Source organism: Amaranthus tricolor, chromosome 13 (assembly GCF_026212465.1).
Source record: "Amaranthus tricolor cultivar Red isolate AtriRed21 chromosome 13, ASM2621246v1, whole genome shotgun sequence".
NCBI classification, from domain to species: domain Eukaryota; kingdom Viridiplantae; phylum Streptophyta; class Magnoliopsida; order Caryophyllales; family Amaranthaceae; genus Amaranthus; species Amaranthus tricolor.
The window spans coordinates 3,799,633-3,851,333 of record NC_080059.1 but is presented as its reverse complement, the minus strand read 5'-3'; the positions used below and the strand labels follow the sequence as shown (position 1 = coordinate 3,851,333).

The 51,701-nt window shown below is 31.8% G+C and overlaps 6 protein-coding genes and 2 pseudogenes across 7 annotated transcripts; 6 read left to right on the top strand and 2 right to left on the bottom strand.

The window, feature by feature from the left end:
- Positions 1-385: 385 nt before the first annotated feature.
- On the top strand, positions 386-3,111 carry LOC130797889 (protein NUCLEAR FUSION DEFECTIVE 4-like). The gene is made up of 2 exons (XM_057660674.1): positions 386-1,002; positions 1,888-3,111. The coding sequence occupies exons 1-2, from the start codon at positions 532-534 to the stop codon at positions 3,019-3,021; spliced, it is 1,605 nt and encodes a 534-aa protein (XP_057516657.1). The 5' UTR covers positions 386-531; the 3' UTR covers positions 3,022-3,111.
- A 2,604-nt stretch (positions 3,112-5,715) lies between these two features.
- LOC130797887 (protein NUCLEAR FUSION DEFECTIVE 4-like) lies at positions 5,716-9,313 on the top strand (annotated as a pseudogene).
- A 1,033-nt stretch (positions 9,314-10,346) lies between these two features.
- On the top strand, positions 10,347-12,732 carry LOC130798733 (uncharacterized; annotated as a pseudogene).
- A 6,041-nt stretch (positions 12,733-18,773) lies between these two features.
- Positions 18,774-26,693, top strand: LOC130797885 (DDT domain-containing protein DDR4-like). 2 transcript variants are annotated; one of them, XM_057660670.1, is made up of 12 exons: positions 18,774-19,864; positions 19,955-20,065; positions 22,337-22,423; positions 22,505-22,542; positions 22,618-22,699; positions 23,585-23,691; positions 23,811-23,976; positions 24,099-24,191; positions 24,350-24,473; positions 25,044-25,086; positions 25,179-25,346; positions 25,434-26,693. In XM_057660670.1, exons 1-12 carry the CDS (start codon positions 19,265-19,267, stop codon positions 26,179-26,181), a joined length of 2,367 nt encoding a protein of 788 aa, XP_057516653.1. In that variant the 5' UTR covers positions 18,774-19,264; the 3' UTR covers positions 26,182-26,693. The 2 variants fall into 2 exon arrangements, with proteins under 2 accessions (XP_057516653.1, XP_057516654.1); XM_057660671.1 differs by having other exon boundaries at positions 18,775-19,864; positions 25,446-26,693.
- A 3,274-nt stretch (positions 26,694-29,967) lies between these two features.
- LOC130797886 (AAA-ATPase At3g28540-like) lies at positions 29,968-31,506 on the top strand. The gene has a single exon (XM_057660672.1). The coding sequence runs from the start codon at positions 30,924-30,926 to the stop codon at positions 31,245-31,247; it is 324 nt and encodes a 107-aa protein (XP_057516655.1). The 5' UTR covers positions 29,968-30,923; the 3' UTR covers positions 31,248-31,506.
- A 765-nt stretch (positions 31,507-32,271) lies between these two features.
- Positions 32,272-33,263, top strand: LOC130797904 (histone H1-like). Its single transcript, XM_057660693.1, has 2 exons — positions 32,272-32,477; positions 32,573-33,263. The coding sequence occupies exons 1-2, from the start codon at positions 32,382-32,384 to the stop codon at positions 33,044-33,046; spliced, it is 570 nt and encodes a 189-aa protein (XP_057516676.1). The 5' UTR covers positions 32,272-32,381; the 3' UTR covers positions 33,047-33,263.
- A 990-nt stretch (positions 33,264-34,253) lies between these two features.
- LOC130798278 (calmodulin calcium-dependent NAD kinase-like) lies at positions 34,254-42,282 on the bottom strand. The gene is made up of 7 exons (XM_057661200.1): positions 41,838-42,282; positions 38,560-38,783; positions 37,794-37,858; positions 36,998-37,228; positions 36,756-36,885; positions 35,794-36,261; positions 34,254-34,697 (listed from the first exon to the last, which is right to left on the bottom strand). Exons 1-7 carry the CDS (start codon positions 41,926-41,928, stop codon positions 34,455-34,457), a joined length of 1,452 nt encoding a protein of 483 aa, XP_057517183.1. The 5' UTR covers positions 41,929-42,282; the 3' UTR covers positions 34,254-34,454.
- A 3,664-nt stretch (positions 42,283-45,946) lies between these two features.
- LOC130797982 (hydroxyproline O-galactosyltransferase GALT6-like) lies at positions 45,947-50,931 on the bottom strand. Its single transcript, XM_057660798.1, has 7 exons — positions 49,577-50,931; positions 48,778-49,010; positions 48,410-48,700; positions 48,192-48,320; positions 47,929-48,102; positions 46,858-46,965; positions 45,947-46,769 (listed from the first exon to the last, which is right to left on the bottom strand). The coding sequence occupies exons 1-7, from the start codon at positions 50,439-50,441 to the stop codon at positions 46,560-46,562; spliced, it is 2,010 nt and encodes a 669-aa protein (XP_057516781.1). The 5' UTR covers positions 50,442-50,931; the 3' UTR covers positions 45,947-46,559.
- Between the last annotated feature and the right edge of the window lie 770 nt (positions 50,932-51,701).

Below are 51,701 nucleotides of genomic sequence, written 5' to 3'. Positions count from 1 at the left end.
CAACCAACTCAACAAAATCCAGTGAATTCTCATGTACGATCGTACACAATAAATGAATTCTCGTAGGGATTAGTCACGTGCTCCATATATAAAACTAGTTGAACAACTTGGAAACATGCTAAAATAAGGAATGATCGAGCTTGTCCATAAAGGAGCAAGATGAACAATACATTTGTGACAACCAACTCAGTGAAATCCAGTGAAATCTCATGTACGATCATTACCAATAAATCAATTCTTATGCGGATCATCCACACCCTCTATATATAATATAAACTAGCTGAACAACTTGGAAACACGCTAATCTGACTCATAATATGAGTATTATTTGAACAGTCATAAAAACAGATATATTTCCTGATTTTTCATATCTTGATATGATCAAATCACACTAATTTATCAATATAATTCTCCACAACGTGGGAACAACAACCAATCAAACTAACACAATCAAGAATTCTTCCACCAACCAAGAAAAAACTAAATGCCCAAATTCACAAACCATTTTAATGTCACACAAACCAAAACCCAATGGAAAACATGTTTAGCAACAGATGGATAGCAACAGTAGCAAGCATATGGATTCAAGCAACAATGGGCGGGTCTTACGCCTTTGGGGTATATTCCCCTGTGTTAAAATCATCCCAATCTTATGATCAATCTACACTTGATACTGTTTCTGTTTTCAAAGATATTGGTGCAAATGCAGGTGTTCTTTCTGGTCTTCTTTATGCTGCTAGAGCTACCTCATCTGGGTCTTGGAGATGGAGGTGTTTTAATGGACCTTGGGTTGTACTTGCTACTGGGGCTATCCAATGCTTTTTGGGTTACTTCTTTATGTGGCTTGCTGTTGTTGGTGTTATTCCTAGACCACCTGTGGGTATTATGTGTTTGTTTATGTTCTTAGCTGCTCATGCTCAGACTTTTTTTAGTACTGCTAATGTTGTTACTGGTGTGCTCAATTTTCCTGATTATAATGGCACTATTGTGGGGATTCTCAAGGTAAGTAAGATCTTTGATTCAAGGAGTATTATTATCAAGAAATCAACTCCACTAAAAGCTTAAGTTGATAGTTGAGGCTCCATGATGTGTTATATACTCTAACACGCCCCTCACACGAGAGTCCTTTGGGCTAAAAGTGTGGACGCAACACAGGCCTTCCTTATATGCGTTATTGAATCTTCCACTTTTAAAATGAGGGGTGATTGAGATTCATTCTCGTGACCTCTCGTCATGTTGGCTCTAATACCATATCAAGAAACCAATTCAATCAAAAGCTTAAACTGATGGTTGAGGCTCCATTATATGTTATATACTCTAACACGTCCCTCACACGAGAGCCCTTTGGGCTAGAAGTGTGGATGTAACACAGGCCTTCCTTATACCCGTTGTTGAATCTTCCACTTTAAAAGAGGGGTGATTGAAATTCAAACCCGTTACCTCTCATCATGTTGGCTTTGATACCATATCAAGGAAACCACTTCAACCAAAAGCTTAAGCTGGTGTTGAGGCCCCATGATATGTTATATACTCTAACAATTATAATATTTCCACTCCTTTCTCTTGTAATAGGGTTGAGTCATGCAGTTGTCGTAAAAATGATTATTCACATTTTTAGCTTAAAGGGAATTTGTATGAGAGGGCCTGATAAAGTATATAATATATATTGGGGTATCAACCATTAAGTTAAGGTTTTGGTTGACCATATAGAATAGATCAAGGGAGACCTAGGCCTACCTAGACTATGACTCGCAGGCCCTGTTCATTAGATTATTAAATTGTGTAACATGTAACAAAAAAAACTGGCACATGAGTTGGGTCAGTACACATACAATCTTCTAATACTAAACGACATTAATGACATTAATCTATATATAACATTTGCAGGGCTTTCTGGGACTTACAGGAGCAATCACAATCCAAATTTACCAAGCATTTTTCAAGGGAAACCAGAGCACATTCATCCTAATCCTAGCCTTATTACCAAGCACAGTAACTTTCTCAGTCATGTGTCTAGTAAAAATATGCCCAGATAGCAAATCCCATGACAAAATGTTCCTCAATCGATTCTCCATGGTCGCCCTTACTCTAGCCGCGTTTCTCATGATCGTAATCATATCTGAAAACCTCGTCGAATTCCCACAATATGCACACTACATCACAGTTGCAATTCTTCTATTCCTGCTCTCTTTACCTCTTCTAATCGCTCTACAAGTCACAACCAAAGAAAATTCCAACCAAATTTGTGTCGAAAAAGACTCATCACCTCAAAATCTTTATGCCGAGGCAGAAAAAATCGGGTACAAAAAACTCCCTAGTACATCAGATGACAATGATCCAGACGAACAAAGCATGGATATTGTAGACGCGACAAAAAGCCTAAACTTTTGGTTGTTGTTCATCTCAATGTCATGTGGGATGGGGTCAGGACTCGCAACCATCAACAACATGAGCCAAATAGGGCAATCTCTAGGCTACGATATAGTGAAGACTAATACATTGGTTTCCCTTTGGTCGATATGGAATTTCTTAGGCCGGTTTGGAGCTGGTTATTTGTCGGATATATTGTTACGCCAATATTGTTATGCGAGGCCAATTATGATTGCTATTACGCTAGCAACGATGACTGCAGGACATTTGATTATTTGTTTGGGCTTCGCGGGGAATTTGTACATAGGAACTATCTTGGTAGGAATCTGTTATGGTGCTCAATGGAGTCTTATGCCTACTATTACTGCTGAGATTTTTGGTGTTAAACATATGGGTACAATTTTTAACACTATTGGTATAGCTAGTCCTATTGGGACTTATATACTATCAGTTTGGGTAATTGGGTATGTTTATGATAAGGAAGCAAGGGGAAGTGATGATAATACTTGTTATGGTGTTCATTGTTTTATGTCATCTTTCTTGATTTTGGCTTGTGTTAGCTTTTTAGGGTTTCTTGTTGCTCTGACATTGTTTTTTAGAACAAGGGTGTTTTATAACTCTGTTGTTTTAAGAAGATTGCATATTCTTTGAGATTGTAAAGGTTAATTGGATGTATCAGTCTTTTAACTTATGAGCGGAATACACTGAGTATGGTGTAAGAAGATTATATATTCTTTGAAATTTACAGGTTAATTGGACGTATCAGTCTTGTTTCTTATTAATGGCAAGCATTGAGTGTGATGATGAGTCTTATATCATTTCTCTGATCAACAAACATAAATGGGGTTTCAATTGAAGTCTTTTCATTATGCATAATAACAATATTTTATTACCTCCATGCTATTGAGAGGTCGAATGTACGTAATCTTTATAAAATGGTTATTTTCATTGATCCTTGGAACTATTTGAATTATTCCTTTGACTAAATAGTTCATTATTTATCATTTCTATCATAAACAAAGGTTAATTATTCATGTGACTAAATAGTTTTAGAGAAAAAGGAGATTTTCTTAGCCACAAATTTGAATTGGACAAAACTTAATATAGCTATTTTTAATAGTAAATTTTTTAATTTAAGAGACTATCGATGAATAAATGACATTATTATTATGTTGTGTTAGAAAAAAAAACAAAAATTTTAGATGGTACCAATGATATAGAAATATAAAGATTTATATTTTTTTTAGAGAGTTTTTTTACCCTTATATTATCATCAACGACAAATAATACAACGCTTCAATTGAGAATTTTCAAACAATTCCTCACAATTAATGAGAACTCTCACTAATCTCACAAGATTAAAATAATTTTATTATTAGAAATGTGGAAGAATTACTTAGAAATAGGGGTAGGTCAAAAATTAGAAAATTCTTTAAAGACCTTGTGCAATTTGAAAAATTATATTTTTCTAATAATTTTGTATCTTTAAACACTTAACATATACTATATAATATAATTTGAGACTTTCAATTTTTCGAGGCCCTATGCGGTCGAACATATTGAACATACTCAGAACCTCCCCTGGTTAGAAATTAATAAAAAATAAATAAAATAGCAATTAATTCCATTATTTTAAATTTACTCCAATGGAGGATGGAAAAATATTTTCCTCCAAATGAAGGAAACTATCCTCCTTTCTCATTTAGGAGTATATTTTGTATCCATTTTTATTCTACTTCTTTTATAATTATTTTAATTATTTTATTTGCACCTTTACTTAATTTTATTCTGTTAGTTTGACTTTTTTAGTTCTTAAACATTATTTATATTCAATTTAAGTGAGTTTCAAATATTAATTATGTCATTTCCAGGAGTTAAAAAAAATTCCCACTTGATCCCTTTTGTCGTGTATAAACATGCCTCAAGAGATTTCAAATTGTTCAAATTTGTTACTTGTGAGTGATTTGAAAATCATTAGTTAATTAATAAAAAAATTTCTATCGTTGTTGTGATAAGAGCACTAAAATAAAATAATCAATCTATCGTATAGGAATTCTCTTTGGATAGTGACTGGTAGTGTGCTTGGTAGGGTAATTTAGAAACTGTCAACAGTCATTCACGTGGGAAACCATTGGTTTTGCATGAAGAACCTGGTGTGTTATGGTTCATACATAACAGTAACATAGAACAGGTTGAGATTGAGATTTGTGAGCAACTCTTCAAGAGAGCAATTAAACTATAAACACAAATTCTTATGGGAGATGGTCTTTTTAAAAAATAATTTTTAATTGGGTCAATTTATTATATATTTTTTAAAATATTATACATAGACATTAAAAATAATGTAAGTAGGCATTTAAAATATTGTGAGTAGGCATTAAGAATGCAATAAGTAAGCATTAAGAATAATATAAGTAGACATTTAGTTTTAATGGGTGGTTTGAGAGTTGTTTTTCAAAAAAAACGATCTCTCAAGAGACTAGCTGAACTATATAAATGAATTAATTGAATAGGTAAACATATCAAATTGATTAGCAATTTGCTCAATTTTAAGTTTTGGAGTTAGCTTTTGACTTATTGATATTGTTGAATTTCATCACTTAAAATGTGAATGCTAAAACTTAAAATTGGTTTTTCGGTCTTAGAATTGATTTTTGAGTCTTAAAATGGATAAAAATAAATAAATAAATAAACGGATCTCACCTAAAATTTTGTGTATTTTCATTAGTAAAATGTTTCGAGTAATAATTAAATTATTACGATTAAGATTTAGAAAATTAGGTGGGTGACCGTGATATAATAGTATGAGAGAAAATGTTATGAAAACTTTTGGAAGATTTATAAAGGTTACTAAAATTTGAATATGTAAATGAAAAAAAAATGTCTATGAAAATTAAGAGTTTTACAAAATGTTCAGAGTTGGTTTTTTTTTTCAAAAATTGTTTGCAAGTCTAGAGTTGCAAGAATTATTCATTTTGATAGATTTGAATTATTTATTGTTATCCACTTATTTTTATTGCACAAATTTTTGTATGAGACGGTCTTATTTACGAATTTCTGGGTTAAATAGTCCAATAATAAAAATTTTTAGCTTATGAACTTCTTGTTTTGAGATCGTCTCATCGTGAGACAGTCTCATACAAAACAGGTTGTTTTTATTGAGCATATAAATAAATCGATTTCAAAAGATATTAATAAATAAAAGAAAATCAAGGTTGAGAAATACTTCATGTATATCCTATCTAAATGCAATGTTAGGTTTTTTAAGCAATTTTAAATAATATTTAAATCTTATTACTTATATGTAAATATCATATATAAAAAAGTTGGTATTTGAAAGTTTCATTTTAAATAAATTTAATAAGATTTCACTTGACTATTTTTTAGATGAGATTCAGATTTCATGTGACTATACATTATCTTAAAAATTGATAGAAAACTTAAGACAATGTAAAAATATAAATAGAGATGACAAAATGAGCGAATAAATGCGTTATGCTCTATTTTTTATTCATATCCACCTAAAATTTTTCATACCCACCACCTATGACGGTTAAATTTTTATATCCACGTATGTCCACCTAGGTATGCATTCAAACTCATTATTACCCACTATGTCCAACTGAATATACCCATCATGGGCATATCCACTTTATTCCCACCTCACATCACTCTAAGTCCGCGTTATATTCTTCATAAATCCTTAAAAATTTAATTGTACATCTAATTTGTTTAAACCATAAAATGTAATAAAATAAAATTAATATCCTTAATTTTATGTCAATAGTTTTTATAAAAATAAAATTGATATATATTAGTAAATTATAGATATAGGGTGTATTGGGTGGGGTTGGGTGGGGTAGGGTGGGGTATGGGGCAGGTACGACTTCATACCCACCACCTACATACAATATGGTATTGACAGAATGACAAGTACCTGCCTTTTCCTTTACACCAATCACACTAATGAATACAACCAGTCTAGTCACCTTCAATCCTCACCCTCACCACAATAATGTCATCTCTTCACATTCATCTCTATCCTTTCTCAGTAAACTTCCACCGTTTCATAAAACTGCAACCGATGATGACAATTTCTCACGTAACATGTTAAAACTAGTTGTAAGCATTTGAAAACGGAAATGTAATATAAAACAACCATTTTTAAAGTCTACTTACATGTTTGAAATTCAACCAATTTTTGGTATTTTCCGCTTCAACCAAATCAAACCAAACAAAAATAACACTACAGAAACTAACTACCTTTAAATATGTATATGACGAACACAGGAAACAGATGGATAGCAACGGTAGCAAGTATATGGATACAGTCAATCGCAGGCGGAACCTACACATTTGGTGTATATTCACCCATCATCAAATCTTCACAATCCTACGATCAATCCACACGACTTAATTTCTGTGTTCAAAGACATTGGTGCTAATGTTGGTGTACTCTCAGGACTTCTATACCCGCTCGTCGTGTCCTCACCGACTGCACCAGCGACAGCACGGCGCTGGTGCAGCTTTCGTGGGCCTTGGGTAGTCCTGGCCGCCGGAGCTGTGCAATGCTTATTGGGTTATTTCTTAATGTGGATGTCAGTTGTTGGGTGGATTCCTCGGCCTCCTGTTTATCTGATGTGCTTGTTCATGTTTTTAGCTGCTCATGGTCCGACGTTTTTTAGTACTTCTACTGTTGTCACTGGTGTGATGAATTTTCCTCATTATAGCGGTACAATTGTGGGGATCATGAAGGTAATTTGTGTATTATTTTTGTCATTGTAATTGTTTAAGGCTAAAATACAAATTTAAATTTAGGATTTAATTTTCTGGTATTTTTTGAAACGCATAATTTGGAGACAAATAGTAATTAGTATTCCTTCTTTAGACATTATAATTATTCATTGAACGCATAATTTGGAGACAAAATAGTAATTAGTATTCCTTCTTTAGACATTATAATTATTCATTGGGTAAATTAGTAATCCTGAGTCTTTGGCCGCGCTCTTCTTTATTGGGTATGAGTTGCAGCCGTCCTTTTTTCTTAGATTCTGCTCATAGTTTTTCTATAGGCGGGTTACATATTTGGGTATCATGATGAAGTATTCCGGATTCCGTGTTACGACTAAAAAGACTTTAAAAGAGAAAGTATACTAGTCATGGTCCATCCATATCCACTATTATAATTAGATATATTTATCACGATTCTGTTTCTAACCTTATACTCCTCGCCTCATATTCGCTTCATACCCAGGCATATTCACCTCATCCTTTTGTCTTTACTTTAATCATGACATGCATAATATTAAAATAAGATATTATTTTCACAATAAACTAAAATAAGTGCAATTTCTTAAAATGACACGATCTCGATCATGGTGCGACTATCTTTATTAGGCTGATTTATGTACAGTCCATTTGTTAATCAGTACTGAATGTTAAAAATTGTTATGGAAAGTTAGTGTAATTTTTTGAAACGAATAGCTCTTGATAAATTTAATGGTCATGTTTCTACTTCTTCAACAATCTTATTTTCTTCACAAAATTCATTCCAATGTATTACCATTTGAACATGTGGTATTAAGCGGTAATGAAAATTTGTAACGAAAAATTTTTTTAATGACCAAACTTTCATTACCATAGGAATAACATAATACTTATCGTGAAAATTTACACTATAAATCATTTCTATTCCCAGTTTCCCGCCATTAAATACCAATTACCAAAAGGGCCGCTAGTGTGTTAACATGATCACTTATAATTTTAAAGTGGTCAATTAGAGAAATGGGCTAATAATATAACGAGCTGATAATACAATGGGTTTTTCATTGCAAATGGACAGGGATATGTAGGACTTACAGGTGCAATTTTAATCCAAGTTTATCAAGCATTTTTCAAGGGAAACCAGAGCGCATTCATCCTATTGTTAGCTTTCCTGCCAAATACACTCACATTCTTACTCATGTTTCTGGTAAAAATCTGCCCAAAAAGCAAATCAGATGACAAAAAACAACTTGATCAATTCTCCTTAATTTCCTTCCTTCTAGCTGTCTTTCTCATCATCATCATCATATCACAACATGTAATTGATTTCCCTCAATGGGCACGCCTTCTTGTACTCCTCGCTCTTGTCATCTTGATTTGTTCACCTCTTAAAATTGCTCTAGAATCTACCCACAATGAAAAAACTCAACCGCTACTCACAGAAACCGAACCATTACCCGACACTGATTCCTTAAATGATCCTACAAATTTTGGGGCTGAAAAAGATGAAGAAAACATGGGTATTATACAAGCATTACAGAGCTTAAATTTCTGGCTACTTTTCATATCTATGTCATGTGGAATGGGTTCAGGGCTTGCTACTATTAACAATATGAGCCAAATTGGACAATCATTGGGTTATGATATGGTGAACATAAATACATTGGTTTCACTTTGGTCAATATGGAACTTTCTAGGCCGCTTTGGATCAGGGTATTTGTCTGACATACTGCTAAGGCGAAAGAGATGGACGCGACCATTTATGGTTGCGGCCACCTTAGTAGTCATGACTGTCGGGCATTTGATTATTTCTTCGGGTTTTTCTGGGAATTTGTACATAGGAACTATACTGGTTGGGGTATGTTATGGTGCTCAATGGGGACTGATGCCTACAATTAGTGCAGAGGTATTTGGGGTTAAGCATATGGGTACTATCTTTAATACGATTGGTACAGCGAGCCCATTGGGTACTTATTTTCTCTCGGTTAGGGTGATCGGACATTTGTATGACAAACAAGCTGGTGAAGATAAGAGTTGCTATGGAGTTCATTGTTTCATGGCATCCTTCTTGATCATGGGTTTTGCTAGTTTCTTGGGATTTCTTGTTGCTTTGATACTGTTTTTCAGAACAAGGACATTTTATACTTCTGTTGTGTTAAAAAGATTGCGTATTCTTTAATGTTGGATTTGTAATGCTTCCATTTATAAGGGGCATACATTAAGAATCTTATGCATTATATTTATAATGTCATTATGTTTCTTTGTTTTTTTAACAGTTGTTGAAAATTAAAAATAGATCGATAAAATAAGTACATAGATGAATCAAAAGAGTATGATCTTTGTTATCAACAACAAAAATCATGGTTGAGTGAGTGTCATTTTTTGACCAAATAATTAAAAAGGCTCCACTTGATGGGTAGCGCCTAATTATGCCTAAATGACAAAACTTCACCTATGATCTTTTAAACACCAAGTTTTTTCATTTTCATTTAGTTTCTTATGAAGAGATAAATTTGTGCTGTTAATTTTTTCATTTAAGTAGTTTCTTATAAAGAGATAAAAGTGTGCTCTTAATTTTCTTGACATGTTAGTGTAAATATATCTTGACAAATTTAATGGCAATGCTTGTTCTTCCTTAATAACATTTTTCACAATATTCATTCAAATACATTACCATTTAAAAAGGTGTTATTACATGTTATTGAAATTGTAAATAATTTTTTTATGGTCAAAATTTTATTATCATGAAAATAACAATATATATATATATATATATATATATATATATATATATATATATATATCATAAAAACTTAAACTACAAATCATTCTAATTACCAACAATAAAATTTCTAATTACCAACAATAAAATGAGCAGTAAATTCTCAACATTATTCTCAAACGTTTTACGTTTGTTATTTGTTCCCGTGTGAAAAAAGTCAACAAGCTCCTAAAATCCTTGCACTTTTAAGAGAATTTCAATATACAGTAATTAAATGTTAGTAAATGCTTCACGTTGGTCCTGTAATTGCTAATATATAATATAATATTACAATCATGGAATGCAGAAGGCATTTGTTTGGTTCAATGATGTGAAAAGAGAGATTTTCTCCACATCTCCTTCGATTACACAGCTAAGTGAAGTTTTATTTAAGTATATAACGAGAATTGAACAAACCCAAGTATGTGTATTATACTTGTTTGAGAAACCCAAGTATAAAATAGAGAGGAAGCAAAGACAAAACCACAAAACACTCTGAAAAACAGTAAAACATCCCAGGAATCTAAAAGAAAGAAATCATGAACAATAAGAATGTGTATAAGCAATAACAATAGATGGGTAGCAACAGTCGCAAGCATATGGATACAAGCCACCGTGGGGGAAATATATGTCTTTGGTGTTTATTCACCTATTATCAGATCCTCCCAATCCTACGACCAGTCCACACTAGATACTCTTTCAGTTGTCAAAGATATCGGTGGTAATGTTGGCGTCTTTGCTGGCCACCTGTATAGTGCTACTGCTGCCTCTTATGGAACTCATCGCTGTAACTGCATCCACGGGCCCTGGGTGGTACTCTTCACAGGGGCCATCCAATGCTTCCTGGGTTACTTCTTTATATGGCTTGCAGTTGTTGGACTCATCCCTCAGCCTCCTTTACCCCTTATGTGCCTTTTCATGTTCCTAGCTTCCCAAGGTCCAACTTTTCTCAGTACTGCCAATGTTGTCACCAGTATGCTAAATTTTGCTGGTTCTAGTGGGACTATTGTGGGCATCATGAAGGTAACTTGGTATTTATATTGTTGTTTTCAAATTTTTTGATTGCTGTCAGGTTTGCTAGGCTCTTCATATAATTCATATGCATCAAAAATTTTAATAAATTGACCTGTAGGCATCTGCATATATGTTGCATATCTCACTGACAGGGGCCAGTAAAAAACTCACCGGGGTATAGGAGAAGAATGACCTTAGTTCATCACCATACTAATGTATTTTAAACAACTAGACTCCCTTCAGAGACCTACCCTTTTGGCCTTCACGGACCGTTTTTAATGTTTTAGCTCGTGAAGAGACAAAATCAAAGGGTCAAAGGGAAAGAAAAGAAAAAAAAGGGAAATGGAAGTAATTATATACTCCTATAATTTTTCAAATTTTTCTGAGGGATCACGGAAGGCAATTAGTGACATCAAAGCAATGTAAGGTTATTGATTTGATGGAAAAAGTTGAAAAGAATCATGTATTTGGTAAATTATTAGTCCAGAAAAGGAGCTACAAGGATAATTAGCAAAAGCCAAAAGACACTTATACTAAGATGAAAGGAGTCTAACTTTTTCCTAAAAGCATTTATTTGTCATCAATTATGCGTACTTGAGTTATGACTACTCTTTTCTTCCACTTTCAAGAATTGCAGTTATTTTTCCTTTATATATAAGCAGGGTATTCTTGGACTCACAGGAGCAATCTTTATCCAAGTTTATCAAGCATTTTTCAGTGATAACCAGAGCAACTTCATCCTAATGCTTGCTTTGTTGCCCACTATAGTAGCTCTTGCTCTGATGTGTTTGTAAAAATCTACCCAGCAAGTAAATCATCTGTTGACAACCGGTACCTGACTCGTTTCTCCTTAGTTGGTTTGGTATTAGCTATATTTCTTATTATAATCATCATATTGGAGAATGTCGTTGAGTTCCCACAATTAGCCCACCGTGTTACAGTACAGATAGTGCTTTTGATACTGCTTTCACCTCCAAAAATTGCGCTAGAAGCTGTCAGTGAGGAAGATTCTAAATCACTGCCAGTCGAAAGAGAATCACCAACCAATAATATTTACTTAAAAGATTGTGAGAAGTTTGTGGATGAAAAGAATGAGGAGTATGAAGAATTACCTAGTTTTCACACCGACATTGAACCAGCTGAGGAAAGCATGGATATTTTACAGGCCATGCGGAGCTTGAACTTTCGGTTGTTGTTTGTTTCCATGTCATGCGGAATGGATTCAGGGCTTGCTAGAATAAACAATATCAGCCAGCTTGGGCAATCACTGGGTTATGAAATGGTGAATATCAACACCTTGATTTCTCTATGGTCAATATGGAATTTCTTAGGTCGCTTTAGAGCAGGATACGTATCGGATATATTATTGCAACATAAAGGTTTGGCAAGACCGCTAATGATTGCAATCTTTCTAGCAACCACGATGGCGGGGCATGTGATTATTTCTTTGGGTTTCTCAAGGAATTTGTATACAGGAACAATCCTAATTGGGATATGTTTTGGTGCTCAGTGGAGTCTCATGCCTACTATTACTGCAGAGATATTTGGTGTCCAGCATATGGGTACTATCTTTAATACCATTGGTATAGCAACCCCTATGGGAGCTTACTTTCTCTCAGTTTGGGTGATTGGTTATCTGTATGATAAAGAAGCAGGAGAAGATAAATCCTGCTACTCACTGTTTCATGTTATCCTTCTTGATATTAGCATCTGTCTGCCTGTTGGGTTTTTTCGTTGCTCTTACATTGTTGTTTAGAACAAGGGCATTTTATAAGAATGTTGTATTAAGAAGATTGTGTATTCTTAAAGATAGTTTGTCTTAGATGAATCATGTTTACTATATTTGTTACTTTACTGAAGTGATTTATCATTTCAGTTAAAATTCTTTCTTGAGAAGATCAAGGATATTGACATACTTCAGGTGAAGCTTGTCGTTGGTTTTGATTAAGCCACCCTTCACCTCGTGTATACAAAGTTTACAACCTTCCATTGGTGGTTCAATCTATCTAAAACTAGGATATTTTTCCCGGGGGGAAGAAAAATTTTCGAGACCTTGTTTGCTTTGTGTACAATGATATTTTAAATTAATAACTTCAGTACTAGAGTATACAACTTCAGTACTAGAGTATATGATTCAGAAAAAGTACAATCCAATTTGAACATGAAGTACAAGATAAAAGTAGAGCAGTGGCCTTAAGTATGTTTTGCTTATGCCTACAAGATAAAAACAGCATTTTTGATTGAACATTTGAGATTCTCAGTGAAGACATTTGCTCAAACAAAACCGGATAACATAAAACATCTCCTCGAGTAATACACAGACAAAACATAAACATTTCTGACAAGTCAAGCTCTTCCTATATACTTTTGTCCCGTGAGTTCCAAGGATGCAGGGTTTTGTAAACTTATCTAAAATCTCAGCACTCTTTCCGAATGATAAAATGCTTTTTGTGCTCAAGAAATAGAATGTTCTCAACATCTATCAGGTTTTGCTGCATTGCTAAATTAATTTTGTCGAATGATCACTTGTGACGCATAGATTCAAGACAAGATTATATTTTCACTACAATGTTGAGATGCAAATTACAAACTCATAAGCTTAATCACAATGAATACCAAGAATTGAGTCTTGTATCAATTGAAATGAGTATGACTTTCCCTGTTAAAGGTATTGGTTTGATTCTCACCTAATCCTCCCTTCCCTCAGCCAACCCTGTGATTAAAAAAATTGAATAATAAACCTCCCAAGTGAAAAGCTCAATCTAAATTTGTACTTTTAAAGCTAAAGGCAATGGCTAGCCCACGATTAAAAACGAATCTTAGGCCACTTAGGGTTAACTCCGGTTCATACACCGAACTATTGCACTAATTCTATCTCTTACAGCATTAACCAAGATGTATGCGCTGTTTATAAAGTAGCAAAAGCTCAAATGAAAGTAATTAGATAAAATACCCAGAGTTTAACCTAATTTGCAATCGTGACCTAATTTCATTAATAAATCAACACCTAAAACTACATTAATCATATCACATGATGAAATCTCTATCTAGATCACTAAAAAATATTAGTTCATCAAATACATGACGCATTTCACACAAATAAAAACCCTAAAAAGTTGACAAATTCTACAAAAATAAATCAAAAAGAAATGATAAAAAGTGCATAATTCCCCGAGAAATAAGCGAAATAGAACAAATGGAAGAGATTCAAACTTGAATAGAGATAAGATAAGTTGAGAATCCAGATTAAGCAACACTTACTTCAAATTACTCTATTTGATTGATAATTTGGAATCAGCGGCAGAGAAGGTGACGAATTGCCTTGTTGATTTTCTTCATTTATTCAATTTGGAACACAAAATTTAAAAATGATGGAAATTTGGAACAAATTAACTTTCCATAAAGATCAAGAAATATTGAACCATTGGATTAAATTAAGTGGTAAGGACATTTCCTAGCAAAATAAAATGAATGAAAACATCATTAAAGGCTACTGTGGTGTTTAAAAATTTTTGATTCTAATTATCCGATACTAAAATATATATATTTTTTATTAAAATTTTTTTTATATTGTTAATGTACTAATATTCAGGATTCTTAACTACAACTAAATTGAATAACTAATTCATTGTTAATTAAATTAGACTTTTATACGTCCACCATATTCCCAAAATAATTTATTTTTCAAACTATAAAAAATAAGTTTGATTAAAGAAAGAAACAGTAATGAGCTTAAATTTTTTATTGTAAAATAGCAAAAATACTTTTTAAAAAGCCAAAAAATAAAATTAGATATCCGAAATCTTATCCGAAAAAAAGGATATTCATTTTAATTTGGATTGTGATTTTCACTATTTGAAAAACTGAATTTTCGGATCTAGATCGATCCAATATCCGATTTTAAACACCCCTAAGGGTTAGAATCATGTCTTGCATGAAATCGTCTCATATAAAATTTGATGACAATAGATTATGTACTTGGTATGAATTTGTTTGGTGAATTTAGATTTTTTTTATTTGTCAGATTATATATATATATATATATAGAAGTTCAAATGAAAACCATCCTTATATGAGAACTGTAAGAACCATAAAATGGTGTTACTTTTTATATAAAAAGGTGTTAGTTTTTCAGAAAAACGTGTTACTTTGGATTTGTATTTTTTTTCTGACAGTTACTGTTATTTGGTAAAAAGTACCAGATTTTTTTAAAAACAAAAGTAACACAGTTTTTATGCAAAAGTAGCACGTTTTCTGTAAAAAGGTAACATATTTTTTGGTTCTCACGGTTCGCATAGAACCATAGTTTGCACCTGAACGCGACCCTATACATATATATATATATATATATATATATATATATATATATATGAGTCTATTCCCACAATATTGCAAAATAAAAAAATAATTCCCTCTTTCCTTAAAATGGGAAAGTAATTCCCACTTTACTGTCCACGTAGGATTATTTTGAAAATTTTTTTTTATTTTTTATTTTTAATATAACCGCTACTTGAGGTAGCGGTTTTGTTTAAGGAATTGAAGAAAATCGCCAGATGAAATGGCGATTTGGTAATTTTTTTATTTTAAAAAAAAAAAAAAAAATTGGGTAAACCGCCACTTGAAGTGGCGGTTTTATACCTGTACAAAATTTGCTTCCTTCCCTTCGCTGCTGCCGGTTATCTAAAAAAAAAAAAAGTCTTCAATTCTCATTTACTTCATATTCACAATTCCTCTCATTTAACTAAATTAATCAACTACATTCTCATCTTCTCCTTCTTTACTTGTTCATATTCATCATCATTTAAGGTAATAACATAACCCTAATTTATTTCAATTTGCAAATTGAATATTTTGTTCATTATTGTTTTCAATTGAAGTTATAAATACATTGATTGTTTAATAAATTCTCTTGTTTTCATGATATAAGCTTACATTTTACACATTTGTAGTTGAATTTTAGGATTTGGTTTGTATGCATATAAAATGTTTGATGATATGCTTCAATGAAAGTTTATTACTTTGTATTTGCAGAATATGGATCATTATCCCGTTATAGTGTATTGGGGTGGGGAAGTAAGTTATACTGGATCCGATGTTGGGTATAATGGAGGAATAAATACAGTGATGTTTATCCATCGTCAAAATACGACTTTTGAGGTGTTTGTTAGCAAAGTCTATGATGTAATTGGTTGTGATCGCAACTCTTTTATGTTAAAATTGGAGATGAAATATCCGGTGACTGGGAAAAATGTGTTAGTCCCGATTAAGAATGATGAAAGCATAAGTGCAAGAGTTTAGGATAGGGCAAGAGTTTAGCTCCTTAGACCACCTTAAGAAGAATGTTAAAGCATGGGCGATTTCTAATAATAGAAACTTCCGTGTAATTGAGTCGGTGCCTTCAAAGTACGTTATCCAATGCACTAATGCGGAGGATATAGGTTGTGAATGGAGGATGCGAGCTGTTATGACCGCAACGGGATCATTTAAGATTGTGCGATATAAGGGTCATAATCAAGATTGCTCAGTACATTACAGCGACGACCATCCCCTTCTTACTTCTGAATTTGTTGCTGATCTTATCGTGGATATAATTGTAATATATCTTTGCATTAGTTTCATAATTATTTTTTTCAAAACAATCTGGTTCGTAATTGATTATTATGGAATAGATGGTATTGAACTAGTTTAATGCATGTTGCGTTCACTATTTTAAAATGAAAGAAAAAAAAAAAAAAAAGTCACAAGCAAACCGCCACATGAAGTGGCGGTTTACCTGGACCAAACCGCCACTTCAGATGGCGTTTTTGTGGTTAAGGCAAACCGCCACTTGAGATGGCGGTTTTATCTGGAAAAAAATAAAAAAAATTTAATTTTCCACGTGGACGGTATTGTGGGAAATACTTTCCCAAATAATGTAAAGTGGGAATTATTTTTTTATTTTGCAATATTTTGGGAATAGACTCTATATATATATATATATATATATATATATATATATATATATATATATATATATATATATATATATATATACATACATACATACATACATACATACATACATACATACATACATACATACATATATATATATATATATAGGGAAGGATCTATTGAGAAAGGGTTGAAAATAAAAAGGGTAAAAAGGACTCTACACCCTTGATTTCACTAAAATAAAAAAACATCAATGGTCATGATTGAGCCAAAAACACATACTTGTAAAAGTAAGTATGTTACACGGAAAAGTAACTATGAAATAATTTTTAAAATGTTCATAATTTGCAAAGAAACACCTTATAAAACCAGTTTTTTTTGTAAAAAAAACACCTTAAATTTTTTTATTTTTTTTTTGTAAAAAACAACTTTTAAGAGACTTTTTATTAAAAAAAACACCTTAAATCAGTTTCCGGTGACTTTTGTCAACTTTCAGGCGTTGACTATGCCATTTGTCAACTTTCAAACGTTGACTTTTGAACTCAAATGGCATAGTCAACGCCTGAAAGTTGACAAAAGTCACCGGATGCTGATTTAAGGTGTTTTTTTTAATAAAAAGTCTCTTAAAAGATGTTTTTTTACAAAAAAAAATTTTAAAAGGTGTTTTTTTTTACAAAAAACTGGTTTTATAAGGTGTTTATTTGCAAATTTTCCTAATTTATAACATAGTATCTTTTTTGTATATATAGTAACCAAACAAAATCAAAAAAAATTCTTTTACCCTTCTCATTTTAAAATCTTTCTTATTTGATCCTATATATATAAAATATATATATTATAAGTTTTAAAAAATTATTAATGATTTACTAATCAAATTGTTAATTAAGTTGCAATATTTTGAATGTTAAATTATGCAATAAAAAAACTATTATTTATACAAGAAACTTTTGAAAAAAGGTTGATTTAAATTGAAGGGGCGTAATCTACACAGACAAATAGACAATCCTCCAAAAAAGTTCTATTCTGTTTTAAAGTTGAACTTTCATTGAAAAAATTAACATTTGATTTCTTTTTAGTGTACTCTATGCTGGTAATTTGTGCCCACTTTTATCTCTAAGATTTTGATATAAATGATTATTTTTGATCATTTCTTATTTGTCCTCATATTTTTTGTCATCATCTTTTTTTAATAAATTTATAATTTTTTTCCTTCCTCTAAATAAGTTTTGATTTTTCTCAATTCATCAAACTAAACGCTTTTTCAACAATTTTTGTGCAACCTACATGAATTTTCGTAAATATTCTAGATACATTTTGTGCCACTTGGCCTAGGAACAATCACATATTTTGTGCAACTGCACCTAGGTACAGTCGCACGTTTTATGCGACTTGGCCTTTATTCAAAAAAATAATTTTCAATTTTTTTATTTAAAATTCGACTAATTTTAAATACTAATATTAATTAGAAATTCTATAAATTATTTTCTATAATTAATTATGAATTAGATATGTACTTAAAGCTATAACCTATTTTTAAAAAATCATAATATATAAATTTTTTTTTAAATTTGCATAAAATTAGTTAAGTCGATATTTTTAATGCTAAATTCACCTTTTATATTTTTTCAATGTTGAAATTGAGTTGATGGAGTTTATTTCAGAAAGATATAAAAAAAAAGGTAAAAAGAAATAAGTTAATAGCGATTTGAAATTTCAATAGAAATGACGAATAGTAAAAAAGCCGACCATAAATATCAATCCCTATTTAGAAGAGTAAACTTATTTTGTTATTATGCCCTTTAATTTTTTTTTTGAGGTATATTATGCCCTTTATTTAGGACTTTAGTAGTACTAAAAAATAAAGAAAAAGACTCTTTTTTTTTTTTTCAAGAATTGAATTATAACCCAATTCGATTTTCACGTATCCCTCCCTCTCCAAACCATTCTAAGTTTTCCCTTTCCTATTTCTCCTTTATCGTCTTTGAAGGCAAATAGGCAATTAATTTCACTTTCGCCACGGTTGCCCTAGTATCCAAAACCAAACCCTTCTTCCTAAACAAAAACCACCAAAATTCAGTCAAGATAACAACAATTAAACTCAGCTAACCTACAAAATCCCAAAAATTTTTACTACCCAAAACCAGCCTAGAAAGGAGTGGGGTTAATTTGAGCTAAATCATTAAAATTCCAATTAATTATCCAAAAAAAAAAAAAAAAATTAAACTCTTCTGCGCCCCCCTCCCCCCCCCAAAAAATTTGGGTTTCTAAATTCCTGTTTTTTCTCCTCCTTTTGGGTTTCTTGTAACCCAAAAAGAGGCAGAAAAATAGAAGATTTTTAGTATGTGAATTTGATGAATGCTTATCAAAGTTTTCTGGGATTTTTTCACTTTCACTTGGGCTTAATTTCATTACTTTTTGTCAATGCAAAGCTATGATCTTTTGCCTAATCCCACCTTGATTAGCCCAAATCCTCACCTTTTTCATTATCCTGCAATGGACGATGCCATTTCCGTCCCGATCCATCGATCCTCTGGTAAACCTGAGAGCAATGGGGATACTTCAAAACCAGAAACCAACAATAACCCAGAAACTGAAATGGCAACTGAAGCTAAAGAGAGTAATCTCATAGAGGAGGAAAGCAATAAAGAGTTGGGCAGTGATCAATTTGTGGGTAGTAAGAGCAATAACAAAAATGGCAAGAAGGAGAGTAACACTACCACTAAAAATAAGGATGTTGTAGTCCGGAGAGAGAGGCCCACCAGGGCTTGCACTATCCGGCCCGCTAAATATGTGGACCCACCAATTATTGAGCGGAGGCCGAGACTGCCCAAGAAGGAGAAAGTTGTGAAAATGGTGGTGGCGGACGAGGCGGTCGAAGATGAGGTGGAGGAGGAGGAAGAGTCTAATGTGAAATTTAGCAAGGTTGTCACACCATTGGTTAATACACCTACCTTAGACCAAATACCCCGGAGGAACTTGAGGTCAATGTGGGAATTGGCTTCAATATTAAATTTCTTCCATGTAAATTTTTTTTTTTATCTTGTTTGATTTGGTTCTTGTTGATTGTTGAGCTTTAAGATTAATTTAAGTGTTTTTGTTTGTGGGTTTTAGGTTTTTAGAGAAGTTTTGAATATTACAGCTGAGTTCAGTGCTGAGGAATTTGAGTCTGCATTACTCACTCCCAATAGTACATTGAATGATGTACATATACCTTTATTAAAGGTTGGTGTTTTAATTTTAGTCCTGTTTTTTCAGTTTTCTCTTTAGATTACTAGTTTTGTCATTTCTGATTGGAACAGTGCATGTGTACGTTTTGTGCATTGAGTATGGTCATTGATACATTGATAGGGAATTTAGTGTCTTTCCGGAAGAGAATTGGGTTAAGGCAAATGTGTAAATTATAGTAACAGAAGGCTGATTCTTGGCCTTTCCTATCTGTCTTAGTGAATTATTGGTGTTTTCAACAAGTCATGAGACCGTCTCACCATAAGATGCTTCTATATAATTAGCCCAGTTCTCTAATTGATCACAAACAGTAAGTGTCTATTCGGTCAGCTCAATAGAGATAGTCTCACCGTGAGACCGTCTCATTTGAGAATTTGTGTTTTGTTTTTTATTGTTGTAGTAACTGTTAGGCCCTATTGAATTATTAAATTAGGTAGCTAGTATCATCTTCCCTGTGAAAACATTTGGTTACCCTTATCTGGAGGTTGTTACAGTCTTGCTCAGATCATGCTTATGTGTCTGGTAAACTTTGTGGAAGATATTGATGTTTTATCAGACTATTAAGCCTGCTTTGAGGTCTCAGTTATACTCGCAGTAGGCAATTGTAGTCTGGACTCCTTTTTTGCCAGTTTATTTTCGTCAGGATAATATTTTAGAGCGTCCGAAGTTTGTTTGCGTAAAAATCTTCTTTTGCAGAGACAAGGAGATGAATTTTAAGCTACATGATTGGGTGACCTAGTATTTGTGTTTCTGAATTTTCCAATAATGTGGAGGATAAGATCATGAATTCAATCTTAATTTCTTTGCTCAGAATTTGTGCTTTTTTGTGGATAATTGTGGTTCCATCACTGATATTTACTACACATTTATTCATTTAAGTTCTAATGACTTGGACATGCTGGTGAATAGTATCGTTTGTGAGTTGTGAGGTTTCTTTTACCAGCAAGATATCTTTGTAAATTTAGGCATTTGGCGATTAGATGGATCATTAAACTGCCTATTCTTTGTATTCGTTGTGGTGTAGCTGACAGCCATTTTGTATCTAAAACGGTGAGCTGAAAATCATCTCTATAGCTTTGTTGGGGGGAGGCTGCATATATCCTTTCCTCCCATACTTTGCTCAGAAGGAACTTCACGAGAAACATGGGATTGATGGTTTTATTCAAGCTATCATGCCACCATATTTATTGTGCTAACTTTTATCAATTACGAGCCTAGCATAGAGTTTGCCAGTGTGAGTGGGGTTTTCATCAGGCTCATAACTTGTAAAAATTTGTAAGGTATAACAACACTGATCTACCATCTCCAGGACTGTTGGAAGATGATAAAGAAAGGTGATTTCGGGATGTCAAGTGGGGGAAGCTTGGATTGGCAATATCAAATTTACATGATGGGATGAAAAATAAAATTTATATTTTATGCTTAAGGGTTGTTGTAAATGGACTTACTATAAATGGGTTTATTGTCGGTGCTTTGCTGAAACATGCAATTGTAAATGCTATATTTTAAATTAAGGATAGGATCTGGATAGTTTTGTTTACATGAAATATTCTTATTGTGCAAGAGCAAGACGGCTGGAGTAGGCACTATGATTCATTTTATTGTAACTTTCACGTGTAACTTCCAATAAATAAGAAGTGCACATGATTTGGTCATGTGCAAAGACGACATAAACGGAATCGGTTAGGAGAGTAGAAGACTGAAATTTTGAGGAGCTTATTAGAGGGAAAAGTAATGCTCACATAACCCAAATAATAGATATTGAAGTATGATGCGAAGAATTCAGATTTGCAAATTATATGACAATATATAGGAATGAATGGATGAGTATTATGCATATAGAGGATTATTGAGATTGTTTTATTAGTTTCAGATTAATAGATATTATATTATTAGTAGTATTCGATAGGGTCAAATAATCTTTCTAACTGACGATCTGCCAACTGATTTTTTTTGGTTTCATGAAGCCAACCATGCCTTTATTGGAATTAAAGCTTTGACATTGTTATTGTGATGTTTATTATAGTTTGTTATAATTTAAAACCAAAACATTAGGAATCTTTCACTCTATTAGGTCGTTAGGTTCTATTTCTAGTCGTTGCCTGAAGTCCACGGATAATTATTCTGTGAATTAAAGAGAAAAATTTTAAATAATGCAAAAAGAAAAGATAAAGGCTTCAATCCATTATCTAAACTGCTCTCTAGTACTTAGTTCTACTTGCTCTCTTCAGTGCATTAACTCGTTAAATGATTTTTTGATGTTGCTAGGCGATTCCCCCAGTTATTCGAATGGCTTGTGGACCTGACACTTGGGTGACTGTGCTTTGTAGAAAGTTGCGAGACTGGTGGCATTGGGTAATTGTGATTCTTACTTTTTGGCATTTAGTGACATCACATTGCCTTAAGCTTGATATGAATTTTTGGCTTCTTTCGCAGGTTGCAGAAGGAGAGTTGCCTATAGTTGCTGATCATGGGTGAGTAAGTGATTATTTGATTGCTTTTAAAGTTTGGTAGTTTGTTTGAGATTGCTTAGCTGTGCTGAATTGTAGGGCTGAGGTTGAAACATACAAGAAACTTGATCCAGGGATACGTGTGGTGATCCTGAAGGCCCTTTGTGACATTCGTGTTGAGGTATTACCATCTTCTAAGGGCATGCCTTATCATGTGTCTAGTTAGAAGTGACTTACACGGTATTTTGTTTTGGGGAACTGCATTCATGCTCATCAACTTGAAGGTTGTGTCCTGAACTAATTTAAAGTATACCGACAACAACATTCTATTACACCAATGCCATTAAGTGGCTCCCACCCAATGTTACCCGAAACGAAATTTGATCTACTACGAGACACGAAAATGAAAGGAAAAAGAAAAATGTTAATTTTAGAGTTTCGGAAACGTATGAAACGTAGGTGCAATTTTTATTTTACAACAAAAATTAAAAAGAGTAATAAAGGTAAGAAAAGAAAATGACTATAATGTTAAGATAAGGAAAAAAGGAAAAGAAAAAGAAGGGCTTTAGTATTAATAATTATTTTATGTTTTTGGACTTGAAAAAAATCATTTGAAGTATGTACGTTTGGAAATGTTAAAGTTTCTGATTTTTGGTAACTATGCTCCCACCTAGAGGCTAGTAATTAAGAAGTGCACATGATCTAATGAACCACTTTACTTTAATTTATTATTATCCGATACCAAATGACTAACACCCCCCGCCCCCCTCGCAGGAAGCATATGATAATGCTGAATTAAGTTCTACTATCAAAATTCTGTTTATTACAATTAAGTAATTGTTAGTCTTGATACAATAGTCTTGAATAGTTTGTCAGAGTCCTTGGTGTGACTCTTGTGATCTATTATCAGTATTCTACTTTTCCAGAGCGCTATGTCTGTTAAATTCATTGAAACATGTGATTAATTTTCAATTTGTCTTCAGATGCCTTCTGCTTTTTAGTACAAAGTCCACTCCCATGATACTTTTAGTTTGTGGTTTTTGTTTTTTTATGCTGTTATTTGCAGCAAGACGATATCAGGAGTTATATTGAGAATTCGCTCAAACACGGTGCTCACCGTTTTGCATTTCGAAAAGAAAGGATTGGGGGTGATTCACATGGAGTTTCTTATTGGTATTACAATTGCTTTTTTTTTTCCTAGTTTTTAGCTGTTTCTGATGCTGTAAACTGGAGATTTTCGAAGTCAATTTTGTGCCAAGTTTAGAGAAGGTAATGTTGGTTTCCCTCTGTAGGTACGAAGATGACGAATCAGTGGGCCATAGGCTATATCGAGAGACCAGGAAAGTTGAGAAGGTTGAGGGGAAGAAGGGAAAGACCAAAGGTTCTCATGTACTTCCTAGCACAACTTATGAGTGGGAAACGGTGGCAACTAATCTGGATGAATTCTTGGAGGTTTCTGTAAGTCTTTGAAGTAACCTTTTTTCCCGTCATTGCTGTATTTGTTTCTCAAAAATATTTTATATCAAGCTAAAATCTCACATCTGGTTACTTTTGGCATAAATCCATGTTTCTGCTTGCAGGAGAAGCTTTTCTCTAGCAAGAACAGAACTGAAGTTTCCCTTGCCAAGAAGCTTAAAAATGATGTGCTCCCGGAGATTGAGAAAATTCAGAAGGTAAAAAAAAACGCTTCTTCCTTGCCGATGCTTGGCTTTACAGTTGCCCTTAACACGGGATCCTGGTATCCACTTTCATGATTGGGAAATTTGACTTCAGATTAGCATGTTATACTTATGCTATGTTGCTTGGTTTGATGTTCTTTCTATCTCAATAGAGGAAGGAAAAAATGCTGAGGAAGCAGCAAAGGCAAGCTCTTCTTCTGGATAATTTTTTCACCTTGAATGGACTTGCTGGTGGCCGCTCCCTTCGTGAAAGGAAATCTGTTACGTACACATTTGGTAAGAATGTGCAAACACACTTCTATATGCTTTTGCATCTACCTTGTGTCCTGGACATCTTTTTACCATATAAAATTTTGTTAATCTACTTGTTTATCAGTTCATTAGGTAAAGTGTTAAAAGACCTAGTCGATTCATCTAGAAGATAGTCATGCAGGATGGATTTTGCGTCACTGTTGTCTTCTTTAGGCTCTAGCATAAACCTTGTAGATTCTCTCTTTTTAGATTCTACCTATGCATTTATACAATTATAATGGGGTGTTTGGCAAAATAGCTTAATGGACAATTTTTAGCTTATTTTGATACAAATAGAGGGTTGGATGGTCAAACCAGCTAATGCTAATGTTTGGTAATCTAGCTAATTGAAACAGCCTGTTATGAATAAGCACTTTTTGAACAAGCTGCTCATAGCAGCGGGTTCAAAATCAGCTAGTCAAACTAAGTTAGTCAAATCAACCATTGTAATCAGCTATTAGCTACCAGCTGTCAACCGCCTGCTAAACACCCCCAATGTAATTAGTTGTTGAGTCATGCTTAATGACTCGTGATTTTATGGCACTTGTTATGCAGATGATTTCGATCGTTCGATCAATGAGGCTATCACGATTACCAAGTACGAAAATTTCTTGATTTAGAGTTGTCAAATTGCTTGCTGAATACATGCTGATTTGATTTTTTGATTACCTTTTGCATCTCTGAAATCAGGTGCAAACAGCCATCACCAGAGCCTGGAACTAAAAGAGAAGTCGACAAATCTGAGCCGTCTTCCAATGGTAGATGGAATGGCCCTTCACACACCTCTCTCCATGCCCCATCTCTAGTTGATTATGATAAAATGGATGTAGATGACAGCCGTGAACCATTGGATCGTAGGTTAGATTCTTCAGAGTTGAGCTTTTTTTTTTTTTTGTTCGCTTCGATTAGTGGCTATCTCACAACTTCATTACTATTAATATTTAGTAACCGGCGCAGGCAACGATCTCAGAGATATTCTGCCGAAGATTTTGTTGAAGTGGTTTCAGACAATGAGGAGGAATACTTTAATAGCGATGATGACATAGTTGGAGAGGCTGTTTATGATGATGAATACATGCAGCAGCGTAAGAAAACACTAACAAGCAGCTCTGAAAGTGAAGGAGATGAGGAATACACTTGGAGCGAAGAAAATGGCGAAGATGAGGCGGAAGAAGATTTACCGAGTGACAGTGGAGATAATGGCCAACCAAGAGGAGGGAGGTTTAAGAAACTCGAGGGCCGGACTCGGAGAGGAACGAAAATTAGGTCGGTTGATGACCTAGACTCAGGTTTGAGGCGTAGCAAACGGGCCACGAGGAACCGCATTGATTATCGGAATTACGAGCAATCTGATTCTGACACGGAGACATCCATGAAACGTGGGAAGGCAAGTGTTGTTTATGAGAGCCATTTGAAGGCTACGGATAATGCAGAGTACTCAATGGAAAGTCGGGATGCTGAAGATATGGGTAATGTGGAAGAGCAACAGCAAAGAGATTTTGGTGAGTTCACTTCCATGAATGTAGAGAAAGACGAAAATGAACCCCCGAGAAAGTCCCAAAGTCCCAAAGATGATCCAAATCCCATTCGAGCTACAAGGGGATTTCTTGATCTTAATGAACTAGCACCGGGTTCCGGTTTTGACGATGGACCCAGTGCTATAATGAAGGATGACGATATAAAAGGTGAGTAGGTCATTTCTCTTTTGAAGGCCCCAGAGGGTTCGAGATATTCCTTATTTAGTCCTTTTCCTCGGTTCCTCTTCTAGGGTTTGTTAGTTGTATCATATATGGAAATTACGAGAGCTTGCGATCTAACCCACGAAGGCTATTCACATCTTCCTTCACTTTGAAGAGGCTTTTCATTTGTGGGAGTAGTTGAGGAGTTCGTGTTGCGCAATTCAGTGTAGATTTTTTCACAGTAGAGCAACACTGCAAAAGAATGGTCGATTCGAGTAGTCATTTCGCATAGTTCAAACGTGTACGAATTTGATAGGAGGGGAAAAATTGTTGGATTTTATTTAGATTTTAGTGTATAATAGCATCTTGATATAAGGGTAGCCGAGGCGAGGTTCATTATTTGAGAGCCTGTTCTAAAAATTTTGTTGTGGATAGATATTGATTGTGTAGTATTATTAGTAGGGTAGACTGGTTTGGCTGATAAACGGATCTAGAATTCCATGTTGTAATTGGGTCTTCCTCATCCTGCTTAATTTCTTCTGGTTCTTAGCATGGATCTATTTAAGTTGTACTCCTAAAACTATAACCTAAGACAAAAAAAAAAAAAAAAAAAATGTTCTATTAACTATTGTTGATTGACTCAAAACTATCTTATAACTCTATATACTCTCAAGTATTGGGATGTTTAACCTTATACATTATACACAATATTTTCAATCGATTATTTATTTTTTGGATATTTTGAGTCAATTAGAAATAGTTAGGGGTATACAAGATTAACTATCCCAATACTTAAGGGTAAAAAGAATCTTTTTAACCAATCAACAATAGTTAAGAGTATTTTTTACAAATTTTCATTAATTAAAATAATAGATTTGAATAAAAAGCTGCACTCAACAAATTTGACACAATGCTTACGTATCTCATAAGTTCTTATGATGAATACCTCCGTTCTTAGTGGAAGAAGTCTTAGTAAATAACGGTTATTTCTGAAGTTAACAAATTACTCTTATGTAGTAGGATTTGATAGGATAAGAGTTATGTTATTTTAATTTACTTTTTTTGATTTTTTTTTATTTTATTATTATAATTTTTGCCTTTTAATAGTGATTTACAAAGCACAATTATTGAATATGAATTATTAGCTCTTATTGCGATGTTCTAAAGCAAATTTTACAAAAAATAAAAATAACTTGACCCCACTTTTTTGGAAAATTTGAAATGTATAAGACAATTTATCAAAAAAATAAACGAAATAGTATAAGTTTCATCTTTAATCCAAAAGTAAGCGTCAAATTCCCAAATCTGAAGTTTGGGGCTGTTCGCAATTAGTACTGTGAACAGGTCAAAAAAGACAAAATAGTTGTTCGCAGTTTGACCTGTTCACAGTTAGAAATAACTGCGAACAACATGCTCCACAAAAACAGGTCAAACACTTGTTCACAGTTACCAACTGCGAACAGATTGTCTTTTTTGACCTGTTCGAACAGCCCCAAACTTCAAGTTTGGGAATTTCACGCTTACTTTTGGAATAAATTTGAAACTTATACTATTTTGTTTGTTTTTTTGATAAATTGTCTTATACATTTTAAATTTTCACTTTTTTGCAGGTTGCAGCTGCAATCAACCGAAAAACACATATGTTTTGGGTTTTGACCCGACCCATTCCATGTAGCTACAAGTCCCTTTGTTGGTTAACTATTTTATTTTCTTTTAACATTTTTATTTTAGTATAATAGTTATAAATTTTTTTATTTTCATGTCAATTACCAAATATTTCAATTTTTCTTTAATACTTCATTTTCCTTTTTATGTTAGCCCAAAAAGACATGGTAGTATAAAGTAAACTCCTTTCGTACCATATATTTAACAATATTTGTTATTTTAATTTGCCTCGTTTATTCTATATCAATTCTATTTTTAAACAGTAATTTAAAAAATACAATATTTTTCTTCAATACTAATTTAATGGCACTGAGTACGGGTATGGATTATCCGTTATCTTCTTACACCCAAACCCTGTCTTTGAGGAAATACTGGATTGATGATAATGATGAAGCAGTAAAAAGAAAGTCAACAAACTAATCCCACAAGAGCTAATTGTATAGACTCAAGTCTAACCATTGGTGCAGCCTACAACCTGTCATCAGATCATGTAACGAGTAAATATTAACTACTTTCATCCCATTTCACACTTCTTAAACCTCGATATATATATATATATATATATGAAAAATTATTTAAAACTATCTTTTCTATACCCTTCTTTGCAAAAAACTACCTTTTGTAAAATTTTTTTGCAAAAAACTACCTTATTTAAAGTATTCTTTGCAAAAGACTACCTATTAACGGTTTCTTAGTGTTTGACCGTTGAAACTGACGTTGACCATCACGTGCAAGTCACGTGATGTATTAAAATTTTTTTTTTTTAAAAAGTAACAATAATAATAATAATAAAAATAATAAAAATAAATAATAATAATAATAATAATAATAATAATAATAATAATAATAATAAAAATCATAATAAAAAAATTAAAAATAAAAATAAAAATAAAAATAAAAATAAAAATAAAATAATAATAAAAATAAAAAAATAATAATAAAAATAAAATAAAATAAAAATAAAAAAAAATAATAAAAAAAAATTAATTAAAATAAAATAATAATGATAATAATAATGATAATAATAATAATAATAATAATAATAACAACAACAATAATAAGAATATTATTATTATTATTATTATTATTATTATTATTTATTTTTATTATTATTATTATTATTATTATTATTATTATTATTATTATTATTATTTATATTATTTTTACTTTTATTAATATTATTTTTTTTTTTATTTTTCTTTTTATTTTTTATTTTTAAATTTTATTTTTATTATTATTATTATTATTATTATTATTATTATTATTATTGTTACTTTTTTAAAAAAAACAAAAATTTAATACATCACGTGACTTGCACGTGATGGTCAACGTCAGTTTCAACGGTCAAACACTAAGAAACCGTTAATAGGTAGTCTTTTGCAAAAAATACTTTAAATAAGGTAGTTCTTTGCAAAAAAATTTACAAAAGGTAGTTTTTTGCAAAGAAGGGTATAGAAAAGGTAGTTTTAAATAATTTTCTCTATATATATATATTCATCGTATTACCACTTACTACTTATTTATTTTATCCCATAAAACTCTTTTAGGAGGTGTTTGGTATAGAAAATTAAAGAGTTGAAAATGGATTCGCTTAAGACAATCCATTAAAGTTTGTTGGTTTGTAGTATTGTTAACCGATTCCTTTATAGTAGAGTAACAATTACCCTTAGATTGTTACAGCTCACTTATGAGGAGAACCAGATTTGTTATTATCCGGCCTTAAGCTTCCTTGCTTTTGATTCTCCAGTTTCTCTCTCATACAACGCAACAAATAACCTTCTAGCATTAAATTCTCCATCCTCCATCATCGAACACAAACTGCAACCATGCCGCACCTTCTGTTTGCTTGTTCTTTATATCACCGCCATTGTTGAAGCTAATCATATCTATCTCTTTGCTACTTTGGCCAATTGAAAATGAAATCCAACTTCTTTCTTCTCTGATTTTGAAGAATTTGATGAGTATATATATTGTAATAGGAGGATGTTAATTCAATTTGGGATAAGGTATGGCAATTGTGAATGTTTAATATAAATTATTTAATATTAAATTGATGGGAGCTATTAAAAATTGAAATTCAAATTAATGTGACAATTAAACTCATCAACTGAAATTCAAAAATGTATTTTTGGGACAAAATTGCAAAAGAAGAAATATGTCTTTTACTTTAATTATTAATAGTGGTATGTTGCGGTTAAGTAATGGTGGGAGATTGGGAGGTTGTGTTGTGAGGTGGACCGTGGTTGATGTGAGGGTACTTAGATTGGTTACCGAAAATAAATTGTGTTTATTCGTATTTTTTCAATCCTATTACTGTTCTTCATATCAAATACTCATTAATAATAACCTTATCGTTACCTATTCTTCTCTATCCATTCCCTTTCCATTATATTTACATTTCTCATACCAAACACCCCTTAACGTTTTCTTACCATAATCTTCATTATCTCTGCAACACTTTGTGTGGCAGCAAACCTGCTCGATGTGTCTTCTAGTAGCTCCTTTCAACGTCCAAGATGATTATGATGATGCTGTTGAGCTTAACTGAGCTGGAATACCATGGAGCCGTTCAGCCGTACTCCTCTTTCTGCATCCTGCAACTTTTGATAAATTGGCTATAAACCCAGAAAAGAAAAGGGAAATTATCACTGATCTTCTGAAATTTAGGGATAGTGAAGAGTTTTACTCAAGAATAGGAAAGGCTTGGAAACGAGGGTATTTGCTGTATGGTCCTCCTGGAACAGGAAAATCCACCATGATTACCGCCATGGCTAACTTGTTAGAGTATGATGTGTATGATCTTGAGTAAACCGCCGTTAAGGATAACACCCAATTGCGGAGGCTTTTGATTAATACAACAAGTAGAAGTGTAATTTCGATCGAGGATATTGATTGTTCATTTGATCTTACAGGGAATAGAGATAAAACTAAACCTATATCTGTAGTTCTTAGCCAGAATAACTCTGTAACTTTGTCAAGATTGCTTAATACCATTGATGGAATATGGTCTTCCATTGGTGGGGAAAGGATCATATTGTTTACAACTAATTCTGCGGAGAAATTGGATCCTGCATTGATAAGAACAGGAAGGATGGACAAGCATATTGAGCTTTCTTATTGTGATTTTGAAAGCTTTAAAGTTCTTGCTAAACTTTACTTATTGATTGATGAAGAACCTAAATTTGATGTGATTAAGGATTTGTTGGAAGTAAGTAATATGACACCTGCTGATGTTTCTGAGAATTTTTTGCCTAAATGTCCTGATGATGATGCTGGGGTTTGTTTGGATAATCTGATTTGTGCACTTGAAAAGGCTAAAGAAGAGCAGGATGTTAATAGGAAAGCTATGGAGGAAGCACAGAAAGTTGTGGACGAGGACGGAGATGATTGTGCGGATAATTGTGAGCAGTCTTAATATAACTATGCAGTTGTGTATATATTAATATTAATCGGCAAAATGACGGTTGTAAGAGCTTTTGGAATACAAAACATGTTGAGAAAAATCTAAAGAAAATTGTACATTAATTTTTTGATTTTAAATGCAATAAAATGTGAGGCCCAATTAATTCTGGACTTCTGGTTAAAGTGTTAAATCGAAAGATATATTAAAAAAAAGTGTTAAAAATCGAAAGATTAATATCAAATTATCAATGTATGATAAGTCTTTCGTTGTTTTTTTCTTACACCCAAATACCTATTTGCAAATTCAATGTGTTTATAAAATTGTTTATATCTAGAGTTATAACTAACTAAAACTTATAAAGATTTGATATTATGAAAATATGCAACAAGATTAATATAATAAGATCTCATAGGATTACTTTTTTTATATGAAAGTTGTAATATTATTAAATGATAAATAATGCAAAAGTAAATTTTGATGCACTTAAAAAAATAATTTGCAAATTACAACTTTAAAGTTTAGCATTTTTACAATACAGCTATTAAAGTATCAAAGTTTGCAGGTTCAAGCCAAAGCATAGAATTCCGACAATTTTGGTGTTCGGAATTTTAGATTTAGTGATCGAAAATATGTGTTTTTAGCTTGAACCTATAAAGTTTAATATCGAAGTAGCTGTAATTCACAAAATTAATAAAATTTAAAACTGTGATTCGCAAATTATTTAAAAAAAAAAACTAAATTAAGGTTTTCTTTGATAAATATTCCATCCTACAACCCAAACTATTGCCAACGGATGGTAGTTGGAACTTAGAAGTTAGACGGATTGGGGACCATTTGTCAACAATCCCTTACGTATACTTCAAGAAGCGACGTTTAAATTCACAAAATAAATCAAAAGGCACACTCCAATATATCTCGATCCGTGTCACTCCCGGAAATCCAATCTCAACCGTAGATTAACCTCCATTTAACGGCACTTTACCTTTAAAAATAACCACAATCCGTGAACTTTATAAACAACCAATTAGATCTCTCCTTGTAAGTCAATATATTCCGTCAACCTCATTATTTTATTTTCACAAATACGTTACCTTCGCTTTGTAATTTTTTACACCTCTCTTCCTATACTCTGCGTTTTCCTTCACCATGGCTGCCGCTCAAGCTTCCAAATCCGTGAAAAAAGCTCCCGCTCCAAAGAAATCTACTGCTAAGACCTCTCCTTCTCATCCTCCTTACATCGATGTAACATTTTCTTTTTCTTGAAATTTCACTTGTTATTGTTTGTTTGGTTTGAATGTTAGTTTGAAATCGACGGTTTTTTGTTGATTTTTTTGCAGATGATAACTGAGGCGTTAGTTTCGTTGAAGGAGAAAACAGGTTCAAGCCATTACGCAATTGCGAAACACATCGAAGAACAGCAGAAAGTGAAAGATCTTCCACCGAATTTCAAGAAAATTCTCTTCAACCAAATTAAAAAGTTTGTCTCATCAGGAAAACTTATTAAAGTGAAAAACTCCTTTAAACTTCCTGCAAAGAGTTCAACTGCTCCGGTTGCCGCTGAGAAGCCAAAGCCTAAACCAAAAGCCGCCGAGAAGCCAAAGTCTAAGCCGGCTAAGAAACTAGCGTCTGGTGCAGCAGCAAAACCAGCCAAAAAGCAAAAAGTAGCCGTGAAAGTTGCAGTTAAAGTTACTAAGTCGCCAGCAAAGAAGGTTGCCGCGGTGAAAGCAAAGAAGCCTAAGAGTATTAAATCTCCGGCGAAGAAGGCAACTGCTGTGAAAAAAACTACACCGACGAAGAAAACTAAGAAGTGAAATGTTAGAAATTAGGGTTCTCATTGATTGAAATTAGGATTTGTGGTGTGTATATTTGTCAATAAAGTACTTAAGGTTTGATTAGAGAACAAGTTATGAATGATCATAACTTTGTAGTGGCAGGAATTTTTCTATGGTTCGATTTTAGTTTAATTTTTTGTAAACAAACTCGACTTAATTGAGTTGTTTTGCAATGGATATTAGTTTTCTAACTTTAGAGTGGTTTCATTCTGATTATTACTATTGAAGTGATGATTGCACGTAAAATGTTTTCAGTTTTGATGAATCTAATTGTTTTTCTGAATGATATTGCAAAAAGTTTATTTCAAGAATTTACTGTTTTAAATACATTTTAAATTTTAGTCTAGTTTGTCAAATTGATAATTTATCTCAGTTACGGTTTTGTATTTAGTATATTTCAACAATTCACTCTTTAATTTAAATGTAGATTCTCTCTCATGGATTTCAAATTTTAAATTTTGTGTTTTTTTGAATTAGGTTTTGAAAATCTTGAAACTGTCGTCGGGTTCCAAATTGTACAGTTTTCACTTTTCACCCAAAAGAAAGCTGACATGAATTCAAAATCTCATTAGCCCTACTACTATTTTTTTCTTTTAGTAATATTTTGTTTTTTTTTGTCTTCGCATAGTACTCTATTTATTGTTATTTGATGGAGTATTTTTTGGGTTTCATTAAATTTAGATTATTTTTATTTTCTTTTAAACTAATTCATATATTTGAACTTTTTAAATTTCATCTACGTAATTTAGTTTTTCATTTATTACTATTTTTGTAAAAAATTATCATATTTCTCTCTGATGCAAATCTAATGGTATAGATAAGTATTCTTTTAACAAATATTTATTGTAATTAGTTAAATAATATAGATATCTATTTTATTAAATATAGAATTGATGAATGAAAGATAGACATATAAAAATAGTGACAATATTAGTAACCGAGTCCCAAACCAATAATCTATCAATTATACCATTTACAATCCCCTTTCAAACATCTTAAAAATTCAATGCAATATTAATAATAGCAATCTTGTATGAGATATGAGACGGGCTTATACAAATAAATTTCTATAATCAATCATTTTAAAATTTTAAGAGATCACTTTAAAGCTATAGTCTATAAATGTTCATTTTAAAGTAATTAGTAAATATAAATCTAAAAATAATTTCATCATGTGAGCGTTTCATTTGAAAAATTATGTATTAATTATTTTAGTTCCAAATTACAAAATTAGGATTCCCTTTGAATCACAGTTAAAAACCAAATAAAAGAACAACTTTTCTTAAGAGATGATTTCACCGATGCATAAAACACAATTTTAAAGTGAAATCATCTCATACAATTACTTGTGATAAAATAGCATGCCAAAAGTAAAATGGGGTAGTGATTATGGAGCAGTAACAAGTTCAGATAGAGAAATGGCAGCCTTGAGATCCATTTGAATATTGAGCCTTAAAGGTGATAAAACCATTTCTTTCCAGGCTGAACCCGGATGAGAAAGTGGGGTTTGATCAGTATGAAGTTCGTAAATGGACTCGGCTTCCTCGTTAAGGTCACCCAATATGTTTAGACATTGTATTTCTTCCATATCAACTAATAGCCTGCTGTTCCCATCCTTCCACCCTATCAACTGCAATTTTTAAATTTGTTAGCCTTAACTAATGATGTGCCAATGTTTTTGGTTGTTGTATAGAAAAATTTAAAATACATGCTTAATTTGTTTGGCAAAATATTATAATAAAATTGTTATTATCATAGGTACATTTATAGAGACTGATGAGTAATAAGTTAAAAAATAAATTACGCCTAACATTGTATTTACTCACAACCTCTTCTAACATTGAATATCTCAATAAATAACTACTCTTGTTAGACATTGTTTCTAGATGAGATAATTTAAAAACAAAGATTACATATCCTTATACAATTTGTATTTAATAACATGAATATGTGTCACAATGAAACCGACTCATACAACAATCTGTATTTAATATAATCAACTCAATTCTGTTGTGTTACAAACATTTAAAATACAATATGTATTTAATAATATAGAGTACTCCCTCCATTCCTTAAAGAAGTTTTCATTTGTCATTTTAGGGTGTTTTATACCATTTGTTGTTCTTGTAAGAAATCTTTCTATATATATTACAAATTTTGAACAAAAATAACTTTATTCATTCTCATTTTAATAGAAGTATTCTAATAATGCTTATGATCCTCACATATCTTCCACTAACTTCATTTTAAAATTTTTATATTCCTTATGGTTCTCATATGTTTTTCGTTAATTTTTAAAAAATATTTTTTATTAATTATAGTCCCCATAATTTTCTTCACTAACTTTTTTTTAATATTTTTAATGTTTATGATTCTCATTTTTCTTTCATCAAACTTATTATCAAATAAAATAATATATTTACTATCTAAAAAAATTCTATTTTTCATAGATCTTATAAGCATTTATTATAGTAATGGAACGGAGCAGTGGCGGAGCTACCTTAGAGCCCATTGGGTCATGTGCCCCTAGGAGTTTTTTTTAAAAAAAATTTAAAGTAGAATTTTCTATTAGTAAGAGTAAAAGTGTAAGATTAATACTGAAGTACTCTCGTATTTTAGTAATCTTGTCTTATTTATTTATTTTGTTCTATTTCTTAGATCCGCTATTGAACAACAGTGGGGTGTTAAATTAACGGTGAAAAAGGTGGAAAGAAAAGATTACGTACCCGGGGTGGTCCACAGACGGCGTTAGTGCAATAGAGTCTAGCATTGTCAACAAGTTGACAATAATTAGAGAAAGCACTTGCAAATCTCTTGTGTGATTTTAGCTGTGATTTCACCCTCACTGCCCTTCCTATCATGACTGCTCTCCTGATACCCCTCACAACAGCAAGATAAGCATCACAAACCACTCCAACAAGCTCAATCCTGTAAGGTTTCGTTCCCTTTGATTGTTTACAATTTGAATGATGATCTTCCAATTTCTCCCAATAAGTCTCAGTGATGGTTCCATCTTCTGCTACTTTATAGCCAACTCCCATTCGGTATCTGTATTTATGAACGTTACGAGCCATGTCTATGGTTTGTTCCACAAAGGGCATCCATGATAATGTTCCGTCCATTATTACGTCCCTCCCTTCGTTTAGGGCTGTCACTAATAATGACGATGCTGCATCTGTTGATGATTGGTGCACCTGTGTTTATATGTTTCAACCCAAAACATCCTTATTATCCACATTATATTATTTCGTTAATAATTCCATTTTGTTAACATCAACTAGGAAAGCAAAGTATAAGCGATCAGTTTGTGTTTGAGGCCATAGGATATGTTATATATTCTAGCACACCTCTCACATGAGAACCCTTTGGGCTAAAAGTGTAGATGCAACATATATTCTTCTCATATCTAACAGATATTCACATGTAAATGAAATAATTGAGATTTGAACCCGTGACCTCTATCACATTGGCTTTTAAAACCATGTCAAGAAACCAACTGAACCAAAAACTTAAGTTCATGGTTGAGATTCATGATATGTTCTATACGTTAACACGTGGTAGTCGTCCTTATAAGGTTTTATGTTCGGTTCTAGTTGTTTTCTCTTCTAGACCTCTTTTTCTTCGGTCTACCTTATACTAAAAACAATTGGTATGAATATTAGTTAAATTAAGAGGATGGGAGTTATACCAATTCAGCAGTTTGAATCATATCCCCATGATGACCATTTGAACTGAGGGCTCTATAAATCACATCTGTCTCTTTAAAAGCATCTGCTTCTACAACCACTGCGTTTGCCGCTACTCCTGACCAAAATGGCCTGTTTTTTTCAACCAACAATTTTACAATCATTAAAAAATTAATTATTTAATTATTGACTTTTATAATAACAAATAAGGAATAGTTAAAATTAAGAGGAAGAAAGAAAATACTCATTAAGGATGTCCTTAAGGACAGTGCTCTTGCCGGCACCCATTCCACCACCCATGAGAAGGAGAACAGGACTTCTCTTGTTGTGAGCCACCGGCACCATTACTTCCGTGCATTTGGCTTCGTTGTTTGATGTTGTTGTTAAACCACCAATGGCCTTCATCTCTTCTACTAGTGTTGCAAACACTCTTGCAACTTTCAAATTCTTTATCACCCTCTCAAATCTTTGTTTCCTTTATTATCATAATATCATCATTAACACTAATAAACTCTTTAAGTCTTAATTAACATTGTTCACAAATCAAATGTAAATATAAATACTATATACATACTTTAGTTACCAATTAATTTATACTTAATAATATTTGAGTTGTAATGATAAACAATCATTAAATTCATTTGATAAAATAGAATTAAATTATCATTTCAATGCAAAGCGTCATAAATATATATGTTTCGTCAAATATTATGATTTTAATACAAATAATGATATAAATAATACTCCTTTCGTTTTCATATGTTCTTCTCAAATAGAATTTACGAATTTTAGTATTAAACTTTGACTACGATTTCTCATTGATTTATAAGAAAAAATATTTATGTGAAATCTTGTTAGATTCGTCTCAATATATACTTTCTGAATATCAATTTTTTAGAATTTTTAAAAACTCATAATTAAAATTATTTGATTTTAAAATTTGCGAAAAAAAAAAATGAAAACAACATCTGAAAACAAAAGGACTACTTTTCATTTACATTTTTTACTTCTATAGCTATTTGATTATAACTAAAACTAACCTTGTTGCAGCCATCACAAAATCTTTCAATTTTGTTTTCTTCTCATCATCATCACTGCCCAACACCTTAAAAAATTATAAAATCATAAATCAAATATTTTATCAGGAAATGTCAAGAGTAAATCCGAAATCAATATGGCAAAACGTCACATGCTTGATCTATTATAATATTATATGATATCTTAAAGATTACAACCATTTGCTGACAGAATCTTATCCACCCCTCATTTCATTGGAATATTTGGCACTGAATGTGTAAAGCGCATGTGTTGCATCCATTTCATTGGAATATTTGGCACTGAATATGTAGAGCGCATGTGTTGCATCCACATTTCTAATACAAAGAGCTCTTGTACATGTGAGGTGATGTATTAGAGTATAGTTTCGTCCACCACATTTAGCTTTATTTTTCATTTTGAGTTGTCCATCTTATTTTACATCATTTTTATTTTTGGGCAATAATCTCTCACTTTCTTTTAATTACATCATCGCATTGTAACTATTTTGAAAATAACCAAACATTTACCTTTTCTTTATAAAAAACTCACTTTCTCTTTATTATACTATTCTAGAGAACTAGAGAAGTATAACATATATAAGAGTCTCGACCATCAGTTTAAACTTTTAATTTTACATAAGATGAAATACTCCTAATTCGTTATGGAAAATTTAATGAAATTTCAAGTAAAATTAATTTTATTTTTTTAACATCAAATTAATTGGAAATAACAATAACAAAAAATAATCAAGAGAAAAAAAATACTTACATGAGTAATCATGGCAGGAATTTGGCTCCAATGGAAAGAAAAATAACTAAGAATGCAACGATCAAACTCTTCAATTAATTTGACATAAAGAAAATCAGGTTCTGTGTGATTTGACAAAAATTCATAGATGCAACTTTCACTTCCTTCTGTTTTCTTCAAGTAATTGTTTGCCAAATTGCATAGCTGCGGACATTCTTTCGGATCTTCAAACCCAATTTGTCTTGCTATAATAACAAAAAATATATTAATAAAATATTTTTATAGAATTTCTTAAACTTAAGATTAAAATAATACTCATTTCTATAACTTTAATTCAATATCATCATCTCAATAATTCTAATTGTTATTTATTGCCTGCCGTGATATCAATTTTGTGTGTCTATATTTTTGTGTTGTAATTTTATTATTATTTGTTGAAGACATAATAATTATATTGCTTAGAATAATTATTTAAAATAATATGATATTCTATTTAAAAAATTAAAATCCACTCAAATTTAATGTTTGAATAAATTTAAATTTGAACGTTGAAAATTTAAAAACAACTATCTAAACTTTGTAACTATAAAATACGCCATTTATTTATAGTTTTATAATATTATTTAAAGAAAAATAATTATTCTCAGACATAGCCTTTAAGAATTTTTCTAAACTTAAGATTAAAATAAGTCAAATTGATAGGTAGTGCCGGTTGTTATATCAATCTTTATTTGTACGTCTATCATTTCAGTTATAAATTTATTAGGAGTTGAGGAAGACATTTAAATATGCTTAGAATAATTAGTTAAAATAATATAATATAGTGTTTGCGATTAAATATTTTATTTTAAATTATAGATTTCAATTATAAAATCATAAATAAAGAATTTGAGAATAACAATAGTGAAATTTGATTTAAATTTAAATTTGAAAATCGTCAAACAATAAATTTGAGCCAATTTTAAATTTTCAAATGTAATCATCGTTTCCAAACATAATATAAAAGAATTATAAAGTACCAATTTGACATTAGTATGAGGTAATACAAATTTGTTGATGACATAATAGGGGAATTTAGAAATTTTAGCTGCATTTCAAAATGCTCTAGGGACTTCCTCTCAGAAAAAATAAATAAATAAATAAATAATCTAGGGAGTAGGGACCATTCCAATTATAGAGAGCATCATATTCAGAACGAAATATGTTAAAAGAGAAAATGGTGTTTTGATTAGAATAGAATGGGATGATATACTCCATAGCTCCATCGTCCCACTCACTTAAGATAATTATTTGCTTTTAGACAGTGATTACAACTTTTACTTAATATCGACCATCTTCTTAGATCTCATCATTTTGTCACTAATTCAAAATTATGAGAAATATACTTTATGTCTTCCATCTCCTTATATTTCACCTTTCACCTTTTGCCTAATTTAATACTCCCTCCATATCAATATAAATGTCCCATTTGCTTGGGCACGAATATTAAGAGTGATGTGGGATCCATTAAAAAGTTGTAATTGGGTAAGTAGTGAAGGGTAATTAGTGAAGGGTAAGTAGTAAAGGATACTTGGATAAGTAAGGTATATGGGGGTATATTCGTAATTACTTGTATGAACTAAAGATATTTAGGTAAAAGAATTTGACAAAAATAAAAATGTGACAATTAATATGGTTTTGCCAAATAAGGAAATGTGACAATTATATTGGTGTGGAGGGAGGGAGTATATAATTCTAATCATTTATATCTTAATCTATACTTAAATAAAAATTATAAAAATTTGATAATATAAAATTATGCATTAAACAATTCAAATAAGATTTCATTTGACTATATTTTTTTTACACATTAGCCGTATTATATAATACTCCCTTCCTATTTATGATAAGTGTCTCATCTACTATATGCACTCTATCCAATGCACTTATTCAATCTTTAATATATCTAATTATATATAATTAAAAATTATAAAAAGATAAATATTTATAAACTTTACATTAAAACGAGTATTTATTGTAATTTTGTAAAATGATGACAAATAGATTATAATTCAATTTCCAAAGATTCTCACTTGGTTGGCTGGATGTTTGGACATATCCGTTATCTTTTATTCATACATTCCCATCTAATTGGAATTGCTTGATTTTATTGGTCTCATATATGGCCATTTTATCAACTAGACTACCAAATTTTACCAATAAATAATTTATATAGAAGATGAGAAATTCAATAGAATTTTTTTAAAAAGACTTATTATATAATTATAATGAACAAGCTTTAAAAAGAATTCACCATTAAGCTAACTTTATTATAGGAGTTTTTTTTTTTTTTGAATTACAAAGCTGAAAGAATGAATAGTTTACTTAAAATCAAACTCAACATCTTATTTAGAGAAAATAATAAATGAGTTATTTAAGCAAAATTCAATTTTCACTTTCAGTTTTGAAAAGAAACATTGTACCAAAATGAGTGCCTAAAAATGGGAATTAAAAAAAAAAAGTCTATTAAGTTCTTGTTTGTTCATAAATGGAATAGCAAAAGCCAGAAGGACTTAAATTTGATTAAATTTTCAGGAAAAATACCGTTAAATGCATTTATTTTAATTGAAGAATGAGACTTTAGCTCCAATATAGGAGTAACAAATAAAGTATGAAACTTTTTTAGCCCAAAAATTTTATCTCAAATCTCAATTAAAAATCTCAAATTTATTTGCCAAACACCTCCTCAAGATAATGTAAAAAATTATCTTTCATTGATTTGAACATGTGCGATAAAGGTTGAGAACAATCCAAGTCTATATAAGTAAGAGGAAAAATTAATTAAAACTTCTAAAACTCAAAAAAAATAAAAATAAATAAAGACTAAAGATAATTTGAATGACAACAGGGACAAAAGAATAGGAGAGATTTAAGCCTAGAAAAATACTCCCTAAAAAACGCCTACGTTCAAGTTATAAATGTACTTTCAAGGTTTCAAGTTATAATTTGATTTAATCTATAAGTTAAACATATTCAAGTGAAATCTTATTTGATTCGTCTCATTGCAAAGAATATTAATATCAAATTTTTATAACTTTTTATTATATATAGCTAGAGATATTACCGATCAAATTAGTGCACTGGACTGCGTAAAAAAACAAATGCTCCAAATAAATTGAAATAGAGAAAGTAATATCAAAAACGTAGTCATGACAAACGCCAAAAACTAAAATAATTAATTAAATGCCATGACAACCGAAGATATAAAAAATATTAGAAAAAAAGAAAAATCAGGATGAAATAAAAGAAAGAAGAATTACCAACATAATGGGAGAATCTCTCGAGTCTTCCAACTCGGCCTGACTCAGTTTTATGGAGCTGTGGAATTAGCTTTTGATCCATCTTCATCATCACAATCAGAACTAAGTTAAAAAACCCAGCTTCTTATAATTTTTTTTTTCCTGAAAATAAAATCTCCTCTATAAAATTTATTTTTTATAAGCTAATTTATCCAATCAGCAGGAATATCTAGTAAAAGAACCAAACACAAAAAGTACTCTGTCCATAACCAGAAAGTGTTAATGGAGGGATTAATAGATGATTTGAGGAAGAAAATGAGGGGATTAATTGGAATAATAAAGTTATAGAATATGATTAATGTTGTTTTTTTAAGAGAGTGGTATAAAGTCAATGATAATTATATAAGTGGGTTTAATTGGGGAAGAAGGGAGGGTATTAATATAGTGTGGTGGACTGCCACTAAGTGATAATATTCTGGATTGAAAATTACACATTTAATAATAAGACTCCTAATCTTACTACTATATATGTGTGGGAAGTTAAAGGAAGTTGGATCATGATATGATATTGTTTTGTCTTATATGTTAGATTTAGATTATGATATGAGTCCTTTAATTATAATTTATTAATATTAAATTCTGTAAAATGTATTACGAAAAATGATGGAAGAACTAGTTTAAAATATACATGGATGAGTATCGACTGACCTATTTTATATTAGTATTTTCAATTTTATCTTAGTTATATTGGTATGTATTGTTCTATCTTGTGAGAATCGAAATTGCTTTTCAAACGATATTTGTTAATTCACTATTTTAATCTTATATATCTTTAATTGTGTTTGGCTAAAAATTATAAAAATTTCATATTAATAAAACTTACGTTAAGATGAATCAAGCAAAATTGCACTTGACTACGTTTAATTTATAAATTGAGAATAAAATATAAAATAAGAGTTATTAGTACATAGTATCAAAAAACAAATGAGACAATTCATTAATTTTTAAGGAGTATTATAAGTGAAGTCGTGTCCTTTATTGATTTAATTATATGTTGAAAAGTGAAATAAATTACACGTTATGGGTCATATTCAAAAGTAATTATATGGCAAATTTAGAGGCTTAGACTAAATAATATATGGGGCGAAATTAGAAGGAGAAAGTAATCGATGATGAAAGATTCAAGCCAAGAACAAGGATTAGGCGTGTTGAAAACTGGAAATTCAATAATGCGCTTCCTTTTGTTGGTGGATTGTTTCATGTGTGTTTTTGTTTGTGTTTGGTACACATATTTTGACAAGTTATTATACTTAGAAAAGTACACTTACGTGACAATTTGACATGTTAGTTTACTAGATCCAAGCTCTGAAATTATAGTTGAAATATACTCCCATCACACCAATATAAATGTCTCATTTGCTTGGGCACGGATATTAAGAATGGTGTGGGGTCCATTAAAAAGGTGGTAGTTGAGTAAGTAGTGAAGGGTAATTAGTGAAGGGTAAGTAGTGAAGGGTAGTTGGGTAAGTAAGGTATATGGGGGTATATTCGTAATTACTTGTGTGAACTAAAAATATTTAGGTAAAAAAAGATTGACAAAAATAGAAATGTGACAATTGATATAGTTTTGCCAAATAAGAAAATGTGACAATTATATTGGTGTGGAGGGAGTATTATATAGTTGGGTCATGATTGAACAGAAGTTTACCATGGAGTAAAAAAATATGTATATGGGTGAACTCGGTTCAGTTTGATCTGATGTGTATAAAAATTAGATCAAATTAAAATATTTGGTTTGAAATTTTTCAGAATAGATCGGACTAAATTAAACCGTTCTAGTAGGATATCACATATCGTCTTACTAGTTTTTACAAAATTGTTTAATTATTATTTTTATAATTTTTTTTTAATTATAGGATAGACTGAGAAAATGAAAAATTTAAATATAAATCAGATTCAAAACTTAATAAAAAAAAAAAATTTTTCACTACAACTAAAATAACACTTGATTACGTTTTTCATAAAGTAGTTTCTTACACTTGCCTTTTTTAAGATTTGTAGATTGCTACATGTGTTCCGCACTTCTCCTCATAAGTTCGTACCGTCAATCATGCTTGCATTGCTACTTTCCACTATATTAGTCTATTACTAAAGAAACTTGTTGTAAATAATATAGAGGGTGAAGCTAAAGAATAAACTGTGATAGTAGGCTGTGTCGCTACTACACATAGGTTACAAGAAAATTATTAAATGCAAAAAAAAATTTTATGCTTTTAACATCAATTTTTGTGAGAAACGGACTCTTTGAGAAATCATCTTTAATGGGGTTGATCTAAAAGAAAAATATAGAGAAAGATAATGTAAATAGACATTAAGGATATTGTAAATTGACATTAAAATTTAATGGGTTGAGCTTAAGAGACATCTCTTAAAGATACTGTCTCTCCGAACACCAGGCTAAAATTTAGCAAAATTTAATCTATAGAGTATGAGAATGAAAAAAGTTGATATTTTTATTTTAGTTTTTGCTTTTTTTTTTCCTTGTAATCAGATGATTAGATTTAATTGTGAAATTGCCATATTAATAGCCTATTTTTGATTTGATTGGTTTATTAAACCATGCGCCTTAAATTGATTGTTAATTAAATAAAAAGCAAAGCCCATGTGTTAATTTTGTTTGAGATAATTGTGTTGGTGCACCTTACCTCTTAAAGGGCCTCTTCTTATTTGGAGCAATTTTGCTTTGACTTTTATTTGGTTACACCATGCATGATCCAATTGTTCAAATCGGTATGATTAGAATCGTGTAAGATATTGATGGGCGGATGATCTTATGATTAAAATTGTAATTGATCACTTTAAAATTATACATAATTATCAAGATTATAAGTGATCGCTTTAAGGAAGTAAATATACATTATGCCAGTACAATAGAGATGAACCACGATGGGACTATTTAAAACGTTGAATACAACCTATATAATGATTTGAATTTTTAAAATTTTTTTATAATCTTTATAAATATAAAAAGGTAAAATACTAAAATGATAAGCTTCGATGGAGTCAACGTATTTTAAAAGACTAAAAATGTAAACAAATAAAAGTAACAAAATTATAAATGTTGCAAATATAGCAATATAAAAATCATTTCCTAAATAAAATAATAATTATTTCATCATAATGAATAGAAGTATCAAAACCTAAATGAGTAACAATTCACATTAATAATTTACAACATAAGTTTGCATATTAGAAAATTATCCCAATAAAAAATACTTATGTTGTAATCACAATATTCTAGTTCCATAGATAAATACTTTTAACGATTAAATTTAAAATGTAAATACTAATTGACGATAAAATGAGACATCTTCAATTTATAGTGTAATCACAATATTGGTACCATTAGTATTTAAATATATCTATAGGGTATAATAATGACAATTATACATGTTTTCTACTTAATTTTTTTCGCTGACTGATATTATCATAAATAAAAATTATAATTAAGATATAAATGAAAAAGAGATCATTAATTTTTTATTAAGACGGTCTCATGGTGATACCTTTTATTATTGCGCTAATCCATTAATTAAAAAAATAATAATATTAATTAAAACTAACTCTAATTCTTAAATGAGATAGTCTCACCAATTAATTTTAAAATGAGAACATCTTTGTTGGGCCGACTAATGTACATCTAGTGGGTCAAAAGTAATTACTTATAATATTAAAGTAATCAATTACGAAAACAATGTCATTATATGAATTCGTCTCATGATGAGACGATCTCATACAAGACCAACTATAAAACTAAAATTAAAAATAAAAAATAACGATTATAACTCTTAAAACTAGGCATTATATTTTGTAGAGTACTGTTAAATTTTAATTTAATTAATATTTTTTTGAAAATGCATAATTTAGACTGTTTGCTTGGACTCGATCTCACACAAGATGCATTGGATATTTGAAATGATAATGGTGACTTTCACAAATTATTGTGAGAGACGTGTGTTCGAAAAACACATTAGATACATGGGTTAAATAGCTTAATTAATACAAATTAAAGAGAAAATAAGAATGCTGACTTCTTGTTTTAAAGTCATCTCTTTAAGATATAATCTGAATGACTTTTATAAGAAAGTAATGCTCATAAATCAGATCTTGGTAACTTAATCCAGTCATTTGGTGAAACCAATATACATAAAAAGAATGTTGCCATTAACAAATAAAAGACAAACACAAAGAACAACAGCATGATTCCCAAATTAACCATCAAAATTTCTCACATGGCCCTGTCAATATTGCAAAAATGGGAAAGTTGTTGAGATAATGTGAGGAACTTACTAAATACTAATTAAATAGTCATTAGGAATAGCATGGATGCTTCCATTCTTCGATATCCAATCATAAACATACACCTTGTAAAGGTGAGGATTCATTCCATTTTCATGCTTTTTCTCTACATTAGGTTGCAAAACCCTCCAACTTGGATAAGGCTGTTCACCAGTTTGCTAATTTCTCCTCATCATTTCAATTTTTAGGGCACAAAAATGAAGAAGGAAAGGCCAGAGGGAGAAATAATGAATGAATATGGATTGGAACAAACTGGCACCTAAGAGGATCGAACGACTTTTCGGGAATTTACAGAAAGGAAAACTGATTTTGGGCTTCAAAAATTGCTCTATCTATTCAATTGGCAAAACAGGAAACTGGCTTCCCGGAAAATTTTAACGACTATCATCTCATGTTACAGCAAACTGGGCGGCCTTGCTGTTGTAGTTTGTTCCATAGACAGATCATCTGTTTTGGAGACTGGTAATGAGCGGTGTAATAATCGTCTATACATCCAAACTGGCAGAACTTGAGGCTGTGTACGTATTCTACTGGTCGAGAGCTGTTAAAGCGCTCAACCCACATTCCGACGCTCACATCTTCCATCTTGAATAACTGCACGATAATTAGCAAATTAAATTTAAAAACGAACTCGTGATTCTATTGTTATCATCCCGTACAGGAGTATGGGAATGCATCTCACCCGTAGTTTATGCTTCTCAAACTCTGAAACAATGAATTGAGCAACATCTGATGACAATATGTAACCTGGTCCATTTGCATACGGTGGATAATCTTCCTCCGGCCACTCCTGAAAGAAACAGTGGGTACAAAAGGTGAGAACTTAGCTTGATCATTGTTCAGTGGTTCAGGACCGGTTCGGTTCCAGGTAACTCGCCCCATGGCCATCACTAACAGTTCATAAGTAACTATATTTTAACAAGCAATACAATGAACGCTAATCCCCTAGCAAGTTCTCTTCTTGTAGAAGTTAGCAAACCATATGAAGATGAGTATTGTTTAGTTAGACTCAGACACATTGCCTTCCCCCAACTACATCGTCCCCCCTTTTCAAAATGACTCGCACCAAATTTAATTAAAAATCTGTTCCTTTCCTTCGTTATCCAAACATACAAAATGAGTGTCTTGAACTTAAAGTCCAAGTAAATCTAGGCATAAAAGTAAATTCACAAAACAAAGTTTCAGAAAGAAAGACCTAATTATTATAAAACAGTTCAAGCGAAAAGTTGTTGCATATAACTAAGAGCAAGATGAACATAGATATCAAACTCATCAGCAGGAAACACGGCAGAGGCACACCAGCGTTAAGAACATGTATGCCCATGGTTGTATGCTATTATGAAATAAAAAACAAATGAGTATGTCTCAGATATATTGCAATGCCAAACTTCAACACAAAAAGTTCAATTTCTTTGAAGTCGACCGGGTAGTGAGAAGACAATGTAGCAGGCTAATGGGAAACTAAGATGGCCAATCAACCAAACATTCAACATACTGTTTATGTGTACGATTGAATCCATCTCATGTAAAGTAATGATAAATGGTGCACCCTGTAAAAGAGGCAATGCTTAATGACAACAAATGAACTACCCCCTCAGCCCATTCACAAGAGAGCACAAATTTAAACATTGAGAAACAGCCCATTTACCACTACGCAAAGGCAATGCTTAATGACAACAAATGAACTACACAGTTGGAGGAGACGATAGAAAGTATCATTTCAGTTAAATGGCAGCATGGCCGTGAGTCATACCTCATAAGTGACAGCCCATTTACCACTACGCAAAGGCTTATGATAGTAGTTTATGTTGCCCACATACAAGCTGCTACCCCCAGGAATCTTGTTTGCTTCCTTAATTACAGCGTCAATCCGAACAAAGGTATCATCATCACACTTCATGATGCGCTTTGCATCGACAGTGCGAACCTGAGAAACAAAAAGGTTTTAATGAATCAGTTTTTCCAACAACCTGGGAAGAAGAGCAAAGAAGTCGATTCCAATATATAAGAACTCACCCCATATTCACAAATAGCCACAGTTTTCACCACAACAAGGTCATAGCTATCCATATATGAGACTATGACAATATCACCAAAAAACTCTGCCTCTTTCTTCAACTCCACATTCACTTCCTTTCTAGAATGCTGAAATAAAATTTTAATGCCAAGTTAGAAACAGACTACTGCACTAGATTAACAAAGCTAAAGAGCAGCATGAAAACATTTCCACGAACCAATGCTACGAAGAAGCGGGCCACCACTTTAGAGGACTTTATTAGTTGATGTTGCATCCAAGATTTCCTCACGGCCATTCTCTCAGCAAAATGATTACCAGCAGAAAGAATGCCAATAAAGAGCTCCACGGGGCCATTTGGAAGAGGCGCGGCTTGCCATCTACTAGACATCTCAAGGTGCCTCTGGGGAGCAAAACTAGGATGTGATGACGGTAACGAAGCAGCGAATACGGAATGAACATCAATGTCTCCCTTTAATGTCAACCCAGTAGCATCTTCAAGCGAAAATCCCTACAAACAATGAAAAACCTCATTATATGAAGCACTACAACATAAAATTTTCAGAGAGATTCAAGAATTTAACTCACTGTTCGATAAGGAAAGGAAGTCACATGCCTCCCATCAACATTGACATGGTATCCTTCTAAACCAGCACTGAGAGTCATAACAAACAGCTTATCCTCAGCAAAAGGAAATGGCCAATCAACCGTCACCTTCTTCGGCCTGCTTAGAAGTCGACTCAACCACCATGTTGCCCTGGAATCTTCAGTATTACTATCATCATCGCGGATCCATTTTTCACATTTGATCAGCCCATCAACTACAATGCCCAAAAAGCACATATAAAAAGGTCAGTGGCAGGTACTAGAATCAGAACTAAGATAATCAAAACTACAAAATACAATGTTTCTCATAGTATTAGAGTGAAATTGTGCCACAATCCATGCCATCAACTCAATTCTCTGCATAAAATTTCTTATGCAATCAAAAGAAATTCAACCCATTGGAATCATGCATTTGTCCAATCCAGTGAAACATAATTCACTGGTTAGTTCGCCTTTTAAATTCTAATTCGCTCAAAATGGTTCAAACATAGCCTAAAACCGACCATTATTCGCTTTTTTATTCGTGATTAGCGAAGAAGCATGTGACACTTGTCCAATCACCAAAACAACATGAAGATAATCAAAACAAAATGCACCACCTATCAGATCAACAATTTAAATTCACCCAAAACAAGGACTCCTCCTCAAATTGTATACAACCAAAAAAAGGTAAATTATTTCATAATTCAACCAAAAAAATAGATCCCCTTTAAGTGAATTCAAATTTCAAGCAAGATCAATCTAATACACAAATAAACATATAAAAAGAACAGAAACTCACCAGTTTCCTCATCAGGCTTAGACTTCCAACCTTCACATCGAACCGACGTTCCCCATTGTTGTCTATAACAAGTATTTTGCTCAATCACAGGCTTTCCACTCCAATCCCCTTTCAACCTTGGATTATAATGCAAAATCCTTGGTGGGTCTTCACCATCAACAGTTTTTAATCCTATCAACTCCAACATAAACTGAGAAACCATCACACTTTGATCCCCATCTTTTAACAATGATATTTTAGGATCATATTCAGCATGAGCAATTCTAGGTTTACCAACTAAAGTAATGTGAGACCCCAGTGTCAACCCACAAGGTAATACCATCACCTTCCCTTTCTCCACAAATTGAGCACCGGTTAACGATACCGAGTTGGGACACGATGATTCATTTCGATTCTCTGCCGCCTTTTCGACATCAAGTTTCACCTTCCCTGACTTGAGATCCTCCCAAAGTTTCTCCCCTAACTGAAAAGCAGTTATAGCAGATTTATGTAAACCTGAAGACCCATCTTTTTCAGTACTAATTAAAGCTCTCCAATCAAAAATTAACCCAGAAAGGGTTTTATATTCCCTCATTTGACGTTGAGGCTTTGGAGAAACTGATGAAACCCTTAACGGCTCTTTTAACGGTCGGATCGGAGCTTCTTTCACCTGCAATTCTTCCTCACTATCTAACTGCCGTAGTCTCACAAAGGCATCGTTTTGAAACGAAACGCTTGAAGTATCCTGTGAAACGCTCTTGAAAACAAAAGGTACCTCAAATGTCATGAAGATCAAATAAAGTAACCCAATCAACGCAAGAATTTGAATCGATCGAACTCGAGTCACACCCATGTAAGTTTCTAGTTTCCCCCCTCCTCTCTTCATACTTTTACTTTTAATTTTTTTCCCCAAAACTTCAAAATCAAACTAACCCTAAAATTGAAAGTACTAAAAACTGCCCAACAAAATTAAGGTGTTTTAGGAGAAATCAAAATATGGATTTTGAAATAGGGAATAAATCTCAAACCCCCATTACTTCTCGAGGTGTGAAATTAAAGGGGTGTGGAGAATTTAAAGAGAGAGAAAGAAGGGAAAAGTGCTCCGACTAGAAACAAAAAGAATGAGTTTGAATTAAGAGTTAATAAGAGTTAAGAGTTAGGTCATCAACATAGAATGCAAGAGAGATTAAGGTGTTAAACAGTTTAACAAGAGAGAGAAAGAAGGAAAAATGGAGGAAAACAGAAAGAGAGTGGAAGGAATGAGGAGATAGAAAGAGATGGAGTGACCGACCTCACAACACTTTTTTTTTTTTCACTTTCTCTCTCTAATTTCAGCTTCCAGGGAAAGATGAGATTCTGTTATGGGTGCTGTACTATTTACAAATTAAATTTAAACTTTGAATTTTCAATGATTTTATTAAATCGATAATACTACTCCATGAGGCGACGGAGACTTTTGACCGCATTTTTGTGGGTATTCCAAACTCAAATTATAGTTTTTCTTATTAGTGGATACATTGTATATGATGATGATGAATAATACTACTCCCTCTTATTCAAGCTAATAGTACTATTTAGTTTTTCACACTTATTGGGATAATATTTTAATACTTAATATCTCTAATTGATTTTAATTAAAAATTCTAAAAAGTTATATTAATAATTTTTGCATTAAAGATTAAGTTTTAACTTATAGAATAAAATATAAATAAAAAAATAATAAGTAAATTGAGATAAAAAAAAAATAAATGAGATTAGAAGCTTGAATAGGAAGGAGTATGATAATATCAATTTTTTACCTATTAATATAGGCCCCCTTATGGAAGTAAAAATAATTGAAAACTACATGGGCTTGTTATTATAATTTAGGTATTAAGGGTTGGGTCGGACTTGAACTCAAACTCACACTCTAATATTAGAGTCGAACCTAGACTTAGACTCTAACTTTGACGGTATAAAAAATTGGACATCCAAATTATGGATTTCAACTATTAAATTATAAATTAAGAATTTGAGAATGACAATGTTTGATAGTTATTTTCAAATTCTTAACTATAATTACTTTAAAAATAATAGTGAAAATTGATCCAAATTCAAAAGTTATTAATTTGCCAAACAATAAAATTCCTAATTTCCAAATTTAATC

Coding starts and splice junctions, on each gene's coding strand:
- LOC130797904 (XM_057660693.1), top strand. CDS start 32,382: ATGGCTGCCGCTCAAGCTTCCAAATCCGTGAAAAAAGCTCCCGCTCCA. Junction 32,478..32,572: donor CTCATCCTCCTTACATCGAT/GTAACATTTTCT, acceptor ATTTTTTTGCAG/ATGATAACTGAGGCGTTAGT.
- LOC130797886 (XM_057660672.1), top strand. CDS start 30,924: ATGGACAAGCATATTGAGCTTTCTTATTGTGATTTTGAAAGCTTTAAA.
- LOC130798278 (XM_057661200.1), bottom strand. CDS start 41,928: ATGATGAAGATGGATCAAAAGCTAATTCCACAGCTCCATAAAACTGAG. Junction 36,886..36,997: donor CTTAAGGACATCCTTAATGA/GTATTTTCTTTC, acceptor TGAAAAAAACAG/GCCATTTTGGTCAGGAGTAG. Junction 36,262..36,755: donor TGATTCAAACTGCTGAATTG/GTATAACTCCCA, acceptor ATATAAACACAG/GTGCACCAATCATCAACAGA.
- LOC130797885 (XM_057660670.1), top strand. CDS start 19,265: ATGCAAAGCTATGATCTTTTGCCTAATCCCACCTTGATTAGCCCAAAT. Junction 19,865..19,954: donor CAATATTAAATTTCTTCCAT/GTAAATTTTTTT, acceptor TGTGGGTTTTAG/GTTTTTAGAGAAGTTTTGAA. Junction 25,347..25,433: donor CGTGAACCATTGGATCGTAG/GTTAGATTCTTC, acceptor ATTAATATTTAG/TAACCGGCGCAGGCAACGAT.
- LOC130797889 (XM_057660674.1), top strand. CDS start 532: ATGGAAAACATGTTTAGCAACAGATGGATAGCAACAGTAGCAAGCATA. Junction 1,003..1,887: donor CTATTGTGGGGATTCTCAAG/GTAAGTAAGATC, acceptor TAACATTTGCAG/GGCTTTCTGGGACTTACAGG.
- LOC130797982 (XM_057660798.1), bottom strand. CDS start 50,441: ATGAAGAGAGGAGGGGGGAAACTAGAAACTTACATGGGTGTGACTCGA. Junction 46,966..47,928: donor AATGGGCTGTCACTTATGAG/GTATGACTCACG, acceptor TGTTTCTTTCAG/GAGTGGCCGGAGGAAGATTA. Junction 46,770..46,857: donor TTGAGAAGCATAAACTACGG/GTGAGATGCATT, acceptor ATTATCGTGCAG/TTATTCAAGATGGAAGATGT.